Below are 72,089 nucleotides of genomic sequence, written 5' to 3'. Positions count from 1 at the left end.
TAGACATATAAGGTTCAATGCCAATACACTATTGTGTTGTTATATGTGGATTGTTTATGTGTTAATTTCTGTGAGTATATATTGTCATATGCCAATTTTTCCGAACATATAATGTTATATGTCTGAATCTGTCTATAGTTATTAGAAGCAAGTTATTGATGCCGCTGAGCGGACCACTTCAATAAAATAAATCATATAACGTTATATGTGTGCATCTGTTTTACATAACTCTAAAAAAAAAGAACATATAACGTTATATACAAGCTTCTGTAATTTTTTTATTATACAGTTGAAGAACATATGATGTTATATGTTTATATCTGATTCTTTAACATATAATGGAAGAACATATAATGCTATATAATATGTTTTATCCATATATGTACTCCATTAATTTGATTCATTAACATATAATGTTAATTTTCCATCATAATATTCAATAAAATTTTGTGTGTTTAAGTAACATTTATGGTTATATGTGAGCTAGCGTCTATCCTATAGAATTTCACAAAAAGAGAACATATAACTTTAAATAATGTTACATGTTCTCACATATAATGCTATATGTGTACGTTACTTGTCATTCTTTCACCATATAACCACATATGTGGTTATTTTTCTATATTTTGACAGATGTGATTATTGATTTGTTTGTATTTAAACCAATTTTTTTCTATTTGAAATCGACATTTGATTAGTGGTTCGGTTGTTTTCAATTATGTCATTGATTTGGTTGTTATATGTTCTTTTTTTGTTGGAAGGTACACAGGTCAGTAAATCCCATATAATGTTATATGTTCTATTTTTTTTAGAGTTTTACAGCATAGAAACTCACATAAAACGTTATATGTTCTACATTATTGAAATCTCGCTGACGTGCTTCTGATATCCATATATGTTTATAACAGAGTTCAGTTCTTCACAGATAACTATATTTTCCAGTTATGGTGGCATGATATTATTTGATTTGTTTGTTTTGTTATGTGTTATTATTTGTGCAGTTGTTCAAGGGATGAAGAGTATTAAGTTACATGTGAAGTCGACTGTGATGGACAACGGAGTATGGTTTCATGGAGTCCCTAATCCAATTTATTATAAATTAGAATATCACCACAATGACACTGTGGTGATGGAGTTCAAGATGAACTCCAACCTCAGAAGAGCCCTTCACATCAAATCTTTATACCGAAGATACATGATGAAGTTGAAGAGCCACATCAGGATCGTTGAGCTTGAAAAGACAGCCAAGGCCATTAGATTTAGAATTTTAATTTGTTTAAAGTCTTTTCGTGTAATTTATTTATCTTGTTTTCATAACTATGTAAACCTCATAAATTAATGAAATTAATTTATTATTCATGTTCTGAATAATACCTAAATAATGGTATATGTTCTTTTTTTTTTTAGAGTTTCACTACACAGAAACTCACATATAACATTATATGTTTTAATTTATTGAACTGGTCCGCTCAGTGGCTTCACTGGATTGCTTTTGATAACGTTATATGTTCAGCTGAATCACTAATCAAATGTCGATTTCAAATAATAAACAAAATGGATTAAATACATTAAGTCATGTAGATGTTTTAACTTAAGAAGTAAACATATAACATTAGGTTACCTAAATCATAAGCAATGCTAACAAATATGTTTAGATACACATAACATAACGTATTACATACACATATATAGTTATTAGAAGCAAGTTATTGAGGCCGCAGCGCGGACCAATTGCTTCGTCCAAAACCTAACCGTTGAAATAGGTTGGTTTACCCTGAGCGTAGGGCTAGGTCGTTATCAACATAAATACCGGAAAGTTCGGAATCGTTCCCATAGAGATAATCTTTATAGCTTGCTAGGATTTTTAGATGTAAGGGTTTGCGGCGTTTAGACGGCCAACTTTTGGTTTTGCTTTGAGAGGTGGAACTTACTCTTATGAAAAAGACTAGAAAATGAGTTTTTACTAAATTAAACAAGCAGCAAGGCATAGAAGTTCATAACACTCATAACTTAAGTCATCTAACCATTCTCAACGAAAACTCGGTTGAATCGCACGGCATAAGCTATCAACCGGAAGATTTAGCTATGAAAACCATCAAAAACCAGAAGTGTAGTATGGAAAACAAGTGAACTCTTTCATTCTTTTGGCAAATACGAATCGAGACATCGCTCCGGAACCATGTGAGTAAGCACATGATCATCAGAGATTAACATCGGCACGTTTTGTTACATAAAGGCGAGCCCTTTTCATTTTACAAGCCAAACTTCAAGTCTCGAGCTGAGAAAGGCAAGATTAACCTAAGTCACGAAGTATTATTCACTCTAAAGCCAAGCCGAATCGACTCCTCACACATAATCAAAAGGTTAAGCATAGCAAGAAATTTAGCCATAAGATTTAACCGATAAACTTGAAAATAAACTTGATATTATGAAAGATCCAATGCATATAAACAACTTTAATACTCGAGAAATTAACGAAACATAAATACCTTGAAGTGTTCTTGAGGAATTACACTTGAAAAGAGATTACCAGCTTTAATGAAGAAAAAGACTAAGTTAATAAAGGGCTAGCTCCCAAAAGGGGAGAGAGGAGGACCCTATTTATATACAAAGGGCTTTCTCTCTCCTCAAAAGTCAGAAAAAATCCCAAAATACTATCTATTAAAAGAAAGTTTCCATAAGTGGAAAGTCTGAAAAGTAAGAAAAATATCTGCTGGGAGCAAATGTTATCGATAACACTAAAAGTGTTATTGATAACTTTACTCTGATAGTCCCCCGTAGAAAGGAGTTATAGATAACTCCAAGCTAATGTTATCGATACCCTCAGGTCTGGAAGCCTGAGGACCAAAAATGGGCAAATGTTATTGATAACTATCACATTGTTATCGATAACAATCTGCAAAATTGCAGATTCAAGGCTGCTGATCTTCCTGCCTTGCCTTGACATCTCCGGGCCTCCTCTGGGGCATCACCACTTGACTTGAGGGACTTGGTAGTGCAGCATATAGTGGCCTCGAGTACTCGGATACCCTCGAGGGTCATTCTCGATGCATTCGACTTGTTCACTACGCTTTATTTGCACGTTTCACCTACAAAACTCAACAAGATACCTTACGTGCAATATCAAGTAAAAACGAACATTTAAATATAAAATGTCACAATTCGGAGGATTCAAGGCCCAAGATTGTATAATCTTGGGTGCTTATCACCAATTCATTATAGTGAAACATATAATATTATATGTGAGTTTCTATATAGCAAAACTCCAAAAAAATAGAACATATACTATTATATGAGAGCAGCTGACATGTGTACCTCCCAACAAAAAAAAAACATACAACAACCAAATCAATGATATAATTGGAACCAACCGAACCATTAATCAAATGTCGATTTCAAATAGTATTATAAACATGGTTATCAAACTTAGAATTAGAAAATATTCCAACAAAAACAATGTGCTATTCAATAATCAATAACAAAAAAACACTATTCAACTTTATTTTCTTCTTTTTACCCTCCAAAATAAAAAAGCTCTAACAAATCGGTCATTTGCCTCATATATCACTTGGCTCTTTGCATGTCCTTCGGTTGTGCTTTAAAGCCTTGTGGCACCTCCCACATTTTATTGCCATGGTAGATGACTCTTCACCCCTTAAACGAATGTGTTTTCTTCTGCTCACCGGGAGAATATGCAACTCATACTTGCAAAGCAACATGATTGTTGAATCCATAATACAACTTCAAACAACAAAACAAACTAAGCACCTAACGTCATGCCACCATAAGTGATAGATACGGTTATTTGTCAAACCAGTAAGTATATACATACGGAAGTCGATCGCGAACGAATCAATCACAAACGACAATCAGTCAATCACGAATATCGCACAGAAAAATACAAAACAATATACATACGGAAGTCGATCGCGAACGAATCGATCATGAACGACAGTCAGTCAATCACGAATCTCTCTCTCTCTCTCTCTCTCTCGTGCGCGCGCGCGTTTGGATTCTGTTTCCCATCTGGATATGGTTACAACGTGAATATGGAAGATTTTATAGGACTGGATATATCAGATTAATAGTTTTTAAAGGTAAGGGTATTTTGGACTTGAACTAATTCATTTTTTAATTGAATTGGACTTAAGACCTCACCAAAATCTAATTAGTGGACTAGAGAGGTTATGAAATTTAGAAATAGACTTAGTGGGTTACAAACATGCTATAGTGGACCTCCCACCAATTTTTTAAATAATTTACTCCACAAAAACTGAAAGTAACTTTGCCCACCACCAAACTGCTCCCTATACTATGCATGCACATGTTTAATTTGTTAATTTAGAGACTTTGACGATCGAGTTGGAAGCATGCAGTAGATGATGAGAGTAGAAGAATGAATGGCTCCAGGCCAGTAGATAAGATAAACTGGGGCAAAATGGATCAGTGACACATTCTCGTACACAAACTGACCAATCCGAGTTCGAAAACACCGCATATGGTTCTCCAGCTTTGATTAATTGATTCACATGTCAACACCGATGGTGCGTACCTTCAAGGTTGACTCTCGGACAGGAATGACGGATGGATTAATCCGTCGTGACCACAAGGCCCAAAGGGTGACTGCAGGTTTTTGCATAAACTTAGGTCGAGGTCCAAAAGACGGCCTTTTTAGTTGAACCCAAAGGCCACAACCTCATAGGAAGGATATACAGGTAAGATGGGTTCAACCGAGAATGGGTTTTTCCAAGTTGAATACGGATGGTGTGTATAATTGTGCGACAGGCTCGGCCTCCACTGGGGGGATTTTGCGTGATCATTATGGTATTTGGATAGGTGGATTTCAGAGGAACATTATCACGGACTCCAGCCTAAAGGCAGAATTATGGGCCTTAAGAGATGGTTTGAGTTTGGCAAAGGATGAAAATATCAAAAAGCTGGAAATTGAAGTAGATTCCATGATTGTGTTAAACTTGATTCATGCCACTAACATGGTGAATCACCCGCTTGGCAATTTGATATTTGATTGTAGGTTGCTGATGCAAGGGTTTGAAGAAGTTTCTATCACGCATATCTATCGCGAAGCTAATCGGTGTGCAGATGCGTTGGCAAATGATGCTCCGATTTCGGTGGGAGATTTATATATCTACCCGGCTATTCCTATTTGTATTTCTAGTGTCCTTTAAGCGGATTTGATTGGGGTCTCGTACCCTAGAATTGTAAACTCTTAATTATGTTTTTCTTGTTTTAATGAATCGTCTAGTTACCAAAAAAAAAAGGCCACAACCTCAGCTATACAACCATTGGACCAACTGCCCCGGTCATATTTTCCTTGGGGCTTATTTTCTGATTTCAGGAGAAAATATTTGGGTGCTTTCGAGGCGGTTGGTCACCTAGTTGTGGTGGAGGGTTTTCAATTTGGGGTTATCTGTAGTGGTGTTGGGGTTAGCTCTATGGCTATTGTTTTTTGTTTTTTTATGTTTTTTCCTTTTTGAAACTGGAATTGGGGTGCTTTTGGATTGAATCAGATTTTAGATTCTAAACATTTGCAAGCCGTTTTTCAACTTTTTGCAATAAAGAGTTCTAGTTTTTATCGCTACAGTCATAGTAAACAATTTTATCTGCTTCAACTATAATTTAAAATCTATGATTAAATTGCGCAAGACTTGGCCAAAAATCTCTCATATTTATATTTTTTAAACTCAAGGACAAACACTTTTAGTAATCAAACATAAGGACAAATGTGTCTATGAAATTGCCTAAAGTTCTAGGGTACCCTATATATGAAAGTGCCTAAAACCCTAGGATACCCTATATATGAAAGTGCCTAAATCACTAAAGCCCTATAATAGAAAAGTGCACTCCAAAATCCTACGAAAGTGTCTAAACATGTTTTGGCTTTATGGCTAAAAAACTCAAAAATTTGAAGGACCTTCATTGAAAATTATTTTGCTGGCATCTTTCTCCTAAATGAAAACTATTTTACCGTCCTCATGACTAATTTGCCCTTAAAGGGTACTAGTCAAACCAAATTGACGTTCAATCAAAACTTTCCAAATTGAAAACATTGAGTAACGTTCAATGCCCTAGGATTTCCATGTCCAAAAATTTGATTAAACCTAATGACTTGAATCTACAGCCAACTTGGAAAGAAAATCTCTTACTAAGATTTACCTCGATCTCTACTTTATGCACGAGGTGATGCGTGCTTTACCGGAAATTCCAATTGAATTTAACATTATAACGCCTCTCTCATATGATGTGGGACCTACACATACGTGGAGTCCACATCATGTGAGAGGACGTTACATATAAGCGTTGCATTGAAGTTTTTTTTTCGCACATAAAATGAAATGATTAATGTGTATTTGAGAAGGATAGAAACTTAAGAAGGTAAAAAATATGTAATTAATGAAACACAAGGGAGGTAACAACCCAAAAGTGGAAAACAATGAGTAATAGCTAGTATAATTCCAGTGTATTTATACACTATTATAAACATCCTTCAGAGAGACAAAATGAGAGGGAAAGAGATGGCAGCACTGGCAACAATTGTATACCTCTGCTCAATCGACGTAGCTACGGCCATGCCGGCGGTGGGTTGCATCAATGAATCACCGGAAGGGGAGGCAAAATGGTTCCAAAACTTGGGCCATAGGAAGGAAAAGTTAATGACGTTTAAGTTGTATTTGCATGACCAGGTGAGTGGCAAGAACCAACTGCAGTCGTAGTGGCCCGAGCCTACTTCACTTCCAAGACTCCCGCCCCCACCCCGTTCGGGACAATCGTCGTGATCGATAATCCGTTGACAGTTGGGCCCGAACTCAACTCTACGGTCATGGCCCAGCCCCAAGGGATTTATCTATCGGATGGGCTAGAGGAATTTGTTCTAAACATGAACTTCAACTTTGTCTTCACGAGTGGGAAGTACAAGAGTAGCACTCTTAGTCTCTTTGGGCGGAATCCGGTCTTTCATCTGTATCGTGAATTGTCTATTGTTGGAGGGACCAGTGTTTTTTGACTAGCACGAAGAATCGTCACCGTGAAAACATACCAGTTCAATGCCACCTCCAATGATGCTACACTTCAGTATTATTTTGCTGTCCTTCACTATAGAAATGATTGATTGTTGGTCCGATTAAACAAGAATAATTGTTGTTCGTAATAAGACGCAGACAATTTTATTTTTCTTGCAACTATAATTTTAATATTCCAAGCTTAATTTCTAGAGCCGCATCTCGATTCTCCTGTTGTATTTGAATCTTATTATTTCAAAGGAAAACAGTTTTTTAATTTATTTATTCGTGTGGCATATATATATATAGAAAAGAATAATTCCTTATTGTGGTATAAAAAAGGAAGAATCTTAACATAATTGTCAATAAATCTCAAGTCCGGTCCAAAATGATGAAGACCACAAGTCTAAAGATAAGGTGGAGTTCACATATTTGGACTAAGAGACCTTTTGAAACCATGTTTAAAACTTTCAATGGACCTTTTAAGTAATTTTTTATATATATTGTTGTGCCAATTATAGACAAAATAGTTTCGTTATTTTGGGTTTAAAAAGGGAAGAATCCCAAGATAATTATAGTCCAAATTAGGACCACGGAGTATGAAGATAAGGTCATAAGGTCGGGCTCACATATTTCAATGGACACGCCTCCAACACTAGTAGATTAATGCCAAGTGCCAACGGCTCAGGGGTGGGACTTGGCCCACCTAGCTTGGACTTGGCCTGACAGTATGCTAAACTTGGCCTACCGAGCTTCCGCCCAAACATTTTGATTTGAAAATGATTTAATGCTCAAAAGGTTAGAAGTATACCATATTAACACACCACACAAGGGATTAAGATTGGAAACACCGGCCAGAGGACATTAAACCGAGGATTTTTACATAAAATTAAATAAAAGAGTTGTTAGGATCACTAGATTTATTCAAAAAATTGATGCAAAGGTCTTAATAACATCATTATTGTCGAAGAAATCAAAGGATGCTATTATTAAGTCTATCAAAAGCGGACAAAACTTCTGAATGATGGTTTCAATTCTGTATTCTGCTAATGAAAGTCGCGAAGTTCTGGTTTCGGTCGCAATAACTAGCGAGAACAAAGCAGAATGCCTAATATTTTTTTGAATGGCAAACACAACTGCAGAAACAATTGTGTCTGGAACCATTCGATGCATATGAACCCTTGAGCGTTGAATGGTTCCAAATAGATTCTTGTCCGAAATTGTGTTTAAAAAGTGTGTGTAGCAATAGCATTGCTCATGTAAAAAGTGGTGCATGGAAATCACATAAATTATTTTTGTACTCTTTGTTGGAACTTTGGTGTGTATTTGTAAAACACATTGTGCATGTTTTCTCTAGTCCCACATTGCTAAATCACAAAACTTCTATCCACTTTAAATGACGTTGCACACAAATGAGTTTGTGAATAAGAACTAAAGGAGAGGTCTCGCGCGCTCAGGAAATTGGGCGGCAATTTGGAAAACTGATTTGGAAACTAGTTAACCGAGTGCGCGTCACGGGTGATTCGCACAGGGGGGGCGGTTGCAAATCTAGTTAACCGAGTGCGCGTCACGGGTTATTCGCACAGGGGGGTGCAAATCCCGGATTTGAGCCTCGCGCACGTACTAATTTTTTGCTAAATTTCTGAAACACGTTTTTTGTTACAGAATATTTTCAGTCAATCAAAAATCCTTTTCCAAATGAGAAGTTCTGGCTGATTGACGGATTGAATAAAAACGTGTGATAAATCAAAGGACTTTGATTTGAGCAGATTAAAGGAAATGTTTAAAAACCGTGTGCTAAATTAACGCAATTCGATTTGATTTTATTTTTTGTTTCCAAAAATCAAACCCAGCCCTCACCTATAAATACAACATTTCGGAAATGGTTTTAGACACAGAAAAAAATCATCTCTCTCTCTCCATGAAAAAAATGGTTTCTGTTGAGTTCGAGCAATAGGTAGAATTGTGTTTTGTTTTCGGTTTTCTTCTGTGCAGAGAAGGCCGAGCAGAGGTGGTGGATTCTGGGCTGTTTTATCCTGGGGACGGCGTGGTGTTCAACAAACTGCTTGCACAATCTGGGCAAAGCCGCGAAACGTCTTAAAGGGAGAGACCTAGTCCGCGACTCAACCCAGCCGTCGTTCTTCATTTTGGTATTCTATATTTCCATAGCAGATTCCGAGGTAATACGTTCTTGTTTTTCGAGCAGTCAATCCAACAATTTTAAGACGTTTTCAATGTGCCATGGATTCTGAAAACAAGATTTCTGTTACCACTACTGATATCAACAAACCTTTTCGCTTTGAGGGGTTGCACTTTAAACGTTGGAAGCAAAAGATGTTTTTCTTCCTGACTACTCAAAAACTTGCTGCATACTGTGATTCGACTAAACCTGTTGCTGCGAATCCTCCTACTACTGAAAACACTAAAGAGATTTCAAAATGGACTAATGATGATTTTTTGTGCAAGAACTACATTCTGAATGCTTTGACTGATGAGCTTTACGATTACTATTCCACTTTTGATACTGCTAAAGAACTTTGGGATGCCCTCCAGAAAAAGTATGATACCGAAGAGGCTGGGACTAAGAAATATGCTGTTAGTCGCTACTTGAAGTTTTCTATGATTGATGAAAAATCTGTGGTTTCCCAGGCACATGATTTACAGAAAATTGCACATGAAATTCTTACTGAGGGCATGTCTATTTGTGAACAATTTCAGGTTGCTGTTCTTATTGATAAACTGCCTCTCAGTTGGAAAGACTTTAAAAAGGATCTCCGTCATAAGTCAAAGGATTTTTCAATGAAAAGTTTGATTGTCGGCTCCGAATTGAGGAGGAGGCACGAAAACAGGATCAGAAGGATGAGGTTCTCTTTGTTGCAAACAAAAAGAACCACAGTTCGGCTGTGCTCAAGCCGAAAGGAGGAATTACGAAGCCAAATCAGAACCAGAATCGGAACGAAAAATCAAATCAGAACAAGAAGTTACCTCCTTCTGGAGGCCAGGCTCGAAACACGAACTCTGTCCAATTTGTGTGTTACAATTGTAACAAGCCTGGCCATATGGCAAGAAATTGCAAGAACCCCAGGTGTCGCGCTCCACATGCGAACCTGGTGGATGGAGAACCACTAGTGGCTATGATATCAGAGGTTAATCTGATAAGTGGTTCAGAAGGGTGGTGGATAGACACTGGCGCTTCTCGCCATGTTTGTTATGATCGCTCCTTGTTCAAAAGGTATTCTGAGGCTGATGATAAGAAAGTGTTGTTGGGAGACTCCCACACCACTAAGGTTCTTGGTACTGGTGAGGTTGATCTCAAGTTTACTTCTGGAAGGACTGTCACTCTGAAGGAAGTCTTGCACACTCCAGAAATGAGGAAGAATCTTGTATCCGGCTACCTCCTCAATAAGGCTGGATTTACTCAGACTATAGGATCAGATCAGTATACTCTTACTAAAAATGGCATGTTTGTTGGAAAGGGTTATGCATCTAATGGCATGTTTAAGCTTACTATTGATATGAATAAAAATGCATCTTCTTCTTACATTGTTTGTTCTTTTAATATGTGGCATGCTAGGCTTTGTCATGTTAACAAAAAACTGATTAAGAATATGAGCAACTTAGGTTTTATTCCTAATATCTCCTTAAATGATTTTGAAAAATGTGAATCATGTAGCAAGGCTAAGATCACAAAGGAGCCTCATAAATCAACTTTTAAGGAGACTGAATTGTTAGATTTGATTCATACCGATATGTGTGAGTTAGATGGAGTTCTCACAAGAAATGCACATCGATACTTTATCACGTTTATTGATGATCATTCGAACTATACCTCTGTTTACTTGATGAAGCATAAGAGTGAAGCATTTGATATATTTAAAATCTTTCTTAATGAGGTCGAAAACTAGTTCCAAAGAAAGATTAAAAGACTCCGTAGTGATAGAGGCACTGAGTATGATTCAAATGAATTCATTGCTTTTTATAAATTTACTGGTATTATTCATGAAAAAACTGCTCCATACTCACCTGAAATGAATGGAAAGGCAGAACGCAAGAATCGAACTTTATGTGAACTCGTAGTTGCGATAATGCTTAGTTCTGGTGCAGCTTCACATTGGTGGGGTGAAATTTTATTGACTATATGTTATGTGTTGAATAGAATTCCTAATTCTAAGTCTCTCATTTCACCTTATGAATTGTGGAAAAACAAAAAGCCCAATGTGTCATATTTTAAAGTTTGGGGCTGTTTAGCATATGTTCGTATTCCCGACTCGAAAAGGTCAAAACTTGCGAGTAGAGCTTATGAATGCATTTTTATTGGTTATGCTGTGAATAGTAAAGCATATAAATTCTTCGATATTAACAATAAGGTGATCGTAGAATCTATAGATGCTGATTTTTACGAAGAAAAGTTCCCTTTTAAATCTAGAAATAGTGGGGGTGCTGAATCTAGTAGTAGTGTGCCTAGATTAGAAGAACCTAGAAACGAAAACTCTAGGGACACTGAGATTGAACCAAGGAGAAGCAAGAGAGCTCGAATCGCTAAGGACTTTGGTCCTGACTTTGCATTCTCTTTAGAAGAGGACCCCACTACTGTTAATGAGGCCTTGACTTCCCCAGACGCTGATTTTTGGCAAGAAGCCATAAATGATGAAATGGACTTGTTGGAGTCCAATAGAACTTGGGAATTAGTAGACCTTCCACAGGGCTGCAAAGCAATAGGCTGCAAATGGGTGCTTAAAAAGAAATTGAAACTTGATGGTTCTGTGGATAAATACAAAGCTAGACTCGTAGCTAAGGGATATAGGCAAAAGGAGAACATAGATTTTTTCGATACTTACTCTCTTGTGACTAGGATTACTTCTATCCGAGTCTTGATTACCATAGCTGCTGTTCATAACTTAGTTGTACATCAAATGGATGTTAAAACTGCTTTTTTAAATGGAGACTTAGAAGAAGAGATTTATATGGATCAACCCGAGGGTTTTGTTGTCCATGGTCAAGAACACAAGGTGTGTAGACTAGTTAAATCTCTTTATGGCCTTAAACAAGCTCCAAAGCAGTGGCATAAAAAGTTTGACAGTCTAGTTGTTTCAAATGGTTTCAAAGTCAATGAGAGTGATAAATGCATATATTACAAGTCTGATAATCATACATGCACCATTATCTGTCTGTATGTGGATGACCTTCTGATATTTGGCTCTAGTTTATCTGTGTGAATGAAACCAAATTATTGCTTAGCCAAAATTTTGACATGAAGGATTTGGGTGAGGCTAGTGTAATCCTCGGAGTTAAAGTTACTAAATCTGCAAATGAAATTTCTCTTGATCAGTCACATTATATTGAAAAGATCTTGAAGAAATACAATTACTTTGACTATAAACCTGCTTGCACTCCTTTTGATCCTAGTATTAAATTGTTTAAGAACACTGGAGATAGTGTTAGACAATCTGAGTATGCTAGCATTATTGGTAGTCTTCGTTATGCTTGTGATTGTACGAGACCAGATATTGCTTATGCAGTGGGGGTATTATGCAGGTTTACTAGCAGGCCAGGAATGGAGCATTGGTTTGCTATTGAGAGGCTCATGGGGTATCTGAAAAGAACCGTGAACCTTGGATTACACTATCAGAAGTTTCCCGCTGTTCTAGAGGGATACAGTGATGCCGATTGGAACACCCTTTCGGATGACTCCAAAGCAACTAGTGGGTATGTGTTCAACATAGCAGGAGGTGCAGTCTCTTGGAAGTCCAAGAAACAAACAATTTTGGCGCAATCCACTATGGAGTCTGAGATGATAGCACTAGCTGTGGCTAGTGAGGAGGCAGCTTGGTTGAGAAACCTCCTGTCAGAGATTCCCTTATGGGAAAAACCGATACCGGCCATACTAATCCATTGCGATAGTACCGCGGCTATTGCAAAAGTTTAGAACCGTTTTTTCAACGGTAAGAAACGACAAATACGTCGTAAACATAGCACAGTTAGAAATTTGCTTTCTAATGGAGCTATTAGAGTGGATTATGTACGGTCAGCAGAGAACCTGGCTGATCCTTTGACGAAAGGATTAGCTCGAGAGAAGGTGTGGAACACCTCGAAAGGGATGGGGCTAAAGCCCATTGAGAAATGAGTCATTTGTGATGGATACCCAACCTATAGACTGGAGATCCCAAGAAATAGGTTCAAAGGGAAAAACAAGTCACATGGTGATATGGTAAGAATCATGCTGTAAGGAGTTACACTCCAAGTCCATCCCTAAGAAGCGTGACATCCTGTAGCGAAAGAGGTTGTGTTATTTTAACACTTAATGAGTTCTATATCTCTATGTGGAGTGGAGTACCTAGACTACAGGAGTACTCTCGATAGACTCACCGATATGAATGTTGAAGTGTGGCCGCTTCTCGGGAGAATTTGGGCAAATTCTCTAGGTCATTCATGAAACTGGGAAATAAGCACATGGCCGTAAAGTGCTAGCTTTAAACATTACACATTAGTAGAGTAGTGTGTGTAGTGCTCTCAGACTTAGAGTTCAAGATCACAAGTCACTCTAGTTACTATCTGAAGCACTATCACTATGTAAGGGTTCAAGTTGAAAAACACCTTTACTTATGCACAGCTTTATACCTTTGCTCGAATATTTTGTTTTAAAATACAAGTGGGGGATTGTTGGAACTTTGGTGTGTACTTGTAAAACACATTGTGCATGTTTTCTCTAGTCCCACATTGCTAAATCACAAAACTTCTATCCACTTTAAATGACGTTGCACACAAATGAGTTTGTGAATAAGGACTCAAGGAGAGGTCTCGCGCGCTCAGGAAACTGGGCGGCAATTTGGAAAATTGATTCGGAAACTAGTTAACCGGGTGCGCGTCACGGGTTATTCGCGCGCGGGGGGGGGGGGGGGTTGCAAATCCGGGATTTGAGCCTCGCGCACGTACTAGTTAAGCCCACGTTTTTGCTAAATTTCTGAAACACGTTTTTTGTTATAGAATATTTTCAGTCAATCAAAAATCCTTTTCCAAATGGGAAGTTCTGGCTGATTGACAGATTGAATAAAAACGTGTGATAAATCAAAGGAATTTGATTTGAGCAGATTAAGGGAAACGTTTAAAAACCGTGTGCTAAATTAACGCAATTCGATTTGATTTGATTTTTTGTTTCCAAAAATCAAACCCAGCCCTCACCTATAAATACAACATTTCGGAAATGGTTTTAGACACAGAAAAAAATCATCTCTCGCTCTCTCCACGAAAAAAATGGTTTCTGTTGAGTTCGAGCAATAGGTAGAATTGTGTTTTGTTTTCGGTTTTCTTCTGTGCAGAGAAGGCCGAGCAGAGGTGGTGGATTCTGGGCTGTTTTATCCTGGGGACGGCGTGGTGTTCAACAAACTGCTTGCACAATCTGGGCAGAGCCGCGAAACGTCTTAAAGAGAGCGACCTAGTCCGCGACTCAACCCAGCCGTCGTTCTTCATTTTGGAATTCTATATTTCAGTAGCAGATTCCGAGGTAATACGTTCTTGTTTTTCGAGCAGTCAATCCAACACTCTCCTTTTATCTAATCCTTTTGTTTGGACGTTAAAATATTTTACCCATTTCCATTGTTTGGCTAGAAAAGAAGAAGGAAAATATTTTCAAGTTAAAATGTTTTGCACCAATGGAGTGAAATTGTAGTCCTCTAATTTTTGCGGTAAGTCATTTTTACATTTCATCCCGATGGTTCGACATTTTCCAAAACTGCGTACTCCATTTTCTTCCTTCTTCTCTCAAATCATATTAGATCCAAAACGAGAGAGGAGGAGGAGAGAAAACTTACTCGATTAAAATATTTCTGAACCTATCAATCTGCCATTGTTTTGAAAAATATTTTTCATGTGCCAACCAAACACCGAAAAACAAAAGTTTAAATTTGTTTTCTGAAAAAATATTTTATATGAAAAATATGAAAAATATTTTACATTAAAACAAACGGAGCCTAAGTGCAGCATCTTTCTTGTTCTTATTCATGAAAATTTGCAAAACTGATCATTCGTACATTATTTTCCTACACATGAAAATGACGATTTTATAGTTTCACATAGATAAAACAACAAAAATGAGTGCACCTAAATAGAGTGTTAGGGCGAATTGGGACTAACTTGCTCTTCATTTTCATAGACCGTTGTATTATTAACATTTAATAATTAACCATTTTGTCAAAAGTTTTTTTTGGGAACAATCATTTATATCTATGAAAGCAATATGAAAAGTATAAAAATACGGATTGAATTTGGAAATTTTTAGAAAAAAGTATAAAAGGACAATTTTCAAACTTTTTGTCTTCTTAAATAATATTTTTGTCATACACTATGTGTAAGTGTATGTGGGACCCTTGTGTTTTGTGAGAAGATGTGTAATTTTGTGTGCGATTGTAGCATCTCTCGTGGCTCAAATGGTGCTACGTATTGTGAAATTGTAGGCAACACACATATTGTCAGGTGGTACTGATCTTTTGAGGTGCTGACGATCACCCTTGTGGCTCAAATGATGCCATGTACTCTGAGCTATTTCCTGTTTATTTATTAATCGTTTTAAGTGTGTTTCTGATTCTTTAACGTTTCTCACCTCCGAAATTAATCCCATGAATTTTAGTGCCACTACTACTATAAATATAAACCACTAGCTCTTCGTTGCATATACCAGAAAAATTTAGCCCATACTCTCATATACAATTAGAGTGGTGTAGTTCAGCACTCTCCCTCTCTTATTTAGCCTTCCTTTAGTTGTTCCGAGGAAAGGAGAAACAAAAATGGAGTTAGTAAATGCTAATTCCACTGTCCCTGTGCCAATAACAAAAAATAGTGAAGTGTCCGATGATCATGTCACTCAACGTCGCCCTGCAAATTATCATCCCACTATATGGGGAGATCATTTTCTCTCCTATGGCTCTGATGTCACGGTATAGTTTAGTAACACTAAGTCTAAGTCCACCGCATTGTTCCACCGCACAAGTCCGCCGCCCCTACGAATCATTTTCCTCATGGGGAGGATAAACACTTATTAGTTTTCTTATGCTCACTTGGGCAAATCCCTTGGGGTTATGTTTGGCTACGTGTGATGGCTAAATGTGATGCATCCTCATCTTTCCTTCATTTACCATTTCGAGATTTCAATTAAATTTTGTTTTGCCGATCCCCAAAAAAAGAAAAAAAAAAAAAAGAAACTGAAAATGCGAATGCTTTGTTTACGCTTCATGTTGTCTTTCACAGGTAGCTGATGTTAAAATGGAGCAACAACTTGAGCAGTTGAAAGAGAAAGTTAGAAACATGTTGATGGCAGCTGACAAACCTTCACGAAAGCTGAACCTCGTTGATGCTGTCCAACGCCTCGGTGTGGCCTACCATTTTCAAATTGAGATTGCTGCATTATTACAACACCTATATAAAACGTATCATCAACATGCTTTTGAAAAAGCCGATGTTGAAGATCTTTACTACGTGGCTCTCTTGTTTCGGTTACTCAGACAAGAAGGATATCCTGTCAGTTGTGGTAAGTCATTTGCCATTCGATTGTACTGAAATTGTCTCTACATCGCTGTATTTGAAAATGCTTTGGTTAGAGTTGCATGTAGACCTACTTTTCGAATGATGGCTCCTTATGCCTGATTCCTCAAATGGGTAGAATCCATTCTCGATCATAATTTATGTCCAACACTTTCAGAATGCATAATAAGAATTCGGAATATAATTTGCACCAAAACCCCACTTAAAAAAGTATCTAGAAAAAACACTTGAGATTCAGAATACACAAGACTATAAAGCTACAACACACACCGCCTTCAAATTGCTTTGGATTCGTGACATTTTGTACAAAAATTCATGACTTTTTTTTTTATAGGCAAAAAAAGTTTTATTAAGAAAACTTGACAAATGGTACATCAAGTTGAGGGAATGGGAGGGAAATCCAACCAAAATTAGATGAAAAAAAAAACAGTGGACCGAGGTCCAAACACCTTAGGGGCAAAATCCCGAACATCTAAAGGCCTTAAAATGCCCTCAACTGAAATAATAAACCCAGCCCAAGAACCAAAACCAAATCCTAATCCAAGCAACTCTAATCACCGCCACCACAAAAAATAGAGCAGCCGCCATCACACCACCAGCAGTAGCAGCAACAAACACGCGCGTGCACAGCTAGCTTAACAGAATATCAGAACACCACCCCACACACCACCTCTTACACCCCAGACCCGGCCATTAGAAAGCAGATTAGGACCTCTGCCGAACCCGGGACTCATTCGTTTGGTGCTTATTTTTTTTGGAGAGGAGCGAAAGGATTGTCTCTCAGCATAAGTTCCAGATCCTTAGCTTCCTGTTCAATCATCTTTTTAATTCTCAATAAATATACCAGCGTCATCATACTTAATGCCCAACTTAGTGCTTGCAATGATAGTTTCCTGAAGTTCTTCTGCAATCCTGTACTGCTCCTGTTATGGTGTATCAGCTATATAACCGGAGACTTCATGAGACGGGACTGAAGTTCCACTCGACTCAATTGAAACCAAATCTTCACCGTAAGGCTGGCTCCTATTTTTACCATTGACCTCCCTAGGCTGAAAAACCCACCATTAAATTAATCCCTGCAAATTGAGATGCTCTGATATTGTTTCCAGAATCAAAGACTATGGGTTCATTCCACACTTTCTTACCTTCATTAATCGGCTTCATTGGGTCAGTTACCATTGGAGCAATATGACTCAATATCTTTTCCCCTTGGGATTTAACTCCCGTAACCTCATGGAAAAAAGAGGAAGGCCCATTGAATCCTCCACAATAGAATCCAAACCATGAGTTGAAATAGAATTGATATCATTTGATTGACTCTCTAAATTCACATCCTTAGCTACAACTCCCAAAGCTTCGTCAGAGATGGAAAAATTCATGACGTTTTGTATAAGGTTCATAACATTTCTATATATTCTCATAACATTTGCATAGAAATTGAGAATATTTGTTGAAAAATTCATAAATATTTATCTAATTCTTTATAGAATTTTCTTTTGCCGATCATTTTTTTTGTATGTTATGAATTCAAAACAAATGTTACGATTTTATATCCAAATATTATGAATTGCTATACAGAAGACATGAATTAAAAATAGAAAGGTTCTGCTAACAATTGCCCTCGGACACAAGTTAAAGTGCAATAAATTTAAGATATATTCCAACATTTAATGTCATTTTCTAAAACAAAGTCAACAACAATTAATTTTCCTTTTCCCTCCACTTCATTTTCTACTTTTCAATTTCTTTCCATTTCACTTCCCTGCATTTTCCTTTTCCACTTTGTCTTCTAGTTTTGTCATGGGCCATTTTTTCCACATCATCATGCTCTAAGATTTATCAAGTATAGCATTAGCAGGTAACTAAAAACCAATACAAGCATGTAACATAAAAATTAAATGACCAAAAAAATACCATGGGATGCAGGACATAAATAAAATGAGATGTTCATAATTTAATTTTTCACAAAATCCTACAAGAAAAAAAAGTTTTTATAGATCCAAAACAAGGTGATTACATGAGTAAGAAAAGAAAAGAGTCATCACCTAGTACTTTAACGAAAATATAGGATTCAAACAAGATGAAGACCTTGTTGTATGTGTGAAACCTCCTATAGGTTAGTCATTTTATGTTGGAAGATGCCACGGGGAAGGGTTGGTTTAGGGATTGTCCTAGTTAAATATTCCCAAACAAAGTTGATTCTCCTATCTAGATCGGACAAATATGGACATATGAGAATAAATAGACAAATCATTTACATGAAATATTCATTGATTAATGTTTCCTTGTGACATTTGTGCATATTCCATATGCATTCCACCTTCCTTATTTATTGTACCTTAGGTCCTTAACTTGTAAATAATCTATATATACCGCATCTTAACTTGTGCCTCAGAGACATTGATTAGCATTTGCCTAATTTTTATAATTGCTCTATTTGTTGCTAAAAATGCAAGGAGACAGATGTTCAAGTGGTGTTTTTATTACTTCTTTTAATAATTACTATTTTTGGTAATTTTATCTACTTGTGTACTATACGTTATTTGTATATTTGTTCTCACAAAAGTACGTATGGAGCCCTAATATTGAAGTTCACTTTGAGCTCCTAAAATGTATGTAGTACACACACACTCTTTTTTCTTTAACAACAAAATATGAAATTTATTAATCTTTGAAAATAATATTGCAAAGATTAATAAATAGAGTAAAAGACATGACCGTGTCACATAGAAAGTGTAATTCTTGTCTCCCAAATAAACAAAATTATTTTGCTGCCTCCTAAAGGATGTCTCCAGTCTAGGGGTGACAAATTGAACCCAGACCCATCAATTAGAAAATAGACTCAACCCAACCCATTTATTAGTTGGGTAAGAATGGGTTCAAACCCAGCTAACCCAGTATTAATTGAGTCATAATTGGGCATCAATTGGGTCAACTTAAATAACCCAACGGGCAATGAAAGTAACCCACCAAATTTATTGGTCTCTTTTTCAAACCCAGACCCATCAATTGGTCTCTTTTCCCTCTCTCTCTCTCCCCTCTGCCCCCCTCTCTCGCTCTCTCTCTCTCTCTCTCTCTCTCTCTCTCTCCCCCCCGCTGGTCTCTTTTCTCTCTCTCTCTCTCTCTCTCTCCCCCCTGCCCCCCCCTCTCTCTCTCTCTCTCCCCCCGCTGGTCCGAATTAAAAATCAATTGTGACCGGTAACAATTATTTTGACCAGTCAAAATTGAAAACACATCTCATCCATTAATTGTGCGAATGGACCCGTGAAATTGTGCTCCACCGTGAATAAATTTCTCTCATAGTAGTCCCGCAAAGGGTTTGGATTATAAAATTGACTTATTTTTTTGTCCTTATTCAAATTTTTTTTTCATTTTTTTTGTTTTTTGTCATCTTTTTGTGACTTATTAATTTGTTTTGATGAGAGGAATCGGAAAAGTAAAAAAATTTGATCGAAACTTAAAATTTTTTGAATAAAGACAAAAAAAAATCAATAAGACAAAAAAAATTACTTATTCTCGTCTTTTTGAAAAAATTTATGAGTTTCGATCATAATTTTTTTTTACTTTTCTAATTTTTCGATCATAATTTTTAGTATATATGTAATTGGGTTAATGGGCGGGTCGGGTTTGCTTTAAAATAAATGGGTCGGGTTGGGTATGGGTAATTAGACTCATAGTTAATGGGTCTAAATGGGTCAATGACCCATTAAAGACCCAATCCACTAACAACTTACCCAATTTGACCCAAACCCGCCCGTTTGCCACCCCTACTCCAGTCCCATCAGAATCTAGCCCCTCTATAAATAGAAGGCACAATTGCTCTTTATTCAACACCATAATTTCTCTTCATTCCTCTTATCTTATTCCATCACATAACACAGCCACCCAACCCAGAAAAATGGCATTTGCTTCTATTCCAACAGTTTTATTACCCGCAAGTAAGGCACCCGTTCCGGTCATACAGCGTCGCCCTGCATCAGTTTTTCATCCTAGCGTTTGGGGAGATCATTTCCTTGCATACGCTTCTGCTGACATGGTAAAATTAATTGTATTATTTTTTCTTTAAATGAAGATACACGTAGGGTGGTCTAGATGAAAATAGGACCATTATTGAATAAAATTCTACTATGTCCAATCGTGTTATCTAATTGTTCTACTCTACTTAAATACATCTGCTATTTTTCAAAAGACATGGGAAAATAAAAATAATTAGATAAGGCTATTTCTTAAACAAACTTAACTGAGATTTAAGATTTCTCCCATGCAAGTTGACCAAAAAAATCCTTTCTCGCTCCCAACCTAGCTACATGCAAAGTATGAAATAGAGAATGGTCGAAAGGGAATACTACATACTCCGTACATAATTTTGCTATTTGAGTTATCAAATTGGACCAATAATTTAGGACATCCTTGTATTTTGACCAACGCAAATTGGATTATCGAAATTGGAAAAACTAGAAAACCCCTAAAATGGTAGACGAGTGCAGCATGGGCTCACCTGGTTAAGAAAATGATTTTGACCGCGTTCAATTTTAAAACCAGCTTGGAAAAGCAAGTATTCTGGGTCATGTTTTCATTTTAATTTCTGTTCTCACACAATTCCTAGACCAGAATGTATTTCCTGTGGTAATAAAAATAAACATTTCTCGTGTTAGATGATGAAGATTCACGTAACCTGCAGGTATACTTTTTTGTTAGACAAATCTATAGAGGATCCCAACCCATCGATCAATAAATAAAAATTGAACCCGATATCACACTACACCTAAGTGCAAGTACGCAACTGTTAAACCAATGGTTCTAATCCACGTAATAATGTTAAGACATGGTTATAATTATTTATTTTTCCTGTAGGAAGTGGGTATCAACATGAAGCGAAATCATCAACAGCTTAAAGAAAAGGTGAGAAAGCAGCTAGTGGAAGCTAAGGGTGAACCTTCACAACAGCTAGAGCTTATTGATGCAATCCAACGCCTGGGTGTGGCCTACCATTTCGAAACAGAGATTGAGAAAATATTACATCACATATATGAAACCGATCATCAAATTGCTCAAAAAAATGTGAATAATGATGAGGATCTTTACATGACTGCTCTCTTATTTCGATTATTTAGACAACAAGGATATCCCGTCTCTTGCGGTAAGTCACCTTTGTGTCTTCTACTGTTATGGAAAGTGATTTTTTTTTTCCGGCGACGGGAAATTACATTACTCCCTCCGTCCCAAATTGTTGTCCCTGTTTCCTTTTAATTTATAATATTTTTTATATTCAATATGGATATTATTTGATAGATCTCAATTAAAATTGTTAAACAAGGATTTCGAACCCATAAAAAACATTTTAGATGTGAAATATAGACAATTTTTTGAAAGGTCCCAAAAAGGAAACAGACACAACAATTTAAAACAGAGGGAGTATTTTAAAAACAAACAATGAAATCGAGAACGATAGTAAGAAAAAAGCAACGAGAGAGTTTTAGAGAATGCATATATACTCTATTAGTGTTGTTGCTCACTTCAACTCAACGTAGTCTTAAGCCTCACTTTTTGGTAATAAAGAGCAAGAAGAGAAAAAAAATAAATTTCTCTATGTAAATTGATCATGCATGTTTTTGAATGGTTTAAGCAGATTTATTCAACAAACTCAAGGACAATGAAGGAAAATTTAAAGAATCATTGATTGGTGATGTGAGAGGATTGTTGAGTTTGTATGAAGCTTCACATCTGAGGATGCATCAAGAAGACATACTAGATGAAGCACTGGAATTCACCACCACTCACCTCAATTCCGCACTACCAAACTTGAGCAATAATCCAATTGCAGCACAAGTAGTTCATGCTCTAGATCAGCCCATTCACTTGGGCTTGACAAGGCTCGAGTCATGGCACTATATCTCCTTCTATGAAAAAGATGATTCCCACAACAAAGTTCTATTGGATTTTGCAAAATTAGATTTCAATTTACTGCAGAGATTGCACCAGAAAGAGCTAAGCGAATTCACAAGGTGACATAATACGAACTGTTCAATAAGCCTATCTAGAAGCTCTTCATTAGTTTTTTTGTTTTTTTTTCGGCAAAAGAATTTTATTAATCTCTGAAATGATACAAAGATTAAAAAAACAAGGGCATCTGAAGGAAAAATTACTAATCTAAGGTTGTATCGCCTGTATTGTCTTTTTTGAAGACTTTTTAGCTTTTCAAAAAAAAATGCTACATTATCAGTTCATCTTCACAAAGAAATCCGGGGTATTATATACATGTTAGACCTATGTTTTACATAGAATCAATAATATATCATTTCGCTTTTCTTAACCGTGCAATTTTTGGGTTTAGGTGGTGGAAAGATTTGGACGTTGCAGGGAAACTACCTTTCGCTAGAGACAGAGGGGTGGAGTTGTTCTTTTGGATATTGGGAGTGTACTATGAGCCCCAATATTTTCCTGCTATAAGGATTCTAACCAAATTGATTTCCTTGATTTCCATTAATGATGACTTATATGATGCCAGCAATGCTACCATCGAAGAACTTGTGATCTACCATGATGCAATTCAAAGGTTAAAATTTCCCTCTCCATCGTGATCTTAAACTATTTTTTATTTGACCTGTTCTCACAAGATCAAAACCTTGAAAAGTTTTAAGTTGAGATTCCTAGACTGTGTTTGAATCTTGAATTTGTGATGGAACGTTATCAACTAATGCTAGAGTATACATTTCGAAATCTAAAAGTAGAATGTAAAGTTATTATCTAAATTTGGTTTCAACAACTATTGCTATACCCCTTGCCCCTTGGTCATTTCCCATAACCTATTTGGATTTTCAGGTGGGATGTCAATGCCCCGGATCAACTTCCGGACTACATGAAACACTTTTATCAGAAGATTTTGGATACTTACAACATGATTGAGGATGAAATGGCCAAGCAAGGAAGATCATATCGAGTCGAATACGCCAAATCCGCAGTACTTCGCCTTGAACAAACTGACTTCTTTGTTTAATTTTTACAATTTATTAGAAGTTAGAATTCCGTCAAATAGTACTTACTCATTGTCCTCAAAATGAATTGCAGTTGAAAGATATGGTTAGAGTATACTTGATTGAAGCCAAATGGTATCACGAAGGTTATGTTCCAACCTTGGAAGAGTATATGCCAGTTGGGAAACTGAGTGCTGGTCTCCGATCACTTGCGACCGCTTCCCTTGTTGGAATGGGAGAGGTTGCGACCAAAGAGGCCTTTGATTGGGTTATCAGTGATCCTTTAATTGTTGAAGCTTCTGGAGTGATTGGCAGGCTCATGGACGACATCGTTTCCCACGCGGTAAGATCGATTGAGGATATAACTTGTTCTAAAGTAGCCATAGACTCATAATACAGCATATATATTATTATGACGTCGCACTACCTCTTTTTTCATGCTAACATTTGTGATGGTGCAACTGTAGTTTGAGCAAGAAAGAGGTCACGCAGCTTCAGCAGTTGAATGTTACATGAAACAATATGGTGCGACAGAAGAAGAGGCCGTTGCTGAATTTCAGAAACAAGTTACAAGTGCATGGAAAGACAACAACTCAGAGTGCCTCCGCCCAACCGCTGTCCCAATGCCTGTCCTCTTGAGAGTTTTCAATGTGGCACGAACGTTTCATATTGTATACAAGGATGCGGATAGTTACACACATTCTGGGGCCAAGTTCAAGGAAATAGTGACCTCGGTACTCGTTGATTCTGTGCCAATTTGAAATCTCTCTTGCAAAAGGTTGAGCCCAATGATACGGTGCCAAGTAGGAATGTTGTGTGATGTTGCAATAGCCAATTTCTGTTTTCAATAAAAGATCTGTTTTTCCTTTCTGTTTTCATTTTCCAGTTGTGTAGAAAGGTGAGGTAGAGCGAGGAGGAGGGCAAGCACTTGTATGTAACGAATTAATTGGGATGAAATATATGCTCGATCCCATCTCTATTCCTTTGATCAATAAAATTCCCATTTCAATCTATCTCGACTTCCCCTTGTATCACCCGAAGATCAAGTAATCTTGTGAACACCTATTTGTATCGCTATGCCACTAAAAACAAGATGATTCCCACAACAAAACTCTAATGGAGTTTGCAAAATTGGATTTTTACCTATTGCAAAATTTGCACCAGAGGGAGCCAAGTGAAATCACCAGGTAATCGCCTTCGTTGGTTGAGTCAAATTGTAGTGGTCTTACAAGTACAAGATAACGATCTTGTTTCATGTTACTAATTCCATTTTTCATTTTTGTTTTTTCGGCTGCTGGAAAGATTTAGACTTTGCAGATAAAACTACCTTTTTCAGGGAATATAGAGTGGTGGAGTGCCACATAATTTTGGATGATGGGTGTGTGCTTTGAGCCTCAATATTACTAACTAAAGCGATTACCTTGGCTTCAATTATGGACGACAGTGAACAGAAAAACAGAGAAGGAGAGATGTGTCTCTCTGGAAAGCAGGGGAAAAAGAAAAGGAAAAGTGGGGCTGCTCTCTCTTGGCCTACATTCATTACTTTTCCCTTTAAATACTACTACTAGCATCTTTACATACAAAATAGGCTTGGGCTTAATACAATCATTTGGCTCAATACAAAATAACACAAACTAGCCCAATTACAAACATAAACTTGGTCCAAATAAAATAAAAGACAAACAATGCATTAATTTTAACAAAATCATCCCAAATGCTTGGGCCACGACCCCCTTCGTTTGCCGCGCCTTCAAACTAAGGAAAAACACCATAACCAAACCGTTTATCTCTATATTAGTAGAAGTAGAACGGTACTCTATTTCAATGGAGAGAGCTACTGGTTAATTGGGACAGAAGCAAATGAAAAGTGTGCTCCCAGTTTTTTTGTTTTTCTTTTGTTTTGTTCTTTTTTTCATTTAATACATGATTACGCATGGTTTAATTAATGTACACAGTACACATGCAATTGATAAGTGTATTACTGTATTCTATGCAAAACTAATTACTCAGTCTGTTCCCTATTCTTGGTTCTTCTGTCTTTTTCAAATGTCGGTCCCACAATATATATGGTCTGTTTCGAAAAATCAAAGAAACATTTTTTGTTAATTTCCGACACTATCCAAATGCAATGGAGAAGTATGCTCCATACAAAACTAATGACTCGCTCTGTTCTTCTTGGTTCTTTTGTCCTTTCAGAATGTCCCCGGCAATATTGTCCATTTTGAAAAATCAAAGCAGCAACTTCTTTTTTACTTTCCGAGACTATCCAAAGGTACTTATATAAACCCGTCTTGGTCGTATCCCTTATCTGTTAACGAATTCCTTTCCCTTTGCTCATAAAATATTATAACTTTTATAAAAGACCTAAATACTATGAGATAGAGCGAGTACCAGAAAAGCAGCCGATGTTGTGCCAAAAACAAAATCGCCAGTGAAAGAGGCACGATGTATTAAAGGAAAGCCATTGCCAACAATTGGCAAATGCTTTTCATTAGCGTAGCCATTGCCTTGAGCCTCCATTGCTTATTTTGCAAATAATAGCACTCTTTTTTTTTTTAACTGAAGATAAAGGAGCTTATGTATATATAGCCAGTAGTGTTGTGGGTTTTTTTGTGCTTACAAACTTGGGTTTATATAGGAGGGCAGGAGTGCCCCCACCCCCCATCTTTGACTCTGGAATTCCGGCTAAGTCGCGTAACTCATTGGTTAGCCCATCGTAGTGGCCCCGTTCGGCCGTTCCCTCCGCCGCATGGCAAAGGACGTCGGGAAACTACCATTCTATCTTTGCATGTGATTCATGGATGTGAACAATTAATGTACGTGCAAGTTTTTTTCATACGAGTTACTTCAATGTTGAAGATTGTTGGACGGTACTGCAGTCGCCTTTCATATTTAGGGCGAGGTTGGCTTATTCACGAAGACTCCTTGAATCCCTTATTCACGGAGTCGAGCGACCTCGGCCGTCCATTTCGGCTTTAGACGGTCTGGATTTAAATGATATTTTTTCGCAAAAGAGTTTAAACTCTTCCCGGAAATGATCGGAGCCGTTCAATGTTTTTAAACGGCTTTTTTTAAGAGTATTTATAAAAATCAACTCATTCAGATATCAATAAGGCTTGATCGATTTCCATCCCTTAATTTGCATGGAAAAAAATTTAACTAATTGATAACGCATTTTCAATATCCAAATTAATGAGTTGATGTGTTACTTGGAACAATATTAAAATAAATTGAACAACTCCATGTTAAGATATAAAGTATCACATTACTTGAGAGTGGAATGAGTGATCACTTTATAACATTTGAGACTTTTTCACTCATTGCCAATTGATTTTGAGATTGATATAAAATTTCTACATGGTATCAGAGCGGGGCCCATTCCACTCCACATTTAAAAAAAAAAATTACAATCCACACCTTGCGTTGACAGACCAACAAAAAGACTGCACGATAATAGGACCTAAAAGTGGCCACACGTGATAGACCTCAAAAGCGGCCGCAAGTGAGAGGGATGTTAAGATATAAAGTGTTACATTGCTTGAGAGTGGAATGAGTGATCACTTAATAACATTTGAAATCTCTCCACCCATTGCAAATTGGCTTTTAGATGTATATAAAGTTTCTACACTCCAATTATTAGAGTAAGACCCAAAAAAGAGAGTTCCATACAATCTGATGTACAACGTTGACCAATGATATGTACCCATAATTGGGATTTTTATAAATGGATGGCACATAGCTGTTTCGATTCCCTCGTCATCAGAAAGTCAAATGTTCAATGGGTATGGTGAATGATCGATGAACACCCTGTATGATGTAATCAGGCGATGGGTAGGATTGCAAATGATCGGAGTTATTTGCAACGAGCTCAAAGCTCAAATAAAAAGAACTATTTTCAAACTTGAGTCGATAGGTAAACAAACGAGCTTGAACTATTTTGTTCAGCTCGTTTCAAATGCGAGATGAGCACGAGCTACAGCTCGGCTTGAAGGAGCTCGCCCAGGCGCCCATATACTACATTGTCCGTACTAAATATCTGTAATAATGTTTAATTTTGTGGGCTTCAAAGTTACACGATAAACAACTGCCAAGTGTTAGAGTTCTGTGCCCGCACATCTTGTATTGTCGAATTGTATCATATTCAATTTTGTGGCAAAAAGTGGTTTAATTATCCAAACCCTCTAACTTTATATCATGTTAACAAGTCGTGTCCAGAATTACTGCCCATTAATATACATTGTCAGTATTAACTTTTGTGGGCTACAAATTTAGTTCGACACGTACGATAAACAGTTGCCAAGTGCTAGAGTTGTTGCAATTACTCCTACCAAAATGGTTGGTGATCAGTCTCTACGACAAGTCACAAGTACTACTAGTAATTAGAAAAGAAATGGTTGGTCAGTCTTTTTCCTATTCGATTTAAAAGAAAACTTTACATCCAACTCAAAAGTACGTGGATTTCTTCTTGCTTTGATAGGAGAAGTTTTTTCAACTTCAGACACATGACAACCTTTCATTGGCCCAAGTCCCTTTCTCCATAAAATCCTAGTCTCATCTGCCTAGCTTCTACCTAACAGAAGTTCACCCAACCCATATTCCACCAGTAATTAATCATTTTCACCATTAACTCCAACAATTCAATGTCCTATTTTTTAGGAACGCTCATCAGAAATAGGAAATCAGAATCCTATTATTCTACGAATAGATTACCCTATACACCTAGTATTATGGCCGGATTCTAACATAAATAAAGAAATCAATTCAAGCTGGATCTCTAAAACTAAACGCTAACCATAATAGGAGTACATCGATCGGATCACTTTTGAACAGAAAACTAACTAGTTAGGCTTGCTATATATTGTGACTGTGACTAAGGTTAGTGTTGCTATAGAACTTTTATTACCACCTCCCTTCTAGACCTTTATCGAGCCTTTCTACATATTAGCCTATCGCTGTTGATGGAAACATTTACGAACCATTGGACCAATTCTGGACCCAAACATTGGGCCTGAACCAGCTGCTTTCTAGGTTTCCCGTCAAGGCCAGCACTATCTCAATTATGTCGGCACAAACCATTGGACCAATCGAGCAGGAAGGCATTTTTTTTCTTTTACTTTTATCCCCTAAACTATTGACATTTTTTCTACTTTGTTCTTAAACTATGTAACAAACAAATTTGTCCCCTTAACTCTCTGTTCTGCAATCTATTTCGTCCAAAATTGTACGAAATAGATCCTACAAAAATGTGCGGTGTTGATGGGTGTTGGGACGCCACTTGGCAAAACCCCATCGAATGTAATTGGAGAAGCTCTTGAGTTCCTTTTTTTGGTGAACTGCAAAGAATTTTATTAGTACATATTTGAATCTTTTATTTTTTAGATGAATGTGTTTTTTGCTGAACTAGATAATTGATTGTCATTTTTTTATTTTTATAATTGGTAAGAGAATTTATGCTTATGAATGACCCCGTATTTCTAAAATTCTGGAGTCGCCACTGAACATGACACGATGACTCTGGAGAGGAAGATCACCATTCACAGAAAGGAGAGGTGGTGATGTGGCAAACAAACAAGTTACTCTGGGTCAAGAGGCGGTCAAGGGCAGCAAGCCAAACAAAGTGTTGGATGCGGTAAGTACAAGGAAGATGCCAAATTCAATTACACCCTCTAACTTTGTATCATGTTAACAAGTCGTGTCCAGAATTACTGCTGATTAATATATAGTTTAATTTTTGTGGACTACAAATTAGTTGGATGCGTACGATAAACAGTTGCCAAAGTGCCAGAGTTGTTGCATGTGCCCGCACATTTGCTTTGATGAATTAGGAGGAGGGCAGTGAAAGGACTTGTAGCAATTACTCCTACTAATTGCAAAATGGCTGGTGAGTCTCTACGACAAGTCGCAAGTACTGAATTCAAATTTCAGGTTTTCTTACATTTAAAGTCCGTGTTAAATATTCACTTTTACTAGCAATTATTACAGAAATGGTTGGTGAGTCTTTTCCTAATTAATGTCTGTGGAAACTTTATATCGAACTCAAAATTAGTTGGCAATAAGTGAAGACGTTCCAATATTATATTAAGTGATCACTCATTCTACTTTCAAGCATTGTGAGACTAGATGTCTCTCTTATACTCTCATGCACATGGGTAGGGTTCGATTGCCATAAGCACACATTCCCTTCCCCAAGTCCCCTAGGATAGAATAGATTAGGTCTGACGAATGAAAAAAAATAAAAATTTGAACATTGGTGAATATGCTCAAGAAACCAAGGATATTGCTTCCAATTACAATATTTCCACAAATAGGGAAGGTTTTCTTCAATTTAATTTTCTTTTATTAGTATATTTCTTGGTAAAATTATGACATTACAATTGGGATATTTGGAGAAAGAAAGAAAATTTTAACACAAGTGAGAATTAAGAAGATATCAATTTGAGAGGAAAAGATACGTTTTACCACTCTAATTATGCACCCTTTGAATTGCCTTCAATTCATAATATTTGCATAAAAGTCATAACTTTTGTATGACACTTCGCAACATATTTCTAAATAAGTCATGAATCTATATATAAATGTCATAAATTCAAAGTGATCCAAGAGGGTGCGTGCATGTATAGTACTGTAACCATCCAAATAGGAATGTGCATCGTAGCATTTCTTACTATTATGTTCCTTCGTTGAATGTTAGGTTTGTACCTGGAATTTAATGTTTAGATCTCAACAAATCTTTTCAAGGTGCAAGTTGGTTGGCAAGTAATTTCATTATAAACACACCAAAAAAAGGACAGGCAAGGCGATGGGTCAATGGGCATGCACCACACACACAAAAGACAAGCTCCTCTGAAACAATCTTTCTATTTTGTTTCCTGATGAGATTGTCTTATATATTCACGGAGACGTTCACGGGTCATGCGATCTAGGCCGTCCGTTTCGGTTTTGGACGGCGCACGATCTGGATCGTCCGTTTCTCCGAAAAAGTTACATTGAAATCCGAACCGTCCAAAACCGGAATGGACGCATGCGATTCACTTACGAAAGTTCCGTTAAAAAGATTTCTCCTTTCCTGATAAGTACTCTGAAACAATTTACTCCACAAAAACTGAAAGTAACTTTGCCCACCACCATACTGCTCCCTATACTATGCATGCACATGTTTAATTTGTTAATTTAGAGACTTTGACGATCGAGTTAGAAGCATGCAGTAGATGATGAGAGTAGAAGAATGAATGGCTCCAGGCCAGTAGACAAGATAAACTGGGGCAAAATGGATCAGTGACACATTCTCGTACACAAACTGACCAATCCGAGTTCGAAAACACCACATATGGTTCTCCAGCTTTGTGCGTACCTTCAAGGTTGACTCTCGGACAGGAATGACGGATGGATTAATCCGTCGTGACCACAAGGCCCAAAGGGTGACTGCAGGTTTCTGCATAAACTTAGGTCGAGGTCCAAAAGACGGCCTTTTTAGTTGAACCCAAAGGCCACAACCTCTGCTATACAACCATTGGACCAACTGCCCCGGTCATATTTTCCTTGGGGCTTATTTTTTGATTTCAGGAGAAAATATTTGGGGTGCTTTCGAGGCGGTTGCTCACCTAGTTGTGGTGGAGGGTTTTCAATTTGGGGTTATCTGTAGTGGTGTTGGGGTTAGCTCTATGGCTGTTGTTTTTTGTTTTTTATGTTTTTTCCTTTTTGAAACTGTAATTGGGGTGCTTTCGGATTGAATCAGACTTTAGATTCTAAACATTTGCAAGCTGTTTTTCAACCTTTTGCAATAAAGAGTTCTAGTTTTTATCGCTACAGTCATAGTAAACAATTTTATCTACTTCAACTATAATTTAAAATCTATGATTAAATTGCGCGAGACTTGGCCAAAAATCTCTCATATTTATATTTTTTAAGCTCAAGGACAAACACTTTTAGTAATCAAACATAAGGACAAATTTGTCTATGAAAGTGCCTAAAGTTCTAGGGTACCCTATATATGAAAGTGCCTAAAACCCTAAGATACCCTATATATGAAAGTGCCTAAATCACTAAAGCTCTATAATAGAAAAGTGCACTCCAAAATCCTATGAAAGTGTCTAAACATGTTTTGGCTTTATGGCTAAAAAATTAAAAAATTTGAAGGACCTTCACTGAAAACTATTTTGCCGGCATTTTTCTCCTAAATGAAAACTATTTTACCGTCCTCATGGCTAATTTTCCCTTAAAGGGTACTAGTCAAACCAAATTGACGTTCAATCAAACCTTTCCAAATTGAAAACATTGAGTAACGTTCAATGCCCTAGGATTTCCATGTCCAAAAATTTGATTAAACCTAATGACTTGAATCTACTGCCAACTTGGAAAGAAAATCTCTTACTAAGATTTACCTCGATCTCTACTTTATGCATGAGGTGATGTGTCACGACCCAAAACCGACCCTGGAAGTCGTGACCGGCCAAGCGGGTGTTAAGCCGCCGAAGGCCTGCTCATAATCCAGTTTAGGAATTTCTAACATCGTCGTCTTTTTAAACCATAGAATTCCAAGTGTGCAGAAGCGTAGAATAAATAAGATAATCCCAGAACTTCTAAGTGTACAAGTATAATAAATACAAACTATTAGACACCACTTGATTCTCCATGGTTATTCTAGAAACCCATTCAGTCCACAACTTGCTATCTACCTTAACCTGAAAAATTGGAAAAGGTTTTTCATAAGCCGAAGCTCGGGTGAGAAACGTATACGAAAGTTACAAGTTTGACCATGGAAATAACCCACATTATAAAACAGTTCAAAGCAACAATTCAAATATTTCGTTGACCATCCAGTTCAAGCATCTTTGTCCGAAAGCTCATTTCTTCGGTCCAAGAAATGGACCCTTTTCATTTCATTTCTCTTTCAACTTTGCACTTTTGAGTGATAATAGCATTCAACGGTATTTTTGCCAGTCGGTTGGGGAGCGACCCCATTGAAGAGTGGTAAGATATCATTACCCGGTGATGCCTGGCTACATCTCCAACCTTATTTCTTCACGCCACTAGTATCTTTACCCGTCCCCTAGTGCTCGGGACACCGTTCGAATGAATCATATTATCACGAGCATGTACTAGCAACCAGTAACATTCAAATTTCCAAAACATATTGCCATGGTCTACTTTAACTAAACTCAAAAGATTTATAAACCAGCCATCGCATGCACTAACATCAATTAAACCAAGTAGGAAGTTCAAATCTCATATTTTCCAGCAAAATCAAGCAATGGCATCTCATTCCAAAATTTTAGAAAATACATGTAACTAAGGTATGCGCAACTCACCAAAAAGAAGTAGCGGTCACTTTACACACGTCACCTCACTTCACAGTTCTTGCACCTAAACACGTAATATATACTGGTATCAGCTAAGAATCCATGGAATGGAGAATCTCAAACTGATTTAATTGTTGGTCCGACAGTGCAAACAAAGCGGTGCGTGAGCTCTTTATTTGTGAAGTCTCAATATGGTCCCCTTTTTTTTTAGTCTAGACGTCTCAATATGGTTTGCAAGGCCAGTAATGGCTCTGATGTTTTCTTGGTGACCTCCACCATATTTTGATATTTAACTAAGTAATGACACCAAATTTATTTGGACAACTCTTTGTTTCCTTAAAAATCCATTCCTTGAATTTCTTCTTAAAAAGAAAGCTCTGAACCAAACTACGACTAATCGGGATGGTTCAAGGGGCCGGTAGCCGTGGCCACCGCTTTCCGACCCGTCGTGCAGTATGCGTGTGGTTTTATTATTATTATTTTTTTCGTGGTGAATGTACATGTTGTGACTAATTACTCCAATAATTATACGAGTAATAATTTTTCTAGCTACATAAATTAGGGTGTGAGGTGAAAGATACCAGGAGAGAATTATGGAATTTTCCAGGAACGTTGGTCGGAACGGCGAGCGGTGACTCAACGAGGAACTACTGTTACAGTCAAACGTTTTTCTTTTGCCTTTCCTTTCTAATTTTGTTTTTTTCTAATGCAAGGTTTGATTAGCACCTAAGAATTATATACATATATACTTCGGTGGTCAAATGGTGAGTCAGCACCATATTTTCTTTGCAAAGGACACCTGTGGTTCCTTGTCGTCCCATTGCAACACATAGCACCCCGCGTCCGATCATCACAAATTATGTCCGAACGCGTTCAGATTCCTGTCTCCAAAAATTCTCATAATTTCAACATAAACAAATAAAAATATGAGGATCATTGTAGCGGTGTTCCATTTTTAAGGAAAAATCCTAACATAGAATAACTCGTACAGTGTATCGATATAATTTAATTGTGCCATAGTTTTTATGAAATAAATTGAAATTCACATTTTTTTTATACCACGATACGCTTCACTTAGCCTGCCTTACTATTCGGATTAAATTAAAGTGTCAGTTCCTATTCGGACCACATGACTAAAATTTCAAAAGTCAGGATTTTACATGATGCGTGCTTTACCGGAAATTCCAATTGAATTTAACATTATAACGCATCTCTCATATGATGTGGGACCTACACATACGTGGAGTCCACATCATGTGAGAGGACGTTACATATAAGCGTTGCATTGAAGTTTTTTTTTCGCCCATAAAATGAAATGATTAATGTGTATTTGAGAAGGATAGAAACTTAAGAAGGTAAAAAATATGTAATTAATGAAACACAAGGGAGGTAACAACCCAAAAGTGGAAAACAATGAGTAATAGCTAGTATAATTCCAGTGTATTTATACACTATTATAAACATCCTTCAGAGAGACAAAATGAGAGGGAAAGAGATGGCAGCACTGGCAACAATTGTATACCTCTGCTCAATCGTTGTAGCTACGGCCATGCCGGCGGTGGGTTGCATCAATGAATCACTGGAAGGGGTGGCAAAATGGTTCCAAAACTTGGGCCATAGGAAGGAAAAGTTAATGACGTTTAAGTTGTATTTGCATGACCAGGTGAGTGGCAAGAACCAACTGCAGTCGTAGTGGCCCGAGCCTACTTCACTTCCAAGACTCCCGCCCCCACCCCGTTCGGGACAATCGTCGTGATCGATAATCCGTTGACAGTTGGGCCCGAACTCAACTCTACGGTCATGGCCCAGGCCCAAGGGATTTATCTATCGGATGGGCTAGAGGAATTTGTTCTAAACATGAACTTCAACTTTGTCTTCACGAGTGGAAAGTACAAGGGTAGCACTCTTAGCCTCTTTGGACGGAACCCGGTCTTTCATCTATACCGTGAATTGTCTATTGTTGGAGGGACCGGTGTTTTTCGATTAGCACGAAGAATCGTCACCGTGAAAACATACCAGTTCAATGCCACCTCCAATGATGCTACACTTCAGTATTATTTTGCAGTCCTTCACTATAGAAATGATTGATTGTTGGTCCGATTAAACAAGAATAATTGTTGTTCGTAATAAGACGCAGACAATTTTATTTTTTTTGCAACTATAATTTTAATATTCCAAGCTTAATTTCTAGAGCCGCATCTCGATTCTCGTGTTGTATTTGAATCTTATTATTTCAAAGGAAAACAGTTTTTTAATTTATTTATTCGTGTGGCATATATATATAGAAAAGAATAATTCCTTATTGTGGTATAAAAAAGGAAGAATTTTAACATAATTGACAATAAATTCCAAGTCCGGTCCAAAATGATGAAGACCACAAGTCTGAAGATTAGGTGGAGTTCATATATTTGGACTGAGAGACCTTTTGAAACCATGTTTAAAAACTTTAAATGGACCTTTTTAGTAATTTTTTTTTATATATTGTTGTGCCAATTATAGACAAAATAGTTTCGTTATTTTGGGTTTAAAAAGGGAAGAATCCCAAGATAATTATAGTCCAAATTAGGACCACGGAGTATGAAGATAAAGTCATAAGGTGGGGCTCACATATTTCAATGGACCCGCCTCCAACACTAGTAGATTAATGCCAAGTGCCAACGGCTCAGGGGTGGGACTTGGCCCACCTAGCTTGGACTTGGCCTGACAGTATGCTAAACTTGGCCTACCGAGCTTCCGCCCAAACATTTTGATTTGAAAATGATTTAATGCTCAAAAGGTTAGAAGTACCATATTAACACTCCACACAAGGGATTAAGATTGGAAACACCGGCCAGAGGACATTAAACCGAGGATTTTTACATAAAATTAAATAAAAGAGTTGTTAGGATCACTAAATTTATTCAGAAAATTGATGCAAAGGTCTTAATAACATCATTATTGTCGAAGAAATCAAAGGATGCTATTATTCAGTCTATCAAAAGCGGACAAAACTTCTGACTGATGGTTTCAATTCTGTATTCTGCTAATGAAAGTCACGAAGTTCTGGTTTCGGTCGCAATAACTAGCGAGAACAAAGCAGAATGCCTAATATTTTTTTGAACGGCAAACACAACTGCAGAAACAATTTTGTTTGGAACCATTCGATGCATATGAACCCTTGAGCGTTGAATGGCTCCAAATAGAGTCTTGTCCGAAATTGTGTTTAAAAAGTGTGTGTAGCAATAGCATTGCTCATGTAAAAGTGGTGCATGGAAATCACATAAATTATTTTTGTACTCTCCTTTTATCTAATCCTTTTGTTTGGACGTTAAAATATTTTACCCATTTCCATTGTTTGGCTAGAAAAGAAGAAGGAAAATATTTTCAAGTTAAAATGTTTTGCACCAATGGAGTGAAATTGTAGTCCTCTAATTTTTGCGGTAAGTCATTTTTACATTTCATCCCGATGGTTCGACATTTTCCAAAACCGCGTACTCCATTTTCTTCCTTCTTCTCTCAAATCATATTAGATCCAAAACGAGAGAGGAGGAGGAGAGAAAACTTACTCGATTAAAATATTTCTGAACCTATCAATCTGCCATTGTTTTGAAAAATATTTTTCATGTGCCAACCAAACACCGAAAAACAAAAGTTTAAATTTGTTTTCTGAAAAAATATTTTATATGAAAAATATGCAAAATATTTTACATCAAAACAAACGGAGCCTAAGTGCAGCATCTTTCTTGTTCTTATTCATGAAAATTTGCAAAACTGATCATTCGTACATTATTTTCCTACACATGAAAATGACGATTTTATAGTTTCACATAGATAAAACAACAAAAATGAGTGCACCTAAATAGAGTGTTAGGGCGAATTGGGACTAACTTGCTCTTCATTTTCATAGACCGTTGTATTATTAACATTTAATAATTAACCATTTTGTCAAAAGTTTTTTTTGGAACAATCATTTATATCTATGAAAGCAATATGAAAAGTATAAAAATACGGATTGAATTTGGAAATTTTTAGAAAAAAGTATAAAAGGACAATTTTCAAACTTTTTGTCTTCTTAAATAATATTTTGTCATATTTTTTGCTGTTATTTAGCTCGTCAGGAAAGATACTTAATCGCAGAAAATTTTAACAAGAATCTAATTTAAATTCAGAAAAGACGCGCGACCAATGAATTATTATTTTTTCCCTACAGAACTTTCACAATTTTGAATTGGATTACCCTCGAAATCAAGTTGTCTTTCATAGTCAGCAGTGCCTCTTAAAACATACCGAAAAATTATTTGACGCTTCATATATTCATGTGAAACACCGTACACATAAGCTTAGACTCGACATGCTTAAATACAATATTGTAAAAAATATTAGATTCCACGCGATGATGTCCCAGTCAGTAATTACTCCACGCACATTTGGGACGGGCCTACGCATGCAAGACTACAATTTTGCAGGCAACACACATTTTTTTTTTTTTTTGATCCGAATCACATTTCATTAAAGCCAAAAATGGCCGATTACAGTGAATCCATCCGAAAACAAAAAAAGGGCAAAACGAGCAACAAGCCATCACAAATGAAAAGCTAAGAAAATAGGTGACAAAGGGGCACCGGCAAAACTGACCAAACACTAGAGGACAGGCCTTGGCACGTCTCACCGCCTCAAAGGGTCGGGTCACGAGGGGCCCTCAGCGTATCCCCTAGCTGCCCCGGCCTGGAGCACGCACCCAATCAGAGACACACAAACAGAACCGATGGAAACAGGAGTAAACAACAAACAAGGAAAAAAAACGCAACCACCATGGAAACTACCACTGATGCACCCCGGCCAAACCCCGGCTGAGGAAAAACCACCCGCCGCCGAAGAAGGAGGCACCGACTGGATCCTGAGCTGGAGCAATGGAGAGAAACTCTCCGGCAAGTCCCCGCTGGCACGAGCAGGCTCCGAGCACGGAGAGACGAAGAAGAAATCCGCCAGGGCTAAAACTCCGAAACACCGGCCCACGACGCCGATGACTGTGAATCTTCCCTGTGTCGATGCTCCCCGAAGCTGAAAACTAGAACAACGAGCACCAGGGCCGGTCCCCGGCCCTTATCCGATTTCTCCGAAGTGAAACCCCGTAAGCATTATTCGCCCACCACCTCTACCCACCAAATCTAAGGAAGCCTCGGACTGGTAACAAAACCGAACTGGGGAAACCAGTCGGTGAGAGCCGGCAACGCCGGAGAAAAACAAAAAATAAAAATAAATAAAAATAAAAACAAAAACCCCAACCCCCTAACCTCCACCACCGAAAACCCCCAAATCATCACCAACCCACAACCCACATCCCAGCGCCGCCACCAACACCCAGCAGCTCTAGAAGGCCCGGAGGAGACCAAGCGAACGGAGGATCCCTGGCAGAAACCATGACCACCACGTTGGTCGCACCAGCACAAAACCCCCAAATCAAAGGGTGAAAAACAGTAGCACAAAGGAGAAGAGAATAGAGAAAGAGAGAGATGGAAGAGAGGAGGAGGAGAGAGAGGAGAGAGGGGGAGACCAGGGGAGGCGGAGCCTCCCCCAAACCCTAACCAGATGCGGCTGCTGTTTCTAGAGAGAGAGGGAGAAGATTTCTAGAGAGAGAGGGAGAGCTCCTTTAGGCAACACACATTATGTCTGGTGACACTGACCTTTTGAGGTGCTGACAATCATCTTTGTGGCTCAACAAAAATTCTACAAACACTCTCAAAATCACACACTCAAATACATACTTTCTCACAAAACACAAGGGTTCCACATACACTATGTGTGCAGTGTGCGTGGGACCCTTGTGTTTTGTGAGAAGATGTGTAATTTTGTGTGCGATTGTAGCATCTCTCGTGGCTCAAATGGTGCTACGTACTGTGAAATTGTAGGCAACACACATAATGTCAGGTGGTACTGATCTTTTGAGGTGCTGACGATCACCCTTTTGGCTCAAATGATCATGCTACGTACTCTGAGCTGTTTCCTGTTTATTTATTAATCGTTTTAAGTGTGTTTCTGATTCTTTAACGTTTCTCACCTCCGAAATTAATCCCATGAATTTTAGTGCTACTACCACTACTATAAATATAGTAAACCACTAGCTCTTCGTTGCATATACCAGAAAAATTTAGCCCATACTCTCATATACAATTAGAGTGGTGTAGTTCAGCACTCTCCCTCTCTTATTTAGCCTTCCTTTAGTTGTTCCGAGGAAAGGAGAAACAAAAATGGAGTTAGTAAATGCTAATTCCACTGTCCCTGTGCCAATCACAAAAAATAGTAAAGTGTCCGATGATCATGTCACTCAACGTCGCTCTGCAAATTATCATCCCACTATATGGGGAGATCATTTTCTCTCCTATGGCTCTGATGTCACGGTATAGTTTAGTAACACTAAGTCTAAGTCCACCGCATTGTTCTACCGCACAAGTCCGCCGCCCCTACGAAACATTTTCCTCATGGAGGACAAACACTTATTAGCTTTCTCATGCTCAATTTGGCAAATCCCTTGGGGTTATGTTTGGCTACATGTGATGGCTAAATGTGATGCATCCTCATCTCTCCTTCATTTACCATTTCGAGATTTCAATAAAATTTTGTTTTGCCGATCCCCAAAAAAAAAAAAAAAAAAAAAAAAAAAAAAAATGAAAATGCGAATGCTTTGTGTTTACGCTTCATGTTGTCTTTCACAGGCAGCTGATGTTAAAATGGAGCAACAACTTGAGCAGTTGAAAGAGAAAGTTAGAAACATGTTGATGGCAGCTGACAAACTGTCACGAAAGCTGAACCTCGTTGATGCTGTCCAACGCCTCGGTGTGGCCTACCATTTTCAAACTGAGATTGCTGCATTATTACAGCACCTATATAAAACGTATCATCAACATGCTTTTGAAAAAGCCGATGCTGAAGATCTTTACTACGTGGCTCTCTTGTTTCGGTTATTCAGACAAGAAGGATATCCTGTCAGTTGTGGTAAGTCATTTGCCATTCGATTGTACATATTTTAATAGCCGTTGTCCAAAACACAAACTCATATTAAAAAATCTAAGTTCAAAACGCCTATATATACAGAAATTGTCTCTGCATCGCTGTATTTGAAAATGCTTTGGTTAGAGTGTTTTGTGCGATCCTAGATTGACATAGCATGATAACATATAGGAACAACGGCAAATGAGTACATGTGATTTGGTTCTCGAAATTCTAACACTCAACATGATAACTTTGGACTAAAATCATGACTTTGTCACTGACTAGCTGGATAGCGCAGTTGGTTATTAACCAGATAACAAATCCTTTCCCCTCCCCTACCGCCAAATGTCAACAAACTGAACAATAAAAAAATTCAAACACAATCATGTTTGTCACGATTATTTGGAAATCTAGCTTGTTCCATTACAGTTTCAATCGCACTGTTTCTCGGTATATATATGTTTCATTTGTTCTTTTCACTGCATTATGCCAAGGCATTAGTCTTTTATTCATCAATAATCCATTTGCACACTATGATTAAAACTTTAATGAATCTGTAGTGTCATGTATAATCTCAGGATACCTATCACATACTAAGATTTTAGCATGTGATAGATATCCAATTTACGACTAGACAAAAAAAAGAAGAAGAAGCAGTTTTGTGCTCTACGTCTGGCCGGTTGTATGCACATCTTTTTTTTTTTTTTACGGCCGACAATTATCATGTTTTCTAGCAGATATGTTCAACAAATTCACGGACAACTGAGGAAAATTTCAAGAATCCCTAACGAATGATGTCCGAGGAATGTTGAGCTTGTACGAAGCTACACATCTGAGGGTACATGGAGAAGGTTTACTGGAGGAAGCACTGGATTTTACCACCACGCACCTCAACTCTGCACTACCAAACTTGAGCAATAATACAATTGCAGCACAAGTAGTTCATGCTCTAAATCAACCCATCCACAAGGGCTTGACAAGACTGGAGTCAAGGCATTATATTTCCTTCTATGAGCAAGATGATTCCCACAACAAAGTTCTATTGAATTTTGCGAAATTAGATTTCAACTTATTGCAGAAATTGCACCAAAGGGAGCTGAGCGAAATCACAAGGTGACATTATTTACGAATTACTTGTCTCTTTTTTTATACTCTTGGTTTTGTCTTGAACAAGGAAAGTGGACTGTATTATAAAAGTAACATGAGTAGAATTTTGATAAAATTCGGATAAAATTTCCCTTTGCTCGATGGACTCTTTCCAGTAAAAAGGTTTTTTTAATTCGATCGGTTCGTTGAGAGGAATCACAAGAGTAATAAAAACAAAGGAAATCACAAAACTCGAGAAGCTTAATTCCAAACGAAAATCCAGCTCCTCTGCAGTTTATTGGTGGACTGTAGCAAACGGTTTAGGCTGAGCCGGCCGAAAGTTTTATTTAATGGTTCAGAATTTTTCACAAATTCTTAGTCGTAAATTACTATCTTCGCAGTGAAGGCCAGATTGCAGTCTTCGAAAAAAGCCTAGCTATTTGGATATTTTTATCAACTTGTTGTGGATAATTGAGTACATAATAACTCTTATTTGATGGTGAATTGATTTTAGGTGGTGGAAGGATTTGGACTTTGCCAGAAAGCTGCCGTTTGCAAGAGACAGAGTGGTGGAGTGCTACTTTTGGATAATGGGAGTGTACTTTGAGCCCAAATATTTTCTTGCTAGGAGGTTTCTAACCAAAGTGATTGCCATGATTTCAATCATTGATGACATTTATGATGTCTACGGTACTTTGGAAGAACTTGTGCTCTTCACTGATGCAATTCAAAGGTTAAATCCATGCCCCTCTTAATGATCTTTATTTTGATTTGAGTCGTCCCTAAAAAATGTCAAAATCCCTTCCATTAATTGTTCAAGATTGAGATTCCAAGGCTTACGAATCTTGGATTTCTGTTGGAATTAATTCATGGCCTCGTAATGAAAAAGGAAAATTGAAAGAAGCAAAATTAGCATCATAGATAAACGATCCCAACACAACCCAAGATTAATACAAGACAAGCTGTTTAACATAAACTACTTGATTTTCAGGTGGGAAATACTGCCTTGGATCAACTCCCAGAGTACATGAAACTGTGTTATCAAGCACTACTGGATGTTTACAACATGATTGATGAAGAAATGGCCAAGGAAGGAAGATCATATTGCGTTGACTACGCAAAATCTGCAGTAAGTCTCAAACCAAGTCACATTTGGTCACTTGAAGTTGAAATAAAAACTGAAATTTTAATTCGTGTTAATACTCATTCAGTTTCTTCAATAATTCTAGATGGGGGATTTGGTAAGAGCATACTTTGAGGAAGCCCAATGGTGTCACGAGGGATACGTTCCGAGTATGGAAGAGTATATGAGAGTTGCACTTGTAACCGGTGCTTACAAAATGCTTGCAACAAATTCCTTTGTTGGCATGGGGGATTTGGCGACCAAAGAGGCCTTTGAATGGGTATTAAGTGATCCTTTAATTCTTCAAGCTGCATCTGTGATTTGCAGACTCGTGGATGATATGGTTGGCCACAAGGTAAGAGATGATTGATCAGAAAATATGGTTTCATATTATTTGGCCGTACGTGTAGATTTATAACTACTATTATCTTGCACATGGACGATACAATACGAGTATTTTAAGTTCTTTGAGAGTGGATCCCTCACTTTATAAAAAACCAAACAAATCTTATGGACAATATGGTTCATTACTTAGAGGTCCTGACCTTGTTCAATGAGTAGTCTTATTTGTACGAAAATGTGGTTGTACGGAGAGGTTGATTATGGTGATTGAATTTGGGCTTTTCGGGCCCAAGATATACTTGGACTAATACACAAGTCACGGGTAACTTGATCAAAGAAAGATTGGATAGATGTTGGTCGAACTCGAGTTGGAATTTACTTTTCCCGGATGCCCATGTTTCTCATCTCCCTCGTACCCACTCCGATCACTGTCCCATTCTCCTTTCCACCATCCCAATCTCTTCCCCTATTTCCCCCCGACCGTTCCGGTTTGAGTCGTTTTGGTTTTCTGACCCGTCCATCTATTCGGTCGTAAATGATAGTTGGAGGTCCACTTCCCCTTCTTTTGCGCATACTACCAAAGTTTTCTCCAATAAGGTCACTATTTGGAACAAAGAACATTTTGGTAATCTTTTTGCGAAGAAAAGACGTATTCTGGCTAGACTTCGTGGTCTTCAAATAGCCATTGATTCCAATCCCAGCTGTTACTTAACTGATTTGGAAAAAAATTTAACTTCTGAGTTTGAAAAAATTTTAATCATGGAAGAAGATTTTTGGGCATTAAAATCACGGGTTAATTGGTTATGCGATGGTGACCGTAATACTCGTTTTTTTCATCTTACTACTTTGAATCACCGCCGCAATAATAAGATCCGCTCTCTTAAAGACGCGACTGGTGTGTGGCTCTATGATGCTGATCTAATCCAACAAACCCTCACCTCTCATTTCATTTCCCTGTTCACCACAGGTATGATTTGTAGCAAACTTGTCTCTGACCCTCCCTTTCTTTTCCCTCGCATTGAGATGGAGTGTCACCAATCCTTGTGCTCTGTCCCGATGGTCGATGAGATTAAAAAGGTTTTGTGGTCCTTTAAACCTTGGAAATCTCCGGGCCCAGATGGTCTTCATCCGGGATTTTTTCAAAAAACGTGGGATATTGTGGCCCCCTCTGTGGTGCAAGTGATTGAGGAAGCCTTCTCTGTGGGCAGGATTCCTCCCGGGCTAAATCACACCTATTTGTGTTTAATCCCAAAGATCCGTAATCCTGAAACAGTTGGTCATCTCCGTCCTATTAGTCTTTGTAACACCATTCTTAAGCTGGTTACGAAAATTCTTGTAAGTAGAATCCGCCCGCTGTTGTGTGATCTCATTAGTCCTCTTCAGTCTAGTTTTCTTCCGGGGAGGAGTAGTACAGATAATGTGATCATTGTGCAAGAGATTGTTCACAGATTTAATTCCATGAAAGGTTCCAAGGGTAACATGCTTATCAAATTGGATTTGGAGAAAGCTTATGACCGTTTGGAGTGGGGTTTTATCCGTCAAGTTTTGCATTTTTTCAACTTTCCTCCGCTTTGGATTAATCTCATTATGTCCATTATCTCGTCGTCATCTATGTCCATTCTCTTCAACGGTAGTGCTACTGACACTTTCTCCCCCTCGAGAGGTATCCGGCAGGGTGACCCACTGTCCCCCTATATTTTTATCCTTTGTGTGGAATATCTCTCCATTCAAATTACCTTGGCTTGCGATAACCACACGTGGAGACCTATTAGGACTTCTAGGAGTGGTCCTTTTCTATCTCACCTCTTTTTTGCAGATGACCTTGTCCTCTTTGCGGAGGCTTCCATAGCTAATTGTGAGACTATTTCTGCACTCCTGCAAGATTTTTGTGCTTTATCGGGCCTTAAGGTAAGCTTGAGCAAGTCCTCTATCTTTTTCTCTAAGAACACCCCAATGGGTGCTCGGGTTGAGTTCGCTACGGCCCTTGGCTTTTCCGAAACTACTTCGGTGGGCAAATATCTTGGTTGCCCCATCCACCAGTCCAGACCGACTAAGCTTTCTTTTCAGTTTATTATTGAAAAGATTGAAGCTAAGCTTGCTGGTTGGAAGAGCAAACATCTCTCCTTTGCTGGTAGAGTCTCTTTGATCAAATCGGTCATTGAAACTATACCTTCTCATATCATGCATTGTAACCTTCTTCCCGTTTCGGTGTCTAACAAAATTGACCAATTAAGTAGGAATTTTCTTTGGGGCTCTTCTTCTAACCATAAGAAAATTCATGCTATCAATTGGGATACTGTCACTCGTCCTAAGGCTTTAGGTGGTCTTGGGTTGAGGAAAACCAGGAATAATAACATGGTTGCTATGGCTAAGCTTAATTGGAAACTTTCTAAACGTGTGGACCTTCTGTGGGTCCGTATCTTAAAGGGCCGTTATCGTTCCACGTCTGTGCGTAGTTCCAATCCCTCCACCACCTGGAGGGGTATCAAAGCGGGAAATAATCTTTTCAAAGAAGGTACCCGGGTCCGTTTGGGTAATGGGTCCTCCACTTCTTTTTGGATGGACAACTGGACTGGGACTGGCCCCCTCCGTTCTAAAATTCTTGGACCTCTTCAGCAGCAAGAGAGTTCTCTTAAGGTTAAAGAATGTTGGTCTAATCACTCTTGGAACCTCCAAGCCATCTCTTTTGTCCTTCCTGAGGAGATTCTTTCTAGCATTCACGTTGTTCCGTTCCAATGGTTCAACCCATCTCCGGATTGTACCATTTGGAACCTCTCAACCAACGGTGAGTTCAATTGCAAATCGGCCCACTCTCTCATTCCCTCTAAGAATGTCAATTCCCATCTCTCGTGGGATTGGATTTGGCGTCTCCCTTGTTCCTACCGCATCCAACACTTTGTTTGGCTTGCTGCTCATGACCGTCTCTTAACCCGTAAGAATTTGTTCCTTCGCAATATCACTCCTTCCCCTTTCTGTGAATGGTGTCCAGATATTCCGGAGTCCACATACCATGTCCTTTGTGATTGCCCTCGTGCCTCTAATATTTGGAGCGCCCTTCAGTTTTCTTTGGTGGATTCTCAAGCGCTTCCATTTGATTGGATTCGTGTGAATTCAAAATCTGTTAATACCCACAGTTCCGGTGTCCCTAAGAATATTATCTTCTTGTTTGCTATTTGGCATATTTGGTTGGATCGCAATTGCCGTCTTTTTGATACTAACCCAAATTCCAACTCGAGCACCATCGACCCAACAAAAATTTCAGTTACTATCTTGAACAAATCCTTGGAGTGGTTCTTTCTTGTTTTCCAAGAGAGGAACTCTCATAAGAAGGATATACAGGTAGGATGGGTTCCACCGAGAATGGGTTTTTCCAAGTTGAATACGGATGGTGCGTATAACTGTGTGACGGGCTCGGCCTCCACTGGGGGGATTTTGCGTGATCATTATGGTATTTGGATAGGTGGATTCCACAGGAACATTATCACGGACTCCAGCCTAAAGGCAGAATTATGGGCCTTAAGAGATGGTTTGAGTTTGGCAAAGGATGAAAATATCAGAAAGCTGGAAATTGAAGTAGATTCCATGATTGTGTTAAACTTGATTCATGCCACTAACATGGTGAATCACCCGCTTGGCAATTTGATATTTGATTGTAGGTTGCTGATGCAAGGGTTTGAGGAAGTTTCTATCACGCATATCTATCGCGAAGCTAATCGGTGTGCAGATGCGTTGGCAAATGATGCTCCGGTCTCGGTGGGAGATTTATATATCTACCCGGTTATTCCTATTTGTATTTCTAGTTTCCTTTATGCGGATTTGATTGGGGTCTCGTACCCTAGAATTGTAAACTCTTAATTATGTTTTTCTTGTTTTAATGAATCGTCTAGTTACCAAAAAAAAAAAAAAAAGTTGTGTTAGGAAAATAGTGTTGCGTATCAACACTGTGACCAAAGTTTGAGTCGCATAATCTACCTTTTAAAGAAAATTTTGAATCTTTGCATCTCTTGGCCTTTTATCTGTACTATCCTTTCCTCTTCTATTTATAAAATTCTTCTTTGCTGTTCAAAAAAAGAATATGCTCCCGAATCTTCATTATATCCCTTTGCCCAGAATTGTCAGCCTCGCATACAATCATATCTTGACCTTAACATTTTTGGTGTTGCAATTGCAGTTTGAACAAGAGAGAGGACACGTAGCCTCTGCTGTTGAATGCTACATGAAACAACATGGTGCAACCGAAGAAGAGGTTCTTCTTGAATTTCGAAAGAGAGTTACAAATGCATGGAAAGACATGAACACAGAGTGCCTCCGCCCGACTGCAGTCCCAATGCCTCTCCTTGCTCGCATTCTCAATCTTGCACGAGTTATCGATCTTTTATACACAGGAGATGATGGGTACACTAATTCTGAAAAAAAGGTCAAGAAATTTGTAATCTCAGTTCTTGTTGATTCTGTGCCGATGAATTAGCAAATAGTTGTCTTAATTGTAATCTGTTCATTCGTAAGTGTAGTAAAATGTTCAAGATTTACAGTTCATACGTACGTTGACAAAGATGATGTAATCTAAGGGTGTGCGACAGTGCGACTCTTATAATTTCATGCATGGTAGAACCAGCCACTGTTGGAGGTTTATTATACTTTGTAGTGACATTCTTGGCTTATTGTTACGATATCTAGTGGCTGCTGTTAGTTTTGTTGATGTCACAGTTTTGTATTCAGTCTTGGCTTCTGCCACTGTCCTTGATAGTTGCTAATTTTTTTTTGTAGGAAGGCGACGGCACAGCCAAGGTGGTGGGGTTGGGCGACCCCATGAAAATTATTATTTTTACTACTACCATATTGATTTTTTTGAGAAATTAATAGATGACCCCATGGGATATTACCGCGACACCACACAGAGGTTAATTTCCCCCAACTTTCGACTCGATACAAAACCGACTTCGACTTCATAGAACCCCTGTTTCTCACCGCCTTTGTTATTCTACGACTTCGAGTCTTCGACCGATGATTTGATCTTCGTCGGCCGTCGGCTTGTCACCGGTGGGCAATTTTGATTGAGTCCGATATACCGTTGCCTCTTCCGATCGTACATATTTCTCATTGTTTTTCCCTCTCATTCACTATGAATATTCTTGGGCTTAGTTTAAATGTAAAGAGCTTTCTCGCCAATGAAATATGTGAAGAATAGGTTGTATAATCGAATGCGACACCAATATATCGAAAATGAAGTATTTGATGCCATCTACATGGAGACTATCATTCAATGATTTCAAAATATGAAATTTAGTCGAATGCAATTGTAGAGCTCGTGTAGTTTTTTATTTTTATTTTGTCGAGAACTGAAAAGAGAGATCGTTAGTGTATGCATTCCGATATTTGTGTACTGGTTGGAATACTTGTTGAGGTTTAAATGTGATTTTTGTTGGAAGTAGGTTTTTAATTGTCATTATTATGATTTATTTTTTTGGATTTACAATTGACAAAAATATTTTTTCTTTGATATTTATGAATGACCCCATGCTCCGGAATTTCTGGAGTCACGAACTCCTACAAAACATTTGAATAATATTGAGCAGCAGTTTGAATTATCTTTGTTGAATTCAAATTGTTCCCCACAATAATCAATAAATCATTAATCTGTAATCAAATTTCACCCTACAAATTCTGAAAAAGCCTTTACAGATATTGAATTGAGCTAATTTTTACAGGGACCCTTCAAAAAACATTTTAAGAATATTGAGTGGCTTGAATCATCTTTGTTGGATCTGAAATGGGCCCCACAAAAAACAAATAAATGGTCAATCTATTAAGTCTAAATTTTTTATCCAAACAAACACTCAAGGAGTGATATTTGAACGCCCCTAAACGCCAGCGTTCTGGGCTCTCTGCACAGATGCTGTCTCATGGGGACAACAGGATCCCCAATCCAAAAGGGCCCAGCTAAATACAACTGCAAATTTACTAGATGTAGCCAATTTATAAGGAGGAATCCAAAAGTTTGCTCTTATGAATTGGCTACATGTAGCAAATTCGCAGTTGTATTTATCAGCACCCATCCAAAATTATAGCGCAGTTGGTGGTAACAGGGCGGGAAAGGAGTCAACTTTGAGGGCGCCTTCCAACAATTGTTATTATAATAAAATACTAATAATAGTAATAACCCATGTTTTTTCCATGTAGTTTTGGCAATGTGGGTACAATTGTTAGCTTTTGTCATTTTCTTTGTTCTCACCTTCCTAACGAGACTTGGATATGACTTTTAAAAATTCTTGATGTACCCTTTGTCAGGTTTTAATAAAATTTATTGCCGATAAATGTAGGAAAACTAAATCTCTTACTCCCTCCATCCCATAATATTTGTTCGGTCCGCAAAACGGAAACGTAAAAATAATTTACTAGATCTTAACAAGTTCTTTTAACTTATGAAAAAAATTTGAATTTTTTCTTGAAAGAAATACATTATTTTATAGTCCTCGTTTTGCGGGCCGGACAAATATTATGGGACGGAGGGAGTATTAATTTGTGAATGAATCATTACAAAAGAGAATCAATCTCTTCTTATACAACATACATCAGAATCACTAACTACTTTACTAAAACCAACTATTTTACTAAACCGTGATTACCTTTAACTAATTCTGTTACAATAGAGGCCTGATTGTCTACACACGCATCCACACCATATGAACTACTTTCAGCCAAAAGCCTTTGCTGAGAAGGCTTGCATACAGTAGTAAGATGTAAATCTGTGACTGGTCTAATCTCACTAACATGCCCCCTCAAGCGGTTGGGTGAGGCACAAACCAAGAGCTTGTCACGAAGATAATGAAATCGAGAAACAGAGAGGGGTTTGGTAAACACATCAGCAACTTGATCCATGGAAGAGACATGGCGAAGAACAAGCTTCTTAGCAGCAATCTGTTCGCGAATGTAATGATAGTCAATTTCAATATGCTTGGAGCGGGCGTGAAACACAGGATTTGTGGCGAGAGCTAAAGCACTGAGATTATCCCACCATATAATTGGTAAAGAGGAGACAGAAACAGAAAAATCACGTAACAACATCTGTAACTAGTTCAATTCGGCCACAGCATGGGCAAGAGCTCGATATTCAGCCTCCGTCGAGGAACGAGAAACCGTAGGTTGTTTCTTTGCTAACCAAGAAATCAGATTTACATCATCTGTAACCAGTTCAAATTGCAAATGGATTTTCCAATTTGGAGAAACATATTTGGGAAGCCTGCTTCTATGCAACGCTTTGGTCCCTATGGTTGGTGATGAATGATTACATCTTCAACAACTCAGCAAAACAGGCCTGGAAAGTGGGAGATGTAGTTAAAACTAGGGTCGCAATGTGGATGAAGGCCAAGTTCGACATCAAGGTCTATACGGTAGAAGAGTTTAGGTCTTTCTAGATCGATGGTATCCGAAAACTAAAATTGTAACTTAGATTGAGGTGTGTTATCCAACTGTTAGTTGGATGTATTTGTATTTTCTTTTGGTGCTTCTAGGCTCTACGAGCTCGGATGTATTCCCTTGATGTAATCCTTTCGAGTTCTATAAAAAGTTTCATTTGCCGAGAAAAAAAAACTAACATTTAGAACTGATTGATTTGTAGGCGGAATCAGAGCTAGTATAAGTCCCGAGAAGAAAAAACAAAAAAGAAGAAAAGGTATGGCGTTGATTATTTCCAATGGGCGTGTCCAGTTATGCGAGCAGGAACGTCTCGGGCCTCGGTTCCAAATATTGCGGGTAATACTATCTTTTCTTTTCCCGCGCTATCTCCCCCTTCCCCTCCTTTGAATCCCTAGAATTTCTTGTGTTTGCTGCTAGCAGATATGAATCCCTAACTTTTATTAATGTGTATGAGTTTGATAGACAAATCATGGTACGAAGAATGCATGATTACTGTGTTAGGGCTTGAAATACTTATTTTTTTTCCTTGGATAAAATTGGAGCTTTTGTGGGGAGTCGTGTATGAACAAACTTGTTGGAGAAAATGGCTCACCAACTGTTTGAGAAATATACTAAGTGATTTATTTTCAAGGGATTCATTGTAGAAAGAAGTGAAGTGAATTGGAGCTAAAAGTGGGTAATAGAGCTCATTCTATTTTATTTTTAAAGTTTGAATCAATGTAACTTTGCTAGACCTTTGGAAGCATTGATTAAGAGTTTTTAGCTGATACATAGGACTAAATGTAAATGCAACAGTTTGTTGGACTAGAGCATTTGGGGTAGAGAATATCAAGAAAGATTGCCGTGGCTACCTCGACTGAAAATAAAAAAGACCCGTTCACTGAGTGTTGGACTCGATCTGAAAGTAATAAGGTATTCTACATGCTAATATAGATGGAGAACACGTGAGAATTTTTTGTCTTAAATCCAGTGCTTGTGCAAATCCTTCACTGACGCTCATGAGTTCTTACTGTACACATTCAACTTGAAGTCTCATGCTTTCATAGTCATGAGCAAGTTTACAATGATAGGTTTTCTATTTGTGTCATCTAGTCTAGTTTAAAGATTGTCGTAAGCTTTGCACTTAGCATCTCTAACAGTTCTCCTAAACTCTGTGCAAGCCTATAACTCTTAACTTTCTCATTTTGCCATTCGTATCATTATACTACTCTTTAAAGCATTTTTTGTTTTGGTTTTTCTATTGCTTTTACCTCCTCATTTTCCCTACAATTTTTCTTAGCTACAATGTTGTTTTGGTTTTTTGTTGACCTGTTTCCATTAGATAGGATTAGAATCATACCTTGACGACACACATGACATGCATTGCTAGGAGTATAAGAAGAAGAGCAGCAAGCAGGTTGATATAGCCTTGGTAAACTTGCTCTAAGGCTTTGTTCGCTAATCATGAAAGTGGTATAGGAAATTTTGAGAAAATTTTATTGAAGTGTAGGAAAAAAGAAAATTTTATTGAAGTGCTGTGTCTTCTTTTATTTTTTTTAATTAGATTTTTTCATATAGGTGAGAGATTTTTGGCAAGTGTTGATAGGGTGGATTGGTAGGGTTGGATTGTTGATGTGCGAAGGCTCCTCGAAGAGCAATGGATCATTTTGGGGAATGATTTATATACAGGTATAGGCTTGGGAACAGGGCGTGGACTTTGGATGCACTGGCGGCTTCTTGTTTAGGAGTGGGTAGTCAGTTGAACACCTCATAGATTTTCTAGGGTGCATAGGAGTAGTATGTATTTTCATTCTATCTCACATTTGAACACCCAACTCAACAAAGCTTAAACACTCACCATCCCGATCAACTCTCACAGTTGAACACCTAGCAAGTACACCACAACCATAAATGCAGACATTATAAAATCATGAGAGAAGTAAAGAAAGCGCATTGCAGTATTTATTTGCTACTGATTTCTAATTGTTCAGCAAGTATAATATTGATTCTTTTCAAGTTGCATATATTTTGATAATGAGACTATTATATATGTATCAAACATTGTTGATTATGAGACTATTATGTAACGGTTATATTTTGCTAATGAGACTATTATGTATCAAACATTGTTGATTATGAGACTATTATGTAACGGTTTCAAATATAAACTCATCAATGGATATCTAGCAATGGATGTCTAGTAAATTTGTTTATATGTTAGTATAGTTGTACAGGGTTTGTAGAGATCAAGAATTTTTTGAACACCCTGCTATATATTCTTGGAGCCGCCACTAATTGGATGTGGGGGGATTTACGGTGCGAACGACGTTTGGGACGTGCCCCTGCCCCTGCGGGTTAAGTGGTTTGCTCGAGTTATGATAGCTTATATGACCGCCAACGGTCCCGTTGACATATCAGTACTTTAATGAAGAGGGAGTTCATTTTTGGATGGTGGTTCCTTAGCTACACAATATGTCAGTACTTGTAATATTGTGTAGCTTTTTTTTTTTTTTTTGCGATGAGGGAATACCTTTTGAACTCGTAGCCTTATAATCCCAATCAAATCTTTCTACCAGTTGAATACTCTAGCTCATCGATGTATTTTTTTTCTACCTAGCTATAAATTTATAATCCCAATCAAATCTTTCTTCTTTGAAGAATAAATGTGTGATCCCCCGCTAGGGAAATCGACATCAGTGTGCAAACGCGAACATAGATATATGCAAATCGTTCAATGAACTTTTAATTTGGTGTCAAGAAATTTTAAAAACTATGCATGAAAGTAATCTACTTTTTGATCCGAAAATTACACGTCTTTTCTTAATAGACTACCTTCATGGGAAGAAGGGAGTAAATTTTAAAGAAAATTATTTGATTTAAGGTTTTCAAAACTTTTTTTTGTCTCTAACAATTTTCGAAACTAGTCCTAGTTTTTAGACACTGGAATGATATGCTCAGTATTTTTCAGAAGCCTGGTACCTTCAATTCGAAAATTATGCAATCTGAAAATTTAACTAAGCCGCAACAATTAATCTTCGAGAGATTAGCCAGCCCCCTAGCATGGGCAGAGGTACGTGGACCCAGGGGTGCTGTAGTGCACCCCCGCACTACAAGTGTACGTGTAGTGTGGCTACTGGCCAGTCATTTTGGCAATGGATGGCTCAGATTTTCATCCGAACAATGAACGACTAAGATTTATAGGAGCTCAGATTAAATCCAAACCTTTCGCACCGAGATGGACGGTTTGGATCGGCCGCACTACACGGTGTAGTGCGGTAGGTGTACTACAACCCCTCCCATTCCTAGGTACATAGTGTCAAGTGGGATCACTTGACCCCAGTGACGTGGCAATTACCCATGGAAAAGTGTAATATTTTTTGGGAATTTGAGAAATTTGCCCCAGGTATATTAAACTCCAATGTTCTTGCCCAAAGGTTTTGCAAAAATTGTGCTTCATTGCCCTTTATAACTCAAGATTGTTCTCTCTGGAAATTTTTTTACTATTTGTTTTTTAAACTATTGCCGAAAATTTGAAAGTAGAGGGGGGAGCTTAAAATAATTTTCGTAAATAGTTTTAAAAAATAAGGGTGAAAGTAATTTTTGAAAAATAGTAAGAAATTTTTTCTTATTGCATATTTATTTACTACTAGAAAAGAAAGAGTTAAAAGTAATTTTGGAAGTAAAAAATAAAAAAAAGGTTAAAAAAGTAATTTCAAAATTCTGAAATTGGGACTAGGGTTTTGGCGGTTGGTTGTGGGGTTGATTGTTGGTGTGGGGGTCAAATTTCTTAAAAAAAGGAAGAGAAAGAGAGAGGGAAAGGTAAAATTTGAAAGTAAAAAAAGGAGGGACTAAGGCTTTGTTTGAATCCTCAACCTTTTGGATTATGAACTAAATTAATTTTTCTCACCAACCTACTCGAAAAGTCATTCTAAATTAATGAGCAATTTAGATCAATCGTGTAGTGAGACCCTGAGGTTGGGACCACAAAGTATCGATACGTAAGCACTTTTGGCTAACAAACATAAAAAAGACTTTGAAAAGTACAAAAATTAAACTTTTTTTTCAAAAGCTTTTCTCGGGACCAATCATTTATATCTATGAAAGCAATATGAAAAGTATAAAAATTCAGTTTTTACTAAGGCTTTAATTGCTTGAATCCTCAACCTTTTGAATTATGAACTAAATTAATTTTTCTCACCAGCCTGCTTGAAAAATAATTTCAAATTAATGAGCAGTTTAGATTAATCGTGTGAGATCCTGAAATTGGAATCACAAAGCATCGATATTCTACCGGTGCAACCGTACAACCTTCATTGTTTGGTACCCTAATCAAACCTTTTTTTTGAAGCAGTGCATCGGGGAATATTACTATTACTCTCATTTGGCATTTTACCCATGTACATTGTACAAAGATTTTTTCATGTTCTTTCTTCACATGTTTCAGATGATCAACAGGAAATGAAGCCCGTGGAATCTATGATTAAAAGTGATTGGGAGAACAACTGTGAGACGGAATCAAAAATCCTACAGGACACTTTCTGTACTGGACACTTTCTGTAGTGTACCCTGCATGGCACAATCTCTGAAAAATTTATTTTAAATTCGGACCGTTGAAAACACTTGTGGATGGCCATAATTGTGCCCTGCAAGATCCCCGGATATATTCTTGAAAAATTATTCAATGTCCATAAGTCACCGCCACGTGGTGTCACAAACTCTTTCTCCACCACATATTTGTGTGATCTCTACACAAATGTATGATAGTAAAAAAGAGTTTGGACACCGCCACGTGGTGCCCAGAGGCATTGAATAATTACTCAGGATGCCGTGTGGACAAGGCCGATTGAGGATGCCGTGTGGACGAGGCCGATTGAGGATCTTACGGGTCAGCAGGCTTACGTTTCATGTTCCTAAAATCTCTCATGCCGCCATACGTAAGCACTTTGGGTTAACAAAAAAAGAAAAGAAAAAGAGACTTGATACTACATGCACGCAATAACTAGCGAGAACAAAGCAGAATGCCGAATAATTTTTTGAACGGCAAACACAACTGCAGAAAAAATTGTGTCTGGAACCATTCGATGCATGTGAACCCTTGAGCGTTGAATGGTTCCAAATATAGTCTTGTCTGAAATTGTGTTTAAAAAGTGTTTGTAGCAATAGCATTGCTCATGTAAAAAGTGGTGCACGGAAATCACATAAATTATTTTTGTACTCTCCTTTTATCTAATCCTTTTGTTTGGACGTTAAAATATTTTACCCATTTTCCGTTGTTTGGCTAGAAAAAGAAGAAGAAAAATATTTTCAAGGTAAAATATTTTGCACCAATGGAGTGAAATTGTTGTCCTCTAATTTTTGCGGTAAGTCATTTTTACATTTCATCCCGATGGTTCGACATTTTCCAAAAATCATATTAGATCCAAAACAAGAGAGGAGGAGGAGAGAAAGCTTACTCGATTAAAATATTTCTGAACCTATCAATCTGCCATTGTTTTAGAAAATATTTTTCATGTGCCAATCAAATACCGAAAAATAAAAGTTTAAAATTTGTTTTCTGAAAAAATATTTTATATGAAAAATATTTTACATTGCAAAATATTTTACATCGGAACAAACGGAGCCTAAGTGCAGCATCTTTCTTGTTCTTATTCATTAAAAATTGCAAAACTGATCATTCGTACATTATTTTCCTACACATGAAAATGATGATTTTATAATTTCACATAGATAAAACAACAAAAATGAGTGCACCTAAATAGAGTGTTAGGGCGAATTGGGACTAACTTGCTCTTCATTTTCATAGACCGTTGTATTATTAACATTAAATAATTAAACATTTTGTCAAAAGTTTTTTTTTTGGGAACAATCATTTATATCTATGAAAGCAATATGAAAAGTATAAAAATACGGATTGAATTTGGAAATTTTTAGAAAAAAGTATAAAAGGACAATTTTCAAACTTTTTGTCTTAAAAAATATTTTGTCATATTTTTTTGCTGTTATTTAGCTTGTCGGGAAAGAGACTTAATCCTAGAAAATTTTAACAAGAATCTAATTTAAATTCAAAAATGACGCGCGACAAATGAATTTTTTTTTTCCCTTCAGAACTTTCACAATTTTGAATTGGATTACCTTCGAAATCAAGTTGTGTTTCATAGTCAGCGGTGCCTCTTAAAACACATCGAAAAACGCTTCATATAATCATGTGAAACACCGTACACATAAGCTTACACTCCACAGTCCACATGCATAAATATGATATTGTAAAAAGTATTGGACACCACGCGAAGAAGTCAGGTGGTACTGACCTTTTGATTTGCTGATCACCCTTGTGGCTCATTTCTCCTCAAACGGTGCTCCGTACTCTGAAATGTTGCTTTGTTTATTTAATCGTTTTAAGTGTGTTTGTTGAATTAATTCCAAAAATAAAAGTTTATTTTTTTTTATTTTTATGTTTTCTTTCAACGGTTAGGGGTGTATCTTCCGTCTATTAAGTTGACGGAATTAGATGGCGTGAGTCTAATTGATCAAATAATGTAAACTTCAGGAACTGGGGGATGGTGTTGTTCAGAGGTGTGTGCAGCATCGTGCTGTGCAATTCTGAATCATCGGATCGAGCATCTGACAGCTCAGATTTCATCTCAATATCTGAGCTGTCAGATGCACGATCGATCCGACGGCTCGGAGGTGCGTAACACGATGCTGCGAACCTTACTGCACAACACCAACCCAAAGTCCAAAGTTCAGAGGTATAATTAATATTCATTGAAGTTTGGAGATTTATGAGACATTGAGTGAAAGTTTAGTGGTTTTTTTTTGAAATTTTTCCTTAACCATTTCCAAAATAATTCTGATTCCCGTTGGCAAATCAGCGTTCAGTTACGACTTTCAAAAAAAAAAAAAAAAAATCAGTTTTTACTAAGGCTTTGCCTGAATCCTCAACCTTTTGGATTATGAACTAAATTAATTTTTCTCACCAACCTGCTCGAAAATTGATTCTGAATTAATGAGCGGTTTAGATCAATCGTGTGAGATTCTGAAATTGGTATCACAAAGCATTGATACTCTACCGGTACAACCATACGACCTTCATCGTCCGGTACCCTAGTCAAACTTTTTTTTGAAGTAGTGCATTCTGGGCAAATTACTATTACTCTCATTTGGCATTTTACCCATGTACATTGTACATGCAAGGATTTTTTCATGTTCTTTCTTCACATGTTTCAGATGATCAACAAGGAAATGAAGCCTGTGAAATCTCTGATTAAAAGTGATTGGGAGGACAATTTTTAGACGGAATCAGAAATCCTGCACGGCACTTCCTGCAGTTCACCCTGCATGGCACAATCTCAGGAAAGTTTATTTTAAATTCGGACGGTTGAAAACACTCGTGGACAGCCTTGATAGTGCCTTGCAAGATCCCTGCTTGACCGATTTCCTAGTCCTAAATTAATGGGTTGCCCCAAGCGTAGGGCGGAGATCGACGCAGCATAATATCCGGTAAGTCCGGAGTCGAATCCACAGAGACGGTGATGTGTGCTGACTAAAAATTCGGGTTGTAGAATTAAAATTAGCTCTTAGGTAGCTACCCCTTGTTGTTTTGTTTGAGATTAACTAAAACTTAAGAAAAATAACTTTTCTTTTCAAATAATTAAAAAGAGGTACAGTCGTAGGGTTCATAGCACTCGTAACCAGTCCAGATCAACCTGCTCAATTTGGTATTCTTAAAAATGTTCAATTTTGGATTGAAAAGATACCCCGCAAGATGCGAAACCTTAGGGTCGCCGTATACCCATGCGCAGCGGAGAATGGGTTTTGGACCCCCATTCCCCCGTTCACAAGGGCTCCGACAATGCCCAGATTCGTCCGCGGGAAGTATTTTTCCAATCTTAAATCATTTTTACATTGTTTGATAAAAAGAGCAGTACCCGAACTGATCACGGCGTGCTAATCACCCCGCGACCCTACCTATATCACTACTCACTAATCATTATGTGATAAACAAAAGAAACCCTAAATTGAAACATGATTCTATTACGCAAGATGAAAAATAAACAAAAAAAATAACAATTAATTAAATACCAATGAATAACTTTAATAAAGAACAGAAATCAATACGAGTTACCGGTGTGCGGAGATCTAAACAAAACTTAAAAGAGAAAAACAAAGCTTCGAAGAAATCAATACTGTAAAATAAAGGTCGGAGTGTGTACTGAAAATACAGTGGGAGAAATTGCAGCCCTGTTCTTTCTTTAACCCTCGATCGCTGCTTGTGTTTTTCTCTGACAACCCTCCGTTCTCCCTTCTCGCAGCTCTCTGTCCTCCCTTTTATATTTTTTTCCGCTGACAGCCGCCCCCTTTTTTTTCAAAAGCTGCTGCCGACCGTTTTTTTTCAAAAACTGCTGCCGATTAGTTTTTTCCAAAAGCTAAAGCTGCTTTTGACTTTTTTTTTCAAAAGCTGCTTCCCACGTAGACGGTAGGGTAAAAAAAAGTTGTTTTTTTTACAGGCATTGAAGGGAAGAATCACATAGAGGCCCTTGGGTTTCATCTACTTCGCGCTTTGACCCAAAACTTTTGCTACCTTCCGTTTTTACCCAAAATCTTGAAAATCGAGCTCGAGCAACCTTTATACATAACAACAAATAATAACAATCAGTTAACAAAAATAAAAGACTAATAAATATAGATTGGAGGGCGAAAATATACATATTTTAGCACTTATCACACCCCCCAACTTACATTTTGCTAGTCCTCGAGCAAAGAGAATAATAAAAAATAAATAAATTCTAACTATGTCACTTTCGTAGGACTCACGATTGCACTTAGCATGTGCAACAAGCCTTTTAAACCCCTAGGCGATCCCCAGAGGACGAGTGGAGTCTCGTGAGGGTTTACAGCAATGAACACCCGCAAACATTGTGAATACTTTTCACATGAACCCCAAAAACCTGTAAGACGGCTTAATGATATTTCAAGCAAAGAATATGAAGCCATCGCGATGAGATAATGGGCATAAACAGTTCTAGATACTATCAAGTCAGAAAAATAAGTCATGGCACCTATACTCAGCGTGTGTGAACAAGGGCTTCGGTTACTAGTGAAAAATAATCAAAAATTCTCTCCGGACCGAGTCTCGACTTCAAATCTCACCGTGTCATGCACTCAACAAATGAAATCACTCGAAACAAGGTGCATATTACTCTCAATATGTGCAGTCGGAAATATGTAACTGAAAGCAAAATGCTCTGCACAAGTTGACACAAAAAGAAAGCTCTACAAAGTGGATACACGATCTCATGAACGGAATGCCAAGTATTGAAAACTCTTTCTATCCACCAATTCACAGCCCATTGCCCCTAGGATCAAATAGGACTTTCATTCTGGTTATAACGTTAGGTAAGAGAAAGTATTTCAAGGTTAGGGTAAAACATTCAAGTGTCTGAGAATAAACTAACCACAACTCACATAGGACAAATATAACGATGCGTTCCCTCTTTCTTTCTTTATTTTCTTTTTTTTTTCTTTTTTTTTTCTTTTTCTCTTTTCAACTTCACCATATTTCTCTCCCTAACTCTTTAATACAATCTCACATTAAGAACAAATGTTTCTTCTTCTACAATAATTTTGGTGTGTCCTTCCTTTTTGTCTTTCTCTCTCTTTTTCTCTTTTGAATGGGAAAGATAACCAACAATCAAAGTTCAATTCACAATTCCACTCATCCCCCTCTCAATAATTCACCTTCACATTATTAACTAACCATTCTCAAGACACAATATAGATGGTGGAGCTCAACAAGAAAAAGGTTGTATGCACGAGGCTCAAATTGGTTCATAAGTGATAAATGTGTGAATGAAGAAACGAACCGGCTCTAAATAGCAAAGATGGCCTATAATCCTCTCCAATGGGCAACACAACCATGCAACTTTCTAAATCCAAGAGATAAGTAGGCAATTCAAAACATTTCCAACACTTGACGACAAAAATAATGAGATCAACAACGAATTTTTTTTTTTTATTTATGACAAACAAGAGTTTATTTGACACCACTCCAAGAAAAGATAAGGCTCTAAACTCACATGGGGCATAAGTCTCCACTAAACTAGCCATCAAGAATAATCAAGTCACAACTCACAAGTAACCAAAGCCCAAACAGACGTGAAGTGCAAATGTGCTAAAAATAAATGCCATGACAAATTCTTCGCGACAAGCTAGTAAAAAGAACTACAATGCCACCACAATATTAAAAGAATGACTACCATATCTCAATCAATCGCAAGCCAATCTCGACAGCTTTCAAGTCTCATGCAAAAAGAAATCCACTATTTTTTTTTTTTTTTTTTTTTTTTTTGACAAAATAAAAGTAAGTAAAAGAACAAAGTGATCCTTCCCCCCAACTTGAACTAGTCAATGTCCGCATTGAAAGCATGAAAAATAACGATAGGACAGAAACATAAAAGAGAGGAGAGATATCACCTCGAAAAGGAGGGCTAAGCAGAGTAAACTATAGATAGAGGGAGACCCCCCAACTTGGATCGAACAATCTGCAAAAATGTTAGCCTCCAAGACAGCAAGAAAAATAACTAAAAGAAATAAACAAAGCAAGAAATAAAATAAAAGACACAAAATTAAACCATCCACTTTCTTCACGCAAAAGACACGGGTACTACTTTTCTCCCTGGCCAAAGACTGTGTTTCCCTATTTGTTGGAAGGACAGTATGCATAGGATTCAACGATATCTTGAGAAGTAGTGCCATCATCTAATAGGCTGTCACTCCCTCTGGGGCTTCCAGATTCCTTACCCACCACTCCGTTTGTGAAGCAATCTCCACAGAGTTTGGACATTAAAGTCAGATGGTTCAGACAGAATTCTCGCTGCTAACTACGTGCCTGCCGTCAGACCCAACCTCCTAAGTACTACATACATAGCTTGGACCAGGTGGCTATACCAAAACATTATGCTAATTTTTTCCCTTTTCCAAATTCTACTTTTTTTTTTTTTGTTTTTTTTTTTTTTAACAAGAAATAAAAGAACGAGTGTACAAAGATTATTCCCAAAACCCAAGTCAATGATGGGTACCACTATTGCTAGGGGCCGGGTCCACTTCTTAGTGAAGACAGTGGTACGCGAAAGCTACCCGTCGGAACGTAGCCCAACGGCTACACAACAGGGTCATCCGAATAAACAGGATCGACCAAAACCTCATCAGGTTCACCTATTTCCACATATTCCAAAAATGATTTTAGACGTTGCCCGTTAACCTTGGAAATATTATTATTTTTCGGGTCACAAATATCTACAGAACCATTCGGGTAAACCTTATGCACAACGTAGGGACCGTCCCACCGGGACCTCAACTTACCAGGAAATAAATGAAGGCGCGAGTTATACAGTAACACTTTCTGACCAACACTAAAGGTTTTGCGCTGAATATTTCTATCATGATACGCCTTAACCTTAGCCTTATAAATACTCGCACTCTCATACGCATCATTCCTAATTTCCTCAAGCTCACACAACTGGAGCTTCCTATGGGCACCCGCCTCAGGTAAACGCGCGTTTAGCGTCTTAATGGCCCAATAGGCCTTATGCTCCATCTCAACGGGCAAGTGGCAGGCCTTACCATAAACAAGCCGGTAGGGTGAAGCACCTAACACGGTCTTGTAAGCAGTGCGGTAGGCCCACAAGGCATCAGTCAACCGAAGTGACCAATCCTTCCTATTCGGGTTCACGGTCTTCTCTAGAATCCCCTTAATCTCGCGATTTGCTAGCTCAGCCTGACCGTTGGTTTGAGGGTGATAAGCAGTAGACACCTTGTGAGAGATGCCATACTTGTTCATTAACGCCCCAAAAGACCTATTGCAAAAGTGTGTGCCCTGATCAGAGATAATGGCACGTGGCATGCCAAACCTTGACAAAATGTTAGTTCGCAAGAACTCTAGCACGACCTTAGAATCGCTGGTCTTAGTGGGAATTGCCTCAACCCACTTGGAAACGTAATCCACCGCCAGGAGGATGTACTCATAACCGTATGACACCGGAAACGGGCCCATGAAATCAATACCCCAACAATCGAAGACCTCTATCACAAAAATGTTTTGTAGGGGCATCATATTCCGCGGGCCAACCTTGCCTAATTTCTGACACCGGTCACACGACTTACAAAAGACGTATGCATCCTTAAAAAGACTCGGCCAAAAGAAACCACACTCACTGACCTTGGCGGCGGTCTTCTTTGCGGAGAAATGACCTCCGCACGCCTCGGTGTGACAAAACTCTAAAATTCCCCTTTTATCAGTTTCGGGGACACACCGGCGCACTATCTGGTCCGCGCAATACTTGAACACATATGGATCATCATAAATATATTGCCTGACCTCTCTCAAAAATCGCTGCTTCTCAGCTGTGGACCAATGGGGTGGAATTTGCCCAGTCACCAAATAATTGGCGATATCTGCAAACCATGGGCACACATTAGCAGCGAACAACTGCTCGTCAGGGAAAGAATCCACAATGGGGAGATGAGAGGTGGGGTCCTCAAACTCCAGACGAGACAGGTGGTCGGCTACTACATTCTCAACCCCTTTCTTATCCTTAATCACAAGGTGGAATTCTTGCAGCAAAAGAATCCACCGGATAAGGCGAGCCTTCGCATCCTGCTTGGTCATCAAATACTTCAAGGCCGCATGATCGGTATACACCACAATCTGCGAACCCACCAAGTAGGACCGAAACTTGTCTAAGGCAAACACCACCGCGAGCAATTCCTTCTCGGTAGTGGTGTAGTTCATTTGTGCCTCATTTAGCGTCTTGCTCGCGTAATAAACGACGCATGGCTCTTTCCCTCGCCTCTGCCCTAAAACCGCTCCGACTGCATAGTCGGAGGCGTCACACATCAACTCAAATGGCAAACTCCAATCTGGAGGCTGAACAATCGGCGGAGTAGTGAGACTCCGCTTCAATGTCTGAAAAGCCTCCTTACACGCCTCGGACCATACAAAGGGCGTGTCTTTTGACAGTAAATGGCACAACGGCCGGGAGATAGCACTGAATCCCTTAATGAAACGCCTATAGAAACCGGCGTGACCGAGGAAAGATCGAATGTCTTTTACAGACTTTGGAGTGGGAAGATTTGCGATCAAATCAATCTTCGCCTTATCCACCTCAATACCCTTGGATGAGACAATGTGTCCTAACACAATCCCTTGGGTCACCATGAAGTGGCACTTCTCCCAATTAAGCACAAGTTGCTTTTCCTCGCACCGTTGCAAGACCTTTCCTAAGTTCTCGAGGCATTCGTCAAACGAGTCCCCGAAAACTGAAAAGTCATCCATAAACACCTCCACGATCTTCTCTACCATGTCGCTAAAAATTCCCATCATGCACCTTGAAAAGGTTCCGGGAGCATTGCACAAGCCAAAGGGCATGCGACGGTAGGCAAACGTACCATAAGGGCACGTGAAGGTGGTCTTCTCCTGATCCTCCATGGCTATCTCAATCTGATTGTAGCCAGAGTACCCATCCAGGAAGCAATAGAATGCCCGGCCAGCCACCCTCTCCAAAATTTGATCAATGAATGGGAGAGGGAAATGGTCTTTCCGGGTGCTCGCATTGAGCTTCCGGTAATCGATACAAACTCGCCACCCGGTTTGAACACGGGTCGGCACTAGTTCGCCCTCGCCGTTTCTCACGACGGTCACTCCTGCTTTCTTAGGCACCACCTGCACTGGGCTCACCCACTCACTATGGGCTATCGGGTAAATAATACCCGCATCTAAAAGCTTCAGCACCTCAGCCCGAACCACCTCCTTCATATTGGGGTTCAGACGACGCTGAGGTTGCCTAGTAGGCTTCACATCCTCATCTAGAAAAATGCGGTGTGTACACACCGTTGGACTAATACCCTGCAAATCTGCTATTGTCCAGCCTATCGCACCCACGTGCTTTCTCAACATGGTAAGCAACTTAGCCTCTTGATCTTCCTCAAGGGATGAAGAGATCACAACCGGAAAAGTATCATCGCCTTTAAGGAAGGCATACTTAAGTGTGTCCGGCAGAGGCTTTAGCTCTGGTTTAGGTGGCTGGACAGACGATGGGAAAGCTGTAGGAAATGGGGCGCCCAGCGGCTCAAGAACTGGGTTCCAAGCGGCGCCACACACATCCTCCACTGCAAGCATCTCCATTAAACTTCCTACATCTGGAGAATCTAAAAATGACGCCTCCTCGGCGGTTAAGGTTATCTCCAGAGGATCCTTGTATAACACACTATCGACATGCTCTTGTACCAGCGTGTCGATCAAACTCACCTCATATATCTCCTCATCATCCTCAACCCGACTATCCACGTTGAAAACATTCACCTCCATTTTCAAGTCCCCAAACGACAATTGGACTTGTCCAGTTTTGCAATTCATGACAGCACTGGAGGTGGCTAAAAATGGACGGCCTAGGATGATAGGAGTCTTTTCAAAGACCTCTGGTATTGGGCATGTATCCAGGACAATGAAGTCGACTGGAAAAAGAAACTCGCCCACTTGAATTAGAACATCCTCTACCACCCCCTTTGGAATTCTCACACTCCGGTCAGCCAACTGCAGCGTGACCGGTGTGGCTTTCAAATCGCTTAAGCCAAGTTTCAAGTATACTGAATAGGGGAGCAGGTTGACACTCGCTCCTAAATCCAGCAAAGCCTTATCAAACTTTTGGCCTACGATCGCTATAGGGATGGTGGGACAACCAGGGTCTTTACACTTGGTGGGGATCTCAGTTTGGAGAATGGAGCTCACTTGCTCCGTCAGAAGCACTTTGTCCTGACCCTTAGTTCTCCGCTTTGACGTGCATAGATCCTTCAAAACCTTAGCAAACTGAGGAATTGCGTCAATGGCTTCCATCAAAGAGATTGGAAACTGAACTTTCTTGAATAATTCAAGCATTTGAAAGTTCACATTGACCTTAGGTTTCGCCACCAAGCGATTTGGATATGGAGCAACGGGTGGCATTGGAGTCGTGGGGGCCGCAGTTGCAGGCACCACCACTTCAGGAGATTCCGCCTCTTTCTCTACTTCAGGAACACTTCCCAAGTTTGGAATGATTGCTGGAATAGCTACCGGCACCGAGGGTGGCACCGATTTCTGCTTTGGGGGCAAATCTTTGTCAATCACCTTCCCACTTCTGAGAGTGGTGATCGCTTTAGCATCTTCCAGACTGAGATTCGGATTACTTGGGCCAGAAGAATCGCCCACATAATGGGTACCAGCGGCATTGACTAAAGGTTGAGAAGGAAACTTTCCCTTCTCCTGTTGGATTTGTCCAACTGCCACCGTCAACTGGGTCAATTGGGTCCTAATGTCACCAATTGCCTGTTTGGTTTGTTCAGTGAAGCTTAACTGAGACTGCATGAGAGCCTTCATCATCTCATCAGTCTGTTTATCCCGCGGGGGATGGTTTATGCCTGGGGGTGGTCCAAAAGATGAAGGACCGAACCCCTGCTGCTGCTGAGGTGGGTAACGAAATTGGGTCATTTGGCCTTGAGGAGGCCGGAATTGCTGAACTTGTGGCTGAGGTGGTGCTTGGGGTTGCACCGGGGCTTTTTGATCCCTCCAACTCAAAAGTGGGTTTTGGGCCCACCCTGGATTGTAGGTATTTGAATAAGGATCCCAACGCTGGTTAAGTGCGTTCACCTCAGCCTGGTTACTATGGTATGCGTCTTTGACAATGGGAAATGCGGGGCAAGCAGTGACAAGATGCCCCGGACACTCACATAACGCACACACCTCTTCGACTTTCACCTCATTCACCTGATGGACTTGCTTAAGCTTCAAGTCCTCTAATTGTTTAGCCATCTTGTCCAGCTGAGACTGGACATTGTGCTCTCGCACACTAGAAGGAAAAATGCCAGACCCACTGGGTCCCTGTGCAGCCATGGCCCTATCACCGAGGTCGGAAGGTTCCCAACTTCGGTGCTTCTCGGCCAACTCTTCGAGAAAGTCCCACGCATCGTCCGGGGACTTATCTAGAAAATCCTCCTCTTTACAGAGGTACTCCATTTGTTGGACCGTAGCAACATTCAAGCCCAAATAGAAAAATGACACCAACTGGTGTTTCATGAAACCATGATGTGGTAAGGACAACAACAAGTCCTTGAACCGCTCCCAGCACCTTAAAAACGACTCGCCCTCTTTCTGCTTATACGATTGGATTTGGCGAGTCAGGTACTTCGATTTACTTTCCGAGAAATATTTCTTGTAGAATAAATCTCGGACAGCAGCCCACGTCGTGAGAGATTGTGGCTTCTGCATCCGCAGCCACTTATCTGCATTGTCCCTGAGCGAGGCTGGGAAAAGCTTAAGGCAAGCATTCTCCCACTGAGTAGTGGTGGCCAGGGTGCGCACCAAGCCCTCGAAATGACGGACGTGCTCATACGGATCCTCATTCTCCTTCCCATGAAACAAGGGAAGGGCATTATGTGTACCAGGTTTAATGGTGAAAGCATTACGTGCTTCCACCGTCTCGGTTGGTAAAACTATTGGACTGAGAGGAGTGGTCCTCTCAGGATGCATGTGTGCACGCATCGACATCGGTGGCTCTGCTATTGGTGGCTCAATTATTAAATCAACAAAAAGAGCACCGATATCAAAAGAATCACCACTAAAAGACTCTCCCTCCACGATTACTTTCGGCTCTCTCTCAATGGCTACGAGACGCCTGGTATTGTCTCGGTAGTACTTAGGCTTTAGTGGTGATTGCTTTCCTACAATGGAGGATTGCGCACCTCTACCTATGATGGCTCAAACAAAATTAAAAAGAAAAAATAAAAATAAAAAATAAAACTAACTACCCGAATTCTTTAACACACGTTACCGTCCCCGGCAACGGCGCCAAAAATGCTTGACCGATTTCCTAGTCCTAAATTAATGGGTTGCCCCAAGCGTAGGGCGGAGATCGACGCAGCATAATATCCGGTAAGTCCGGAGTCGAATCCACAGAGACGGTGATGTGTGCTGACTAAAAATTCGGGTTGTAGAATTAAAATTAGCTCTTAGGTAGCTACCCCTTGTTGTTTTGTTTGAGATTAACTAAAACTTAAGAAAAATAACTTTTCTTTTCAAATAATTAAAAAGAGGTACAGTCGTAGGGTTCATAGCACTCGTAACCAGTCCAGATCAACCTGCTCAATTTGGTATTCTTAAAAATGTTCAATTTTGGATTGAAAAGATACCCCGCAAGATGCGAAACCTTAGGGTCGCCGTATACCCATGCGCAGCGGAGAATGGGTTTTGGACCCCCATTCCCCCGTTCACAAGGGCTCCGACAATGCCCAGATTCGTCCGCGGGAAGTATTTTTCCAATCTTAAATCATTTTTACATTGTTTGATAAAAAGAGCAGTACCCGAACTGATCACGGCGTGCTAATCACCCCGCGACCCTACCTATATCACTACTCACTAATCATTATGTGATAAACAAAAGAAACCCTAAATTGAAACATGATTCTATTACGCAAGATGAAAAATAAACAAAAAAAATAACAATTAATTAAATACCAATGAATAACTTTAATAAAGAACAGAAATCAATACGAGTTACCGGTGTGCGGAGATCTAAACAAAACTTAAAAGAGAAAAACAAAGCTTCGAAGAAATCAATACTGTAAAATAAAGGTCGGAGTGTGTACTGAAAATACAGTGGGAGAAATTGCAGCCCTGTTCTTTCTTTAACCCTCGATCGCTGCTTGTGTTTTTCTCTGACAACCCTCCGTTCTCCCTTCTCGCAGCTCTCTGTCCTCCCTTTTATATTTTTTTCCGCTGACAGCCGCCCCCTTTTTTTTCAAAAGCTGCTGCCGACCGTTTTTTTTCAAAAACTGCTGCCGATTAGTTTTTTCCAAAAGCTAAAGCTGCTTTTGACTTTTTTTTTCAAAAGCTGCTTCCCACGTAGACGGTAGGGTAAAAAAAAGTTGTTTTTTTTACAGGCATTGAAGGGAAGAATCACATAGAGGCCCTTGGGTTTCATCTACTTCGCGCTTTGACCCAAAACTTTTGCTACCTTCCGTTTTTACCCAAAATCTTGAAAATCGAGCTCGAGCAACCTTTATACATAACAACAAATAATAACAATCAGTTAACAAAAATAAAAGACTAATAAATATAGATTGGAGGGCGAAAATATACATATTTTAGCACTTATCAATCCCCGGATGTATCCTAAAAAAATTATTCAATGTCCATAGGTCACCGCCACGTAGTGTCACAAACTCTTTCTCAACCACATATTTGTGTGATTTCCACACTAATGTATAGTAAAACAGAGTTTGCACACCATCACATGGTGCCCAGACATATGTAAGCACTTTTGGTTTACAAACAAAAAAAAGACTTCACACGTACACGCAATAACTAGTGAGAACAAAGCAGAATGCCTAATTTTTTTTTTAACAGCAAACAAAGCTGCAGAAATAATTGTGTCTGGAACCATTCGATGCATGTGAACCCTTGCGTGTTGAATGCTTCCCAATACAGCCTTGTCCGAAATTGTGTTTAAAAAGTGTGTGTAGCAATAGCATTGCTCAGAATGAAAATCATGTAAAAAGTGGTGCACGGAAATCACATAAATTTTTTTTTGTACTGTCCTTTTATCTAATCCGTTTGTTTGGACGTAAAATATTTTTTAGTAAAATATTTCACCCATTTTCCGTTGTTTGGCTAGAAAAATAAGAAGAAAAATATATTCAAGGTAAAACATTTTGCACCAACGGGGTGAAATTGTTTTCCTCTAATTTTGGTGGTAAGTAATTTTTACATTTCATCCCAATGGTCCAACAATTTTCAAAATCGCGTACTCCACTTCCTTCTTCTCCCAAATCATATTAGATCCAAAATGAGGGAGGAGGAGGAAAGAGAGGTTACTCGATTAAAATATTTCTGAATCTACAATTTGCCGTTGTTTTAGAAAATATTTTCACGTGCCAACCAAACACCGGAAAATAAAAGTTTAAAGTTTATTTTTTGAAAAAATATTTTATATGAAAAGCATTTTACATCGAAACAAATGGAGCCTAAGTGCAGCATCTTTCATGTTCTTATTCATGAAAAATTGCAAAATTGATCATTCGTACGTCAGCGCGAAGGCAACTCGGATATGCACCATCGTCCCTACAATTGTCCAGTTTGGTCCGATGTTGGATCATAGTCGATTTTGAACGGGCCTGCGACGATCCAAAATTGGACCAAATTGGACGGTTTCACTCATCAAGTTGCAAATCTAGAAGATCGGTGATTAAGTACTTCGATCCATAGACCAAACATTGGATTGGTGTCTTGATTAGCGATCTGTGTCATAGCAATCTAGATCATCTTCATAATTTGAGTGCTCTAATATGTGATTGTAGGAATTTGATGACACAGTGCAATGTTTGGAAAAATCAAGCAAGCATGGCGGGAAGCGAATAAAAGTGCGGATATGAAAGCAAAAAATGCTTCCAATTACAATGACTTTCATAGTTGATAACTTTCAATTATCGACTTATGTTGCCAATTTCGTGACGATGTTGTATGGGTCATGTACGCTAAAATTATTTTGGTTTAGTTTGTTAATGAAATTTCTGATTCATCATAAAAAAAATATATAGAAAGGAAAAAGGTAATCGTCAACATGAGAAGGAATCTTTTTCCTAATGGTCCAAAACCTCGCTGGTGAAAACGACACTTCCTGGGATGAATCGGGCCCAGGAACTTTCAAAAAAGCCTCTAAACTATCACTCAAATGTTTCATAAATCTCCAAACTTCAATAAATATCAATTACACCTCTAAACTTTACAAGATTTCATCAATTAGACCCACACTATCTAATTCCGTTAATTGGTAGACGGAGGATGCTTGGATTCGTGGGAGAAAGTATTATACTCCCTCCGTCCGGATTTAATAGTCATTTTTTTGGAGTTCGTGTCATTTTCAATCGATTATATCTTGTAATCTATAATGTTTTATGTGATTTTCAAAACATTGTTATATAGAACTAATTGAGATCTATCAAACAAGATCCATATTAAATACAAAATTGATGCAGACAAGTGCCAACGTGTGAAGTTGTTTCAAACAACGAGAACTCGAGGTCGAGTTCTTTTGAAGAAAAGGAGACTGACGTAGGACAAGATCATAGGATTTTTTTATATTTTGGAAACCTTTATTTAGGAACAAAATTATTATGAAATTATATTTGTGCTGCCTGTTTTGCACGTGTCTTATTTTTCTGATTCCAAGTTTTTGTAGGATTTATTATTTCCTTGGAGATTTTATTTTCCTTTTTATTATGGTCTTGGTTTCCAAATAATTGTTTTGCTTGATCTCCACTCTAAGTAGTTACCTTATTGTTAGGACTCCTATTAGTATAAGTAGGGGTGTAGGTTATTCAATTATTCAATTTTTAAAGCTTTTTATCAATAATATTAAGAGTTTCTCTTTACTTTTCCTTGTGCGCAAGGTTTACTCGTGGATTCGAGTTCTATTTCGTTTTGATTAGTATGCAACTAATCTCTTCGTGAATTCCGCTGCATCAAAGCCAAAAAGCCAATCAGACACAAAACAAGTCCACCAAGACTTTCACAAAGGACTACACCTTTATTTCTCCCTATTATCGATCAATTTCCACAACCAAAAGAAAACAACCTAAATCGAAACAATCACCGAGCAAAACTAGAAAAATCAAACATACCCCATACCCACCCAAAATGTTTGCGCTTACGGTTTTAGTTTTGTTGATATTGTTTGCCCATACGGTTTTGTTTTCAGTCTTGGCTTCTGCCACAGTCTTTGATAGTTGCTAATTTTTTTTTAGGAACGTTAACCCCTAAAAAATATTTTAATAATAATGAGCAGCAGTTTGAATCATCTTTGTTGAATTCAAACCGTGCCACACAAAAATCAATAAATCATTAATCTGGAATCAAAAGTATTTTTGCCTTACAAATTTTGGAAAAGCTTTTACAGATATTGAATGAGCTAATTTTTTAACAGGGACCCGTGAAAAAACATTTTAAGAAAATTGAGTGGCTTGAATCAACTTTGTTGGATCTAAAATGGGCCCCACAAAAACAAATAAATGGCCAATCTATTAAGTCTAAATTTTTTATCCAAACAAACGCTCAAAGAGTGATATTTGAACGCCCCAAAACGCCAGCGTTCTGGGCTCTCCGCACGGATGCTGTCTAATGGGGACAACAGGTTCCCCAATCCAAAATTATAGCTTAGTTGGTGGTAGCAGGGCGGGAAAGGAGTCAACTTTGAGGGCGCCTTCAAAAATTTGTTATTATAATAAAATAATAATAGTAATAACCCATGGTTTTTCCATGTAGTTTAGGCAATGTGTGTACAATTCTTGGATTGTGATATTTTGACACGATTATAAATAATCTACTTTTGAATGTTGATAATGGTATATATGGAACATACCTTCTACTTTGTGGTATTTCATATGGAGTATTTGTCTTTCCAATGAAAGAATGAATTGTTTTGCATTTTGAATTTTTTGAGTTCTTAGGAAAAGTTAGTGATCAGATATGTGGCAAAAGTGGCTAATATCTATTCTATTAGGGCTGCATGAATCTGTAGTAACTATTTATAAAACAAAAAACCTACACCAGCGTTTATTGGTGCTGGTAAAGTGTGTGGTAATGTGTACTAGGGTCAACACCAACAACCAAAATCATTGGGAAACGAAGCTCTGGTAAAAGTAACTCCGCTAGTAATCACTGGGAAACGAAGCTCTGGTAAAAGTACGTAACTCTACACTAGCGGCCAAAAGCGCTGGGAAACGAAGTGTTGGCACAGTAAAGGCATACCAGCACTTGTAAAAAACGTTGGTACAGTGCTATACACTGACGGTTGTCTACCAGTGCTTTACCCAAGCGTTGGTATAGGTCATGTAGGTCAGTAGCAGCTTAGCAGTTCATTCAGCATCGCTTTTGGCCTCTGGTAAATACCGATTTTCTTGTAGTGTTCGAGAGCTGCTAATAGCACAGATTATGTGCGCACATTTTGTGTACAGATCATGGTGCGGGACTCACTATGAGTTTCACTCAAACGATCCAAACTATTCATTAAATGCCATACATTTTTTCGAGGGTCTCTGCAAAAAAATCAGCTCAATCCGATACTCATAGGTGCTCGATCAAATCATTTGACTTTTCATTACTTTGAAATCTGAATCAATTATCTTCATTGAAATAGTCTGTCTATTTATAAGTGCTGTTAAAGGTTGTAGCGGCTTTTTCTTTTAAGTATTTTCCCTCAAGGAAATTAGCCTCAATTTTGTGTTCTTCTCCTTTCTATTTTCTCATTTATTGCCTGGAGGGGTGTCA

At 38.4% G+C, this 72,089-nt stretch overlaps 1 protein-coding gene, 1 long non-coding RNA gene and 1 pseudogene across 2 annotated transcripts; 2 read left to right on the top strand and 1 right to left on the bottom strand.

Annotated features, from left to right (window-relative positions):
* Nucleotides 1–15,670: 15,670 nt before the first annotated feature.
* LOC131330404 ((-)-germacrene D synthase-like) lies at nt 15,671–24,521 on the top strand. The gene is made up of 7 exons (XM_058363971.1): nt 15,671–15,946; nt 16,257–16,536; nt 22,180–22,555; nt 22,885–23,106; nt 23,373–23,511; nt 23,619–23,867; nt 23,992–24,521. The coding sequence occupies exons 1-7, from the start codon at nt 15,797–15,799 to the stop codon at nt 24,283–24,285; spliced, it is 1,710 nt and encodes a 569-aa protein (XP_058219954.1). The 5' UTR covers nt 15,671–15,796; the 3' UTR covers nt 24,286–24,521.
* A 495-nt stretch (nt 24,522–25,016) lies between these two features.
* Nucleotides 25,017–26,337, bottom strand: LOC131330407 (uncharacterized). Its single transcript, XR_009201111.1, has 2 exons — nt 25,916–26,337; nt 25,017–25,279 (listed from the first exon to the last, which is right to left on the bottom strand). It is a non-coding gene; the product is annotated as an uncharacterized LOC131330407 (long non-coding RNA).
* Nucleotides 26,338–38,866: 12,529 nt separating this feature from the next.
* On the top strand, nt 38,867–47,050 carry LOC131330405 ((-)-germacrene D synthase-like; annotated as a pseudogene).
* Nucleotides 47,051–72,089: the final 25,039 nt, after the last annotated feature.

Source organism: Rhododendron vialii, chromosome 6a (assembly GCF_030253575.1).
Source record: "Rhododendron vialii isolate Sample 1 chromosome 6a, ASM3025357v1".
NCBI lineage: Eukaryota > Viridiplantae > Streptophyta > Magnoliopsida > Ericales > Ericaceae > Rhododendron > Rhododendron vialii.
The sequence above is the reverse complement of the archived record's forward strand: the minus strand, read 5'-3'. Positions and strand labels throughout refer to the sequence as shown.

Excerpts from the sequence above, each read along its gene's own strand:
- LOC131330404 (XM_058363971.1), top strand. The coding sequence starts at position 15,797 with ATGGAGTTAGTAAATGCTAATTCCACTGTCCCTGTGCCAATAACAAAA. Across the intron at positions 16,537-22,179 it reads AGGATATCCTGTCAGTTGTG|ATTTATTCAACAAACTCAAG; the intron begins GTAAGTCATTTG and ends TGGTTTAAGCAG. Across the intron at positions 23,512-23,618 it reads TCGAATACGCCAAATCCGCA|TTGAAAGATATGGTTAGAGT; the intron begins GTACTTCGCCTT and ends AATGAATTGCAG.